Source organism: Lactuca saligna, chromosome 6 (genome assembly GCF_052625555.1).
Source record: "Lactuca saligna cultivar CGN05327 chromosome 6, ASM5262555v1, whole genome shotgun sequence".
Classification (NCBI taxonomy): Eukaryota; Viridiplantae; Streptophyta; class Magnoliopsida; order Asterales; family Asteraceae; genus Lactuca; species Lactuca saligna.
The window spans coordinates 158,809,487-158,881,575 of NC_136422.1; the positions used below are offsets into that span (position 1 = coordinate 158,809,487).

The 72,089-nt window shown below is 35.3% G+C and overlaps 1 protein-coding gene across 1 annotated transcript; it reads left to right on the plus strand.

Annotated features, from left to right (window-relative positions):
* Window positions 1–30,180: 30,180 nt before the first annotated feature.
* On the plus strand, window positions 30,181–33,169 carry LOC144999763 (trihelix transcription factor DF1-like). Its single transcript, XM_078958929.1, has 3 exons — window positions 30,181–30,628; window positions 30,993–31,927; window positions 32,011–33,169. The coding sequence occupies exons 1-3, from the start codon at window positions 30,330–30,332 to the stop codon at window positions 32,781–32,783; spliced, it is 2,007 nt and encodes a 668-aa protein (XP_078815055.1). The 5' UTR covers window positions 30,181–30,329; the 3' UTR covers window positions 32,784–33,169.
* The last annotated feature ends 38,920 nt before the right edge of the window (window positions 33,170–72,089 follow it).

Consider the following 72,089-nt stretch of genomic DNA (forward strand, 5'->3'; position numbering starts at 1 on the left):
TCTCAGCCAAGAGCCAAACATACAGTTTCCCTGAAATTCCATCGGCGTTTGTGTCCCCTTTTACCGCTACCAACATTTGTCACATGCTATGCTCCATCAGACGAACATCTATCTCAAGTGAACGTCCTTCTTAGTCCCCCCTTCCTTTTTCTTATCTCTCTCTGGTGCCACCTCTCCTATTAAACTAAAATCATTTTCGTTGCCAACAAAAGCCTTCAAATCGTCATTAACAACCTCTTCTGATCAAAACCTGCACGATGTGGCTGATCCCTTTCCCATTCTCCAGAAACCCGCCGCTAGATGGCATATAAGTCCTTTCAAACATTCCACGGATGTTATTTGACGATTGCATCCAGTGGAAAGGTGGCAATTGTATAAACGCTAGAATCCAAAACCCAAAATTGAGGAAAGCTGAATCATGCGTGATATAGTGTGTGATATATTTCATATTTTTACCTTCTTTTCCACGGTTAACGTCCAGACTCACATTCTCTAGGTTTTAGTTCATTAAGTTTTTTTTTATTTGTAGTGTTGATTCAGAAGATTCAAAAGCTTGTTAATAGAAGGTTTCATATGAACTTTTGGTTCAAGGATTCCTCATGTTCTTAGCCTCATATTTTTATTAAAGGATTTAAATTTAGATTTGATTTCATTACATGTTTAAAATATCAATTTTATTTTATGATTTTGATGGATTAGAGAATTTGTTTATGTGTAACGCCCCAAATTTCAAATATAAATATAATTTAACATAGTCCCAAAACTTCCAAAAATTAAGATTCAAATACTAATGTAATTTTTAATAATAATAGCGGTAGCAAATAGAATTTTAATTAAACACTTGGTGCGCTACGTCTTCCTCAAAACTTGTCGCCTTCTTCAAGTCTGAACTTTATCTTTTCCATTCTCGCTGCCACTTGCTACGTTATTTCCTGGGTTGCGTGTATTTAAAGATTCTAATGGGTAAGCCTAGGGCCTAGTGAGTTTGTGGTTTTCATGCATATTGACGTCAATAAAATAAAAATAATGCAACAATTTATCAATATAATTCTTTTCATTTCTTTCCATCCTTGATGACACATTAGGGAACTACTGTCATTTCCAGGGAACGAGTCCCTCCGCCGGGCACAACAAATATGCTTACGGCTAGATAAACAGAGCGTAAGCTCTCCGCCGCGTACTAACACCCTGTACGACGAGTAATAATAAGACCGTGTAAATACACCTGTTTCCTATATGTCACCCACCATTTTCACCATTTTATATGAAATAATTCACAAAATTTCACACAAATATTCATAGCAATAACAACGGTAACATATAATTGCAAATAATTTAGAATCAACTTTTCATGCAAGCAACCACAAAATTCACACGAAACTCACATCGTTGGCGTTAGGTCTTAACCAAAGTTTGTCACGCTACACGCTCCCTACATTTAACCAACATATTTCTAAGGCAACAATCCTAGAAAAACATCCTATGCGATCATTTTGGTTCCGATATCCACATATCTTGTTCGACTCACTAATAGTTATTTACTAACATATTTACGACATTTGTAAAATCTTACTTAAATATATGCCAACATTGCATAAATCGAATATCTAAACATATGATGTCATATTTTAATTTAATTTGCTAAACTAATTGAATTCCACTCTCAGAAGAACATATAAAATAAATAGATACATAAATAAGTGAATAAAAATAAATAAATAAACTTTCACAGCATTCAAAAATACAACCATGTGAAGTTGCCGTATTTAACTGTTGAATAAGACCCCAGTTCATAAAAAAATACTTCAGGGACTAAAATTAAAGTTTCCTGAACTTAACTTTTCTTTCAACAAATGTGTGCTTATTCAACACAAGGTTATATTCAGCAACCTTTCAAAAGGTAAGGATCATTTGTGTAAATATCCTTTCAAGCAGGTAAAGGAACACGATTCATTTTGCCCAAAAAAAAAACTTAAATAAAAGGAGACGCACCCAATGATTGATAATACGACCTTGAGTACAATCACATTCATTGACCAGTAAGCTCCTACTATATTTTGGTTTTAAAATTGTAAATAATTTATTTTAAAACACTGAAAAACAATTCCGCCCACCCAAAAGAAATATACCCGGATAGTCATCTTCTTTACCTGCAAACAAATTTACCTACTGCCATTTTTAGAATATAATGCATCTTCGAAAAAGTATGTAAAATATTTTTTTAAAATTACCACAAAACATCTCCACCTTCTGTTGGCATATTCCCGTAAAAATTTAGCAATAATTCTATAAACATACGAGTTGCAGGTTTTATTTTCAAAAACTCTATTTTTAGATTTTTGTCAAATTGCTATTAGTGTGGGTCGAATCAAGACAACATATGGAACCAAAATACACCTATCATGCATGTAAATCTATCCAAACAACAATATCAAACTTAAATCATGTAACATTACCTCAATTTCAAGAACCACTCCGAAAATCTTCAAGAAATTCAACACCCGATTTCTCCCTTGATTCTTCGTCTTTTTCACAATTCCAGTGGGGTTTCCACTTGATTTTTCATGCTATATATAATGCCTAAGTCTATAACCGGCGAAACCCTTTCATTTGCTCGCATTTAACTAGCCTAATCAAGGTGACGGTTTTGATCATTAAGCCTCATAATTTGTATATAATTAACCCATTAATTGCGAACTAATCATCTTTCTTTTAAATTGATATAATCAAATTATATATATTACATATATGTTTTTTTGATACAAGTTATTACAAACTTCCCCCCTTAGAAAAATTCCGTCCTCGGAATTTTGAACCAATCAAATAAATGAGGGTATTTAATCATCATATCTCGTTCGGTCTCCCATGTTGCATCTGAACCTTTATGATACTTCCACTGAACTTTCACTAGCGGTATCTCCACGTTCCTTAACTTTCTGACCTTTCGATCTACAATTGCAACAGGTTCTTCTGTATATCATAGCTTCTCATCAACCTTAATTTCTTGAAGTGGCACTTCCATGGCGGCATCCGCTAGACACTTCTTTAGATTAAAGACATGGAACGTACTATGAATGCCCTACATTTCCCTTGGTAGCTCCAATCGATAGGACACCTCTCCAACTCGTTCCTTAATTATAAAGGGTCCAACGTAGCGAGGACTTAACTTCCCCCGCTTACCAAAACGAACAACGCCCTTCCATGGGGAAACTTTTAACATAACTTTATCACCAACCTGAAACACTATTGGCTTTCTCCGCTTATCCACATAACTTTTCTGCCGATCCTGAGCAACCTTAATGTTATCCCTAATCACCTGGATTTTGTCAGTAGTTTGCTGAACAAGTTCAGGTCCAGCCAACTGTTTCTCCCCCACCTCATTCCAACATAATGGAGTTCTACATTTCCTGCCATATAGAGCCTCATATGGTGTGACTTTATACTTGCATGATAGCTATTGTTGTAGGAAAACTCAATTAACGGCAAATGAGTTTCCCACGACCCTCCAAAATCAATAACACAAGACCTTAACATGTCTTCCAAGGTCTGTATTGTCCGTTCACTTTGCCCATCTGTTTGCGGGTGGTATGTCGTGCTTAATTTTACTCGAGTACCCATTTCTCGTTGAAAACTACCCCAAAAATGTCGACGTAAAACGACTATCCCGATCCGAAATAATAGACAGTGGAACTCCATGCAGTTTCACTATCTCGTCAACGTACAATTTAGCTAACCTCTCCAACGGGTATGTCTCCTTAATTGGAAGGAAGTGCGCCGATTTAGTTAATCTATCCATAACTACCCAAATCGCGTCATGACCTTTTGGTGTCCTTGGTAACTTAGTCACAAAGTCCATTGTGATGTGTTCCCATTTCCACACTGGAATCTCCATTGACTGTAACTAACCGTATGGCCTTTGGTGTTCATCCTTCACCTTCAAGCACGTCAAACACCTTTCAACAAAATAGGCTATATCCTTTTTCATACCAGGCCACCAGTAAGATTTTCGTAAGTCTTGATACATCTTGTTTGTTCCTAGATGGATTGAGTACTTTGACATGTGCGCTTCCTTGAGAAGTAAGTTACGCACTTCACCCACTCGTGGTACCCAAACCCTTCCTTGGAAACACTTCAAGCCATGACTATCCTTTTCCAATGATTGTATTACTCCCGCCACCCTTTCACTTTTCCATTTCTCTTCCTTCGAGGCCTCCTCTTGATTCTTTCTCAAATCATCTAATAAGCTGGTGGTTATGCTAATCTTCATCATTCGAGTCTTCGGTGACTCTCTTCTTTCCTTACGACTTAGTGCATCAGCTACAACATTTGCCTTCCGTGGATGGTACAATATCTCACAGTCATAATCTTTTAATAGTTCCATCCAACGTTGCTGTCTCATGTTCAGATCTTTCTGATCGAACAAGTATTTCAAACTCTTGTGATTAGTGAAGATCTGACACCTTTTCCCATACAAATAGTGTCTCCAAATCTTTAAAGCGAACACTACTGCAGCCAACTCCATATCATGCGTTGGGTATTTACGCTCGTGAACCTTTAACTGTCGTGAGGCATAAGCAATCACCTTACCGTTTTGCATCAAAACACACCCCAAGCCTAACTTAGATGCATCATTATAAACAACAAAGTCATCATTTCCTTCTGGTAAAGATACTACTGGTGCACTGCTAAGCTTTTTCTTTAAAACGTTAAAGGCATTATCTTGCTCTGGCCTCCATTCGAACTTCACATTTTTCCTTGATAGGGTAGTTAGCGGTGCAACTATGCGCGAGAAGTCTTGTATAAACCTTCGATAATATCCTGCCAACCCAAGAAAACTTCGAACTTCTGATGGGGTTCTTGGTGGTTCCCATTTTTCAATCGCCTCAATCTTTGCTGGGTCCACCTTGATACCATGTTCGTTTACAACATGTCCCAAAAACTGGACTTCCCGAAGCCAAAACTCGCACTTTGAAAATTTGGCAAATAATTTTTCTTTCCTCAATAGACTAAGTGTTAGTCGCAGATGTTGCTCATAGTCTGCCTTACTTTTAGAGTATATCAATATGTCATCGATAAAGACAATTACAAACTTATCTAGGTATGGCTTGCACACCTGGTTCATCAGATCCATGAATGCAGCTGGTGCATTGGTCAAACCAAATGGCATTACTAAAAACTCGTAATGACCATACCTAGTTCGAAAGGCTGTCTTCGACACATCTTCTTCTCTGACTTTCAGCTGGTGATACCCTGACCGCAATCGATCTTTGAGAAGTAACTTGCCCCTGGAGTTGATCTAATAGGTCATCAATTCTCGGTAATGGATATCGGTTCTTTATAGTCACCTTGCTTAACTCCTTGTAGTCAATGCACATTCGCATTGTCCCATCCTTCGTCTTGACGAATAGTACTGGTGCACCCCACAGTGAGGTACTAGGCCGAATAAAACCCTTATCAAGAAGATCTTGTAACTGTTATTAAATTCTTTCATCCTTATCGGTGCTAGTATAGTATCTTACTGTCACATTTCCTTGTTCCAGTCTCAAGAATTCTTCCTCTAACTGCTATCGTCGTTCAAGGATAAAACATCTCTCTAACGATTCTTGCAAACTCATCCCATGACATCTTATTGGTGGTATCCGACACCCTAATTGCTTTTACCCTCCCCATCAGTGTAAAGCCTCATTTTTAAACATCGTCACGACATAAACCACATTATCCTTATTTCCACTCTTACCGGTATCTAATGTTTCCTCTATCTCCGTGATCCACATTGATGATACAATAGGATCAACATCCCCGCGATACGTTTGTGGTTTACAATTCATGAAAGTCTTGTAACAATTACCTCATCATTTGTCGTTTACATCTTTACGTGATCGTAGTGCAACACTAGTGTTAGAAATTGAAACTGACATACCATATCCATAGCCTTCCTCTTCATCAACCCTGTTACCACCGTTCACATTCTATAGCGCATCTCGGTCCTGAACATTTACATTTGACAGTGTAGCTTGCATATCCTAAGCAATCTCTTCAATTAATTATTCTCGAGTAACCATATTTGTTGCACGACCTTGTCTGCAATCGTGACCCCGACCACGACCTCCATTGGAGTTAGAGCTCAGTTTCACCAATTTTGCTCATACAGGTGCTATGATGACTCCTAGACCTCTTACCCTACACCTACCTCTACCTCGACCCTAGCCGTGCTAACAACTAGAAGTAGGGTTTATAAGAGTCTCTAGTACTTCTCCGAGTGCAGCAACTTAGGCTCCAAGTGGAATATCTTCCCGCTCTAGTGTTACCTTAGTAAGCCTCCATGATATCCTTGAGGACATGATGCCTACTAGTAAGATATGTTCTAAATTAGTCATTAGGTTACCTCACGATCCTTCCGTTTAAGCTTAAGTGTTTACGGAAACACCTAATCTGCTTAAACAACGCTCTGATACCAATCTGGCACGTATCACAATATTGTCCGCTTTGGGCCACTCGGCACGAGGACTTCCCAAAGCAGACAATATTGTGATACGTGCCAGAGGGGGGTGTTACATTATGTTTTTGGTGGTTTAATGTATATTGGATTTCTATGCCAAGATGAAGATTGAAAGGTTGCATGTGACATGAATGAGGTAGGGGTATGAGAATATCGATAGTCCTTCAAGAGAAGAGGGTGAGAGTGGAGGGAGGTTAGGGTAAGGGTGAAGGTGATGGACCCACATCTATTAAAGAAATTAATAATAATAATAATAATAAAAGAACAAAAACAACTAAAATAATAGACAATTGTATATTGGTTATTTCAAGCCGGTTAGGGACAAAACACGCAACAAAATGAAACCATAAGGACTATCCGAGTTAAAATAAATAAACTAGAGACCAAATGTGCAAATTATCTCATACCACAGGGACCATCCGTATAATTTACTTTATTTTTAAACTATTCTTACGTTTCTTTAATTTAAAAAAATATATTTATCACCTAATATTATATGAATTGCAATATATAAATTCAACTTTAGGTTATTACATATTATTAATTTTTGTAGGTTTAAAAGATTTAGTGTACACATAAAAACATTACTAATGATTATTTATCAATTATGTTCTTTGAATAAAAAGGGCAAACCTTAGTCCTAAGCATTCTCACTTTCAAGAGAGAAATTATAAAAATACAACTCACCTAAGATGTTAGTGCATATTTATAAACATATCATGTTTTGTACATTCATTGGTTCAAAAAATATTTATAACCTTTCTAAAATATTACTTTCATTCCAAATTATAATTATTTTGTTAAATCTATAGTTATTTAAAATTTTAACATATTTTCTAAAAAATTACTTTCATTCTTAATTATAATTATAATCATGTGAAATAACACGGTTCTATTATTTATAGAGATAAAAAGTGTCAACATTTATCTCTCTCTACCTTGTTAATGAGATTTCTGAAATCTACTGTTGTTGTTGATGTCTAAAAATGGTACATATTTGTTATGTTAAATGATATTGACATCATATAGAGGTAAGTGTATTATACACGGAATTATCGTCTTTTTCATATGTATGACGATATGCCATCGTATACAAACAAGAGATCGTTAGGCAGTATCATTCAAATAAATTTACTAATTTTGGTATACACCTCTTTATGTAATGTTAGGCGATCTGTTCACGTTGTTGAGTCTCATCTTTTATATTAAGAATATATAACATATTTAAAAAGTGTATTGGACCCTTGTTGGAAAATACACATGGAAAACACAAAATTAGCAAGAAGAAAACCGAAAAACATCAATCTGGTTAAAGACAAATGTAAAAAAGGTAATTTCCCGTCTAATTAAGTTATACACAACGAAAATTGTTTTAACAATATGAGAAAAATCTCACTTTATTAATACTTAATAGCCTATATTTTTAGCATTGGTTCCGACATTATTAACTTATAATAGCACCGGTTAATTATAGTTATGAGATAGAAAATTAGGAAATTGAATGATTTCTTGTCAATCATAAACAATCTAGTTGAGAAATTAAATATATTTATATTTTTTGTTCCTACAAATCCTCATACCCAATTAAATGGTGACATGTGTAACATTTAATGTTTATTTAATAAAATTTAACGATATTTTTATATACTAATATGACGCATGTTATCAGTTAAATGAGGATTTGTAGGGAAAAAAAGTAGAAGAATATTTAATTTCTCATGTTTTTAAAATAACAAATCAATCATAATTAAGATTGTCAAAATCGTTAGTCGATATTTAGTTGGTCAACTAACGATTAGGGATTAATTGGAGATTAATCACCGACTGGTCGGACAACTAAATTATAAATCAGATAAATTTTAGAAAATTAAATGTATATTATTATAGCAAATTAGGTAAATACCAATAGTATCATAACAAAATATGTTAATATGACTAATACAATATATTAATCGTTCATCAAATAGTTTCTATTAAGACATATAACGGCTTCAGTGTACTAAAAATTCATTGATTCTTAAAGTTTTAGCAATTGTATAGGTATGGATTAATCGTTTAGATGGTCATATAAAACCTAGAAACTACTTAAAAATTAATCGAAGACTAGTTGAAAATTTTACAATATTGGTTTTGCAATCTATAATAAAATGTTTGATAAAAATATTATATTATGTTATTATCTTGATTATGATAAAGTAAATATCACTCTCATATGCATTTAATGTTTGTATAATGAATTAAAAATGAATGTTAAGGTTGTGAAAATACAAGAAATGAAATGAAATAAAATAAAATAAAATAGAAAATAAATGATTGAATGATTAGGGAAGGTGGGTAGAAGAGGAGAAGAGAAGATAGGATGGACAGCAAAGGGTAAATAAATGTGAAGCATGTTATGGGTAAAAAGGTCAATTCACATGGAGCCGAAAAGGGTTTCTATTGTAAGGCAAACACAAACACCCACTGAAATCCAAAAAACAAAGCCCGAAAGCAAATGTAAGCTACGTAGGTCCTACTTTTTAACTAAATTTAGCAGGACAGAATTACCTTCGTATTTTATATTTTCTGTTTTTTCTTATTTTTATTCCACAGTACACACCTTGTATAATACTCAGCATCTTTATAAAATTAGTAAATTTAAATAATCATATATATATATATATATATATATATATATATATATATATATATATATATATATATATATATATATATATATATATATATTAAATCAATGAAAAATATATGATATAGACCGTGACTTTTTTCTATATAAAAAATAGTATGAGTTATATACGTAGTAATAAATATACATAGAATGTAATTCTTTACTTTTCTAAATTGTTCTAAAACCGTTCCGGGAATAATTTATAAATAAATAGGTTTAATTGAAAACAATATACACTTAAATAGAATTAATCAAGAAAATTATAATAATAAACTTATCTTTTTTTTTTTTTTTTTTTCACAAAAGACATGCTAAATAAAAGATTATTTTTTTGTCTAATATATATAATGAGGACACGCGACTAATTATATGTGTGAAATCTTAAGGATATTATTAAAGAATACTATAGGCAATACTTGTCATCGCATTAGTTACCTCTTGAAAATACATTTTTTATTTGATTTAGAGACTAGTATAATTGTTGTTTCGGTTACATATTTATTTCAAATACATTTGTTGATTAATGCGTCGACTAGAACAATAATGGATATTTTCTTTCAAAAACAAACCACCAAATAGTAAATAAAATCTTTCAATTTTTAACGGATAATATATTATAAGGTTTGAATTATTATATTTATACTGAAATATATTAATTAATAGTTTTTATGAATTTTTAAATTTAATTATTACTTAAAATTTAACATTATCTTTTTCAATCTCCAATGTAATAGTAATATTGTTAAATTTTAATATTATATTTTTCAATCTCCAATGCACTATTGTTTCGGTCAAAATTAATAAGTCAATTTCATAAACAAATTAGTAAGTATGATTTGATATTTAAAATAAAATATGTAAAATTAAAGTGTTTGAAATATTGAAATATGTCGAAGATTTTAATTGTGTCCAAGATCATGACAAGAAAACTTTAATATTCGGGAACTGTTTAATAGAATTGATATGTTCCAAAGAGCAAATAAGTGTATTTGAAATGTTTGGGACAAAATAGTGTTAAAGTCGAAACATGGATGAATTTAGACAATTATTCTTAAGATATTAAAAAATATATATCAAGATACAATAAAATATTTTGATAGTTTTGACAATGAAATCAGATAAACAATCAGGTAAATATGACAAAATATTGTAATCGGTTAAACAACAATAAATAATTAAAATCGCTTGACTTAGAACTTAATATTAATAAAAATGTGATTACAATTGCTAGCTGATCATGATGTAAATACAAAAATGATCAAGTGTCGAGAGAATAAAGGTAAGAGTAGAAGTGAGAATGTGTTCATGTATAATGATCAGTCGGGATTTTATATATAGTGATAATAAGAATAATTTGATATTCTATTGATCTTCCTTGATCTATGTTTGATCCGGTTTTCTTGATGGTCTTTAGCGTTCAGAAGGCTTTGAACACATGTTATTGACCTGGTTTTATTCCTTTCTAGTTGGTCCCAAGATACATGTATATGGTATTACAAAACAAGGAAATCCTAAGATATTTAACAAATACAAGATCTTGGATTCACCCGGGATGTTAGCATAAATGTATAGTGAGGAAAACTCACCTCACAAGCTGAACATAACTAATAAGGCCTGACTCCGAATCTCAACTCTTTACTCAACGGCTACATCCATCAAGTGACCAATTCCATCAAAATTTCAACAATACCCAAAATACCCTGAAAAATCAAACTAGCTCAAACATGGTCAAACATGGTCAAACTTAAAGTCAACTGGTTAAAGTCTATAAACCCATTGAGTCAACCCAACCGACTTAACTCAATATGGGCTGACCCATGCGAGTATGTGGGGCGTACTCTGAATGTACACTCAGCGTACACAAGGCGTCGTAGTGAACTACCATTGGGGTGGCTGACCAGGTACGCAAGGCGTACACCAGGCTACACGGGGCGTACCCTCACAGATCTAACTTCTTCATTAAGTGCTTAAAGGCTTTAGCACTTAAGCTCATACTTCAGATCTAACATCCATAGGCATAATAGGGTCATAAAGTTCCCAACTTTATGAGTTTTCATGTCCGAAAGGTCCTTAATGCAAGGTCTTAATTCATTAAGACCTTCCACAAGAAGCATGGAGCCAAACTAGCTAAAGGGACCTCATTTTTATGGCTTAGGACCCTTCCTAGGTTTTGAAAGAACAACCGAAATTTTCCAAAACCAAACATGCATAAGAATGGGACTTTTGAGACAAGAAGAACAGCATAAAGCTACCAAAATGAGATCCATGCAAAGAAAGCATCAAGGTGAATACTTTTTACCTTATGGAGCTTCCGAAGATGGTGATGATCTAAGATCCAAAAGTTTACTTCAACTTCTAACTCCTTGATGCAACTCCTTCTTCCTTAAGCACACCAAGAACACACTTTTTAGCTCAAAAACACTCTTAAAGGACTAGGGTTTTCCAAAAACGACTCAAGGGCTTTGGAGGCTGAAAAGGTGGGGATAAATGATCAATAAAGATGCTTAAATACTCCACAAACCCTAAAAATTCAGGTTTCCTTCAGACATAAGTACACCCGGCGTACATATATGTACATCCAGCGTACTAGGGTGCACCTTTGTATGCTTAGCATACCCACATGTACACTTAGCGTACACATCCTGCCCTAAAATTACAATCTTTCCACTAAGGCTTTCCATGGCTACTTCCTTCCAATCGAAGGACCAAAATGACATAATTTAAAACTAAGGGATGGTTTTAAAAATACCTAAAAACTGGGGTGTTACAACTCACCCCCACTTGAATTAGACTTTTTGCTCGAAGTCTGTTGCAGAGAACAAATCTAGGTAATGCTCCCGCATCTCAGCCTCCGACTCCTATGTCCACTCGAAGCCCCTCCGGTGCTGCCATCGTACCTCTACCAAAGGGACTTCCTTGCTACACAAAACCTTTACCCTCCTTTCCAAAATAGCTATTGGCCTCTCAACATAGTTCAGGCACTCATCCACCTGAATATCATCCAATGAAACCACTGAATCCTCAACCAATACACACTTTCGTAGCTGCGAAACATGGAAAGTGTTGTGAATCTGGCTGAGCTCCTCAGGAAGATCCAATCTATAAGTAACCTTGCCAACCTTGACAATAACCTGAAATGACCCAATATACCAGGGACCCAATTTCCCCATCTTCTTAAAGAGAATCATGCCCTTCCAAGGTGAGACTTTCGGTAACACCATTTTGCTGACCCGAAACTCCAACTTGGATCAGTGTCGATCGGCATAGCTCTTCTGCCGACTCTGAGCAGTCTGCAATCTTTGCCTGATCTGCTAGATCATCTCTATAGTCTAAAGGACCACCTCGGTTCGCCCCATAACCCTGTTACCAACCTCGCCCAATAAACCGGTGATGGATGCATCATAGAAATACCACAAAATCCTTAGTTCCCTCTAGGAGGGTCAAAACCAGGGCCTCACATAATCTCTGTCAAAGGGTCTATAATGTCGAATGCTGCTCAGGGCACCACCGTAAATCCACCCCCTTCTTCATCAAACGAGTTAGGGTACTAGAATCTTGGTGAAATCCTAAATGAATCTCTGATAGTACATTGCCAAACCCAAGAAACTCCTGATATCTAAGGGAGATTTTGGAACCTCCCACTACATCACAGCATCGATCTTGGCTAGATCGGCTAATATCCCATCCTGATTAATGAGGTGTGCAAGGAACTGAACCTCTTGTAACCAAACCTCACACTTCGAGAACTTAGCATAAAGTGGTTCTCACCTCAAAACCCCCAGAAGCTCACGAAGATGCTCCACATGCTGCTCTCTGGTCTTGGAATATACCAAGATATCATCAATAAATACAGGAACCCAATGACCGAGCATCAACCTGCATACTCAATTCATCAATTCCATAAATACTACAGGCGCATTGGTGAGCCTAAATGGCATCACCACGAACTCATAATGCCCATAACAAGTTCTGAACGTGGTCTCTCCATGTCGTCCTCTCTTAACCTCACCTGATGATTCCTAGATATCAGATCTATCTTGTAGAACCAAGATGCACCCTACAATGATCAAAGAGTTCATTAATAAGCAGAAGGGGATAACGGTTCTTCAACGTCAACTTGTTCATCTCCCGGTAATCAATGCACATCCGGTGTGAACCATCCTTCTACTTGACAAAAAAAATCGGCGCCCCCACAGAGAATTGTTTGGTCTGATGAACTGCTTGCCTAGCAGCTTCTGTATCTGAGATGACATCTCATGCAGTACCAAGTGGTATGGCGCCTTGACAATCAGGGCCACACCTAGCACTATGTGAATCATGAACTCGACCTGCCTCTCAGGATGCACACTGGGTAAATCCTTCGGAAAACACATCGGAAAACTCCCTAACAACCGGGACCTCTAAAATTGAAACCAGACCCCCAACACGCGTATCTACCACATAAGCCAGATAACCGGCACACCCGTGTTGAATATACTGTTAAGCTCTGGCTAAAGAACAAAACCCTGAATCCAACCTGGTGCCCTCTCCATAGTTTGAACTACCAAACAATGGCCCTCACAATCAATCATTGCACCAAATTGGCATTGTCAGTCCATACCCACAATCATGAAAACATCCCTCATGGGAATAGGGATCAAATCGATCGGATAAGGCACCCCAAAGATCTCTAGAACACAACCCTAATATACTAATGATGCAGAAACCTTGTGTTCGTTGGCGATAAAAACTCGCAACGGACACTCTAACTCTTCAATGGGCATATCAAACTCTTTACTAAATATCGAGGCACAAAAGACTGACTCGCTCCCGATTCAAACAACACTAGAGCATGCAAAGAGTTCACTAGGAACATACCTAATAGAGTCACATAGATAAGCTCATGACATAACATAATCCATAGAATAATAGATAGAAATATACCACTCACAACATTTAGAGCTGCCCTGGCCTCCTCGGCAGTGAGATGGAAAGTGAGACCTCGAGCCCTCGTGGGCTCCGCCATGCCCTGACTCCCATTAGTGATCCTCAAAGTAGCTGGTGCTGAAACCTGCACCGGCCTAGCAGCAAGTGATGGGCAATTGGCCTTCACATGGCCAACCTGGTCACAATGATAACAAATCAAGCAACTGAGTGTTGGGCATGCTGGCAGCAATCTGTCACCATATGGCCCTGTTGGACACAATTGTGGCACCCAGATAACGATCAAAAAACACCCTCATGCACCTTGCCTCACTTCCCACATGTGTGACCCTTCCGGTCCCCATATTTGACACCAGTTGTCTTAAACTGCTTTAGCGTAGGCTGCGACTGCATCGTGGCCGTCCTCTGATCTCTCGTCTGCAAATCAATCTGAATCTCACGCTGTCTGGCAACCTCCTGCATCTCCAACAGTGAACCATAGCTCTAAGTGGACACAAATTTTCGAATCTCCATCTTAAGCATGCTCAAGTAATGGGTCATCTGAGCCTACTTAAATTTTGCAAACTCAAGGCAAAACATATCCCTTACTGTAAACATCTTGGTGATCTTCGTCACCGACTTTGAGCCCTGCGTCAAATCCAGGTACTCCTGGTCCAACCTCTCATGGTCTACCAGCAGCACAAACCTTGAGTGGAACATCTTAGAGAACTGCTCCAAAGTCACAGAACTCTCTGCTCAGTAGAATATCAACTAGTAGCAAGCTTCCACCAATCATTCACTCCAGTCCTCAGAAGGTTCAGAGCGTACCTGACCTTCTGGTCAGTTGGGCAAGAACAAGTGAAGAAAAAACCTCCACATTAGATAGCCACCTCACGAAAATGATCAGGTCCCGCACCCCATCAAAAGTCAGGGGCTTCGTATTTTCGAAGTCCTGATACTGAAAAACCTGAACTGATCCAACCCTTGCAGTCGCAACGACTGAAATGGCTATAGCAACAGCACTCTCAGACAAAGCAGCATAGCGCTCATCAAAATACTCAACCATGTCGGTCTTAATATACCAAAACATCTCTGGAAACTGAGCTCGGAAACAAGCAAAAACCTCCTCCTCCAAGATCTCCATGATCCTGTCATCCAAGGCAGTTGACTCACCATAACGGCCAACTCCTGATCCCGAACCGGTCCCAGTCTTAAATTGACGCGTAGTCACCATACTGAAAATAAACCAGGATGATATTAGATAACACACATATCATAATAGGGGAACCAACTCACAACAAAGGCCTATGGGTTGTGACTTCCTTGTTACGCGTACGGGTCCTGTGATTTTAGTAGTACGGACCCATAATACCTTCCACACCTACCCGTATTTGTCTAAGAGGATCATCACAATACCCTAACAATGCTCACCAGCATAAACAAATACTCAATCCCTACTCCGAAGAGAAGAGGCTAAACATCTCGCAACTAGCGACTGACCCCACATAACTCACCCATGAAACTTCCACCAACCCTGCAGCACTCGTGTATGCTAACCATACATAACATTGGAACTTATAGACAGTCGAATATATGATCCTACCCTAAGCCCTTCATCAAACAAGAACATGAAATAAGGCCAGACCAAACATTCTCATGCTATAGAATCTTAGTTAAGCATGACCATGATGCATACACTAAGAAACTACAATTAATGATTTCAATTCCATTAGAGAAGAACCCTACGCTATTAGGTATCTTATAATTAGGCAAATCTATCATGCAATATCCTGAAGATCCCTAGCCTATCACTAGCATATTATTCTAACGTATCACAAAATCAAATAACAGTATAGTATTTTGGGGTCTACTTACTGGCTCCGGCTGATCGTGCACGTCGTGTCCTCCTTGATTATTTTAAAAACCATTGGAAAAAATCATTAAAAATTTCCCTTAGTTTGAGACTACATTCATGCGAGTGTTCCTCCAATTCACTCAAACCAAGGCTTTGATACCAACTTGAAACATCCATAAAATTCATGAAAATTTTAAACTTTTTAAACAACCCATAAATCATCATTGTTTACAAATAGTTTTCAAAACAGGTTTAATATCAGAGTTTTCCCAAAATCATAAAACAAAACTAGTGGAGGTGCATGATCATGCCTTCTCCTTCCCACTATCCTCTGAGGTACCTGAAACATAATCCAAAACTATAAGCCCAAAACTTAGTGAGTTCCGCTAAAATACCAATACACAACAAATAGAACATATATAATAACAACATGCAATGGGTCCACAACTAACAGACTGGATTACCCCTAAGCCCACATGAAAAGTCTGGATTGCTCCTTGGGCCCACCACTTATGTCTGGCTTGCTCCTCGGCCTGATCAGTCCTCGGACTGAATACCACTATTCCTCAATACGAGTCTGACGTGCCCTTCCCAATTCTCAGCTCGTATCTGGAATGCTCATGAGCCCCCAATATGAGTCTGGCATGCCCTCCCCAACCCTCAGCTCATATCTGGTTTGCTCCAGGGTTTGTTGGCTACAACACAGAGGAGTACAACCTCAACCCAACCCACACAATATGTCGACATATAACAGATAAATAGATTGTATCACTGGTAGTCCTATAGATCTACTAGATTAGCATATCAAAACTAGCATGCATATTTATTCCATACTCAACATATCAAGAATAATAGGTTATCAAACCAATGGTCTAGCCTTGGTGCCTTCAACCGGAAATTATAGTGAGAAAAACTCACATCACATGTTGAACATAACTCATAAGGCCCGACTCCGAATCTCAGCTCTTTACTCAATGCCTACATCCACCAAGTGACCAATTCCATCAAGATCCCAACAATACCCAAAACAGCCTCAAAATCCAAAATGGCTCAAACATGGTCAAATTTAAAGTCAACTGGTCAAAGTCCAAAAACCCACAGATTCAACCCAATCGAGTTAACTCAACATGGGCTGAACCATGCAAGTATGTAACGCCGTACAATTTCAAACCAAAATTTTCATTTTTAATTTCATAAAACACATGTTATTTTAAATACACACCATTTAATAGTCAATAAAGTTTTCAAAACATTATCAAAATCCAAGATCCTCATTTATAACTCTTTTCTCTTACGTGTACAATCGAGCCGCCGCCTTCCCACGATCCTGATGAGAACCTAAAAGACATAACACATAACATGGTAAGCACGAAGCTTAGTGAGTTCCACAAAATACCACATACACATATTAGCCACTCGAGGCTATAACCCTATAGGACCCTCCGATCTAATGTGTCTCAGCAGGACCCTCCAGTCCCATAGCTCGTTGGACCCTCTGGTCCAGTCTAGCTCATTGGACCGGTCTGGTTGAGGACCCTCCGACCTCATAAATCGTTGGACCCTCTGGTTCGGTCTGTAAAACTCCACATGGCATAAATTTCAAAGAAATAATGCACAACATAACATATAAGGTAGGATAACCTAATACTCAATGTAAGCACATAAGACCTTCCGGTCACACATAACTACCACTCAAGGTAAAGTATAGTGAGAAGACTCACATCGGATGATGTACAGTCCCTATAAACGTTGTTGCTACGCACCGGCCACTAACTCTGTACCAAACCCACAATTATCTCAATTAGAACTAAGTCCAAACTCTCACTCAGTGGGTCTAGAGGATGACCAAAACATAACTCCTTCACTGGTGTGTACAATGAAGTCGGTGTCTTCCCGCGATCTTAAGAAAAACCTGAAATACATAACACATAACATGATAAGCAAGAAGCTTAGTGAGCTCCCCAAAATACCACACACACAACTCATTAGCCACTTGAGGCTATAGCGATGCAAGACCCCCAGTCAATGTATCTCAGTGGGACCCTCCAGTCCCACGTTTCGTTGCACCCTCCGGTCCGGTGTGTAAAGCTACACATAGCATAAATCACAAAGACATAATGCACAACATACAACATAAGGCAGGATAATATAATACTCAATGTAAGCACATAAGACCCTACGGTCACACATAAGTACCACTCTAGGTAAAGTATAGTGAGAAGACCCATCATGCTAGCAGTAAGCACATTTTCCTTAAACTCGAATATCGAACTAGCCACTGCTTAACACATAGGGTAAACATCTCTAATTAATAATCGATTCTCGAGTCTAAGTAACTAAAAATTATTCTTCTCTCTCTAATTATTGAATTGGGTAAAATACCATTTTAACCTACCCCCCCCCCCCCCCTCATGCTCTCCATTACTCATGTTGACCAACCCTAAAGTCAACAGAAGTCAGAATTGAGTCAATTATACATGTTTGACCCAACTTGCCGAGTGCACTCTTGCGACTCGTCGAGTCCCCTTGTTTCCTCAGAAGTCTCAAGAAAGTCTGGCTCAACTCGTCGAGTTAACCCCCAACTCGCCGAGTTATCGCACAATCAAACCCATCGGGACCAACCCTCATCGAGTCAGGCCTTGGACTCGGCGAGTCCCTTCAGACTCATATCTCATTCAGGCGTTTTCAAGATAGATAAACCTCCCAAACTCTAGATATACACTCCTAAGGCTCGTCAATCACGTAAAGTCATAGGCTTTACGTTCATGCATGACATTTTGAGCTTAAAATGCCAAAAGACACCCCTAAGATGGGTTTTCACTCAAGATCACTAATATGGTTGGATAAAGAAAGTACTTTTGGACTCTAGGGACCTCACATGGTCCAAATCTGACGTTCAACCTCACAATGAGCATGAAACACACAAGGCCCTCATATTTGGGTGGAAAAACCCTAGATTCACAAAATCATGAGATCTATACAAAATAATGAGAAAGGTGCAAGCTTTATACCTTTCCTAGAAGCTTTGAAGGGAAACAATCTCAGATCTTGCAACACCCTCCTGTCCCTTGGCTTGGAAATCTTTTCTTTTCTTCACAGGACGCACCAAACACTCATAAATAGCAAAGCACTCTCTTTCTTTCTCTCTCTCTCTCTCTCTCTCTCTCTCTCTCTCTCTAAGCTCAAAGGTCATTTAGGGTTTGCTCTCAAGGGAAGGTAGCCGCACATAACGCTATAATATCCTTTGAATAGGCTCCAACCCTGGTAAATTAGGGTTTCTCTGCCTAGCACCTACTTGACGAGTCAGCTCTTTGACTCGTCGAGTCCACTCATTTATTCCACGTGGCCAACCCGACCAGACTCGGCGATTCGGACTCACAACTCGTCGAGTCACCCCATACATCTCAAGGTTAAAACACACATTAATGCATCTGAAGGTCCGGATGTTACAATTCACCCGACTTGAATTAGATTTCGCCCTTGAAATCGCTTCTCAATGTCACATAGATGAATCCCAAAAACCCGAAAAGTAACACCGAAGGATCTCATACCACACCTCTAACATCCTTCATAGACACCTAAAACCAAACAGGAACTCTCAAAACCAGAAGAGGATATACCCTCCTGCCGCTATGATACTCCTTCCGACTCACCAGAATCTAAAAAATCTAGTGGCCTTTCTCACGGCCAGGTCGCCCTCTCAGGCTATCACCATGTTATTCGCTCCTCAAATAATGGACCCAGAAAACTCATTTCCCCTATGATTCTCTCGTAGCGATTGATAGAGACAAGTCAAAGCCCAATAATTTGCCGCCGATCACTCACACCAAACATACTAAGCACTCCATATTATACTCCAAGGAGCGAAAGGATCACATTACACCAAGGACCCATCCTGGTTGCTAGGATGGTATATGCTAGAGACCTGGTTAAGGTCGGTTTCCCGATATGTAGAGTGATGCTATGCTAGTGATCGGTTAGGTCGGTAACCTGGTTAGGGTAATGATATGTTATGTGATCTACTTGATCGGTTTGTTGACTATGACTATTATATGATTGTATGTTATGTGCACATGGTTGTTTGGACTGGAGATAGGTTGAGGCGGGTACTGCTTTGTGCTGTAAGCCAAGATACCCAGGGCGGACCGGTTGTTCCGAAGGCCCAACGAGCAGTCCAGATAGGTTGTAGGCCCCACGAGGGCGGACCAGATGTACCGAGGCTCGGAAAGTGGACCAGACCGACTGAAGGCCCAATGCGGGCAGACCAGTCGTACTGTAGACTCAGAGAGTGGACCAGGTGGGTTGAAGGCTTGGTGCGGGCGGACCAACCACTCTGTAGACTCGAAGGACATGACTATACTCGAAGGGTGGACCCGGTGGACTGAAGGCCCGATACGGCAGACCAGTCACACAGTAGACCCGATATGCATGGCTGTTCTATGTTCTGTTATGTTATGTATGCTTTTTATGCAATGGGCCGGAAGGCAATATGTTATGGGCCGGAAGGAAATATGTTTTGGACCAGAAGGTCGTAGCCTGGAAGGGCGTATATGTGGTTTGCATTTTGGGGGTATCTTACTAAGCTTTCGGGCTTACAGTTGTGGTTCAATGTTTTTCAGGTTCTTCAGGAGACTGTGGCAAGGCAAGGGCGTGATCGTACCGTTCCTCGCATTTATGTTTTATGAAATGGACCTGGGAATACTTTGATAAATAATGTATTGAAAACATTTTTGTAATAATGTTATTAAAATGGATTGTTTTGAAAAGTTTAAATTATGTTGAAATTTTTGGTCGTTACAGTCCCAACATCAAGGACCAAGGTTTTTGAGTCAAAACCCTCATAATATGGGGACAAATAGATCTAAGAGAAAGAAGACCAAGTTGTAAGCTTGATTACCATAAAAGATGGCAAATGGGGTGAAGCTTCTGGATCTACTCCTTCTCCCTTGATAAAGGGATGATGTAATCATAGTCTCAATTTTTTAGACCTTTTCCATTTCTCACAAGTCCATGTTAGTGTCCCGGTTAACCACACGCGCTCCACTAACGACTTTGATAATGCAAATATCACAATTGCTATCTACTTCAAATCTTAGTGTAAGCTTTTCCTCTCCATCATTTTCATGAATCGGAGTGAAACCTTATGACACTTATATTTTATGGTGTGTGTGTTCTTATCCATGTGAATTTTTCAAAACCATAATCACAAGACAAGGTTAGTGACAAATCCAAAATCATATGGACTGAACTTGTGCAGTCTTAACTTCTTGCCACCTAGCAGCACAAGGGCTTGCCATTACTTCCAAGTAGTTATGCAAACAACTAAGAACTTGTAGAACTTAGATGCATAGTCAACTTTTAACCGAAATGGGCACATAAATAAGAATATGTACACACGATAGGTTGTAAACCTCAAGTTGTGTGCTAGTGATAAACTACAGGTTTTATTCTTGATTAGATCTCGAAACTCTTTCAGGATCTTTTAGACTCCTACTGTCCTCTTGACATATAAGACTCTCTTGCCAAGACCCATTCCTTGACAAACAAATATTCAAGAGATAGTACGGATTCTGATCAAGACAAACACTTCACACAATTAGCCTTAGTCTTTGTTTTATCCAAAACATCACAGCTTACCAATTTCAAATGTACAATAGTAGAACATATTTTACTCTTACATTTAACAAATGTTAATAATCATTCTTTAAGATGTGTCACTCAAATCACAATCTTGGAGTATGACTCTAAGAATTGTTTTGGAACGAAGTATGACTCATCTTTTAGATTTAACCATTTCAACAATTCATGACTCCTCTTCTTAGCCATAAGAATGCACTAAGATGTCCTTAGAGGATGAATTTTGATATGGTCTCACAATCATTAAGATGATAATAAAGTACTCTCCTACCTTCTCAGATTTGAGAAACTTTTATCTTTCTTCCAAATTTGATTCTTCTAATTCGTTTTGCCATACATCGAAACTTTTCCAATGCTTCAAAATTATACTTCAACTTGTAAGTATAACCATATTTACTAAACTTTAGTAAATCATGACGAATAGTCTTATCGATCTTTTGTGTTGGACTTGACCAGTGCACAAGAATGTGTACTCAATCCCTTAGTCCTTCACTTGACTCACATATACATGTGAACAAGGAATTAGTCTTAATTTTCCAAAGAGAAAATTCTCATTCATCATACTATACAACTTGCATGATTCCAAGTTTCGGTCAAATTAAAAACTTGGGTAATTAGAATCTTTCCTTATTTGGTAAATTTAGACATTACCACAAATGAAAGAATCAAATTCATATTTCCATTATTGCTAGAAACATACAAACATCAATTTCCATAAATGCCATTGCAAGGAGATATAAAATAAAGTAAAACAAAATTTTATTTATTTATAAAATGTGGAAAAAACTTTTTCCTTACAATGCAACTTTAAATGAAAACTATGCTATTACATATTTCTCAGCAATCTATCATAAGTCCTAAGTAGTAGCTCAAGAATCCGATCTTCGAACCATGCGATTGAAATCCATCTTCGCGATCAAATTCAACATACTCTTCCTTAAAGTTTCCTTCCCTTTGCTTGATACTGCCAAACATCAAAATTTAACCGAGTCATATTTTGTATTAAGAATCGTCAATTAGGAACTTAATAGAGTTAGATAGTGGAGTTATCTAAAGCAGAGTCAAACTTTTTGATTCTTCTTTCTCTCAGATCTTTCAGGTAGCCAAGGCAGCTTTGCATCCAATTCCCCTTACTATAGTAGTAGAAACATATGGACCCTTTGGGAATGGTACATGGGACAATCTCAGACTTAGCCTTTCTCTTTACTATTTGGTCAACTGAGTTGACTATGGCCGATCCATTTCCACTGGGAAGAGAAAGCTTTTCTAGATATCTAATGTTACCATTGTCAATGTCCATGGAAGTTTGGGAAGTCGATATTTTAATCAAATTTGCTTCACCAGTGCTCTAAATCATTGTTGATTCAGAAACCAACTTCCTCAAGACTTTGACACCCAACTCTCCCGGCTTGTCAATATATGTGACTTTATTTGCAAGATGTGAGCACACATATACATTGCTTGCCAATAGGGCATGAGTGACCTTGAACTTATCAAGTCTTCAAACTTGTGGGTCAGGGAGAATAAATGGAGGAGGTGGATGAAGAGAAGTATGATTTCCATGAACCAATCGCAGGAAATCATCTTCATTAGGAAAACTTGTTCCAAGAGATTTGCGAAGATCATAGTTGTCTGAACCAGATATCTACAATGGTAGAAATTCAAGTTAGTTGATTTCAGTCCCTAAAATAACACCCAATATGAAATATTAAGGCTAGGACCCAACACAATATTTTATAATTTGGAAGAGGGATGTCATAATCCAAGCAATAAAATATTTGAAGGTAGACGAATGACGATTCACCAATTCCATCAAGAAAACGAAATAGAAATTAGGCTTTAATTGGTTTGAAACTCCTAGATCTTTTGAGATTCATTGAACTTTTTAATGGCATGTTTAAATCTTGATTGTGCCCTCTCAAGTTTGTGACTGGGATGCCGAGGATCACAAAAAAGATGTGAATAACCATGCAAATATACTTGATACCCTTTAATGTTTATCACTTAATCGATGTGCCGGTTAACCACACACGCTCCACCGATCCTATGATAAACATTAAGTTACCCTTTTCCTACCTTGTTAAATCCAAGCTAATGTGCCGGTTAACCACACGTGCTCCACTACCGACTTAAGCAAAGTGCAAAGTGTAATTTCATGGGTTAGCACCAAATTCACATTTTCCTAAAGTAAATAAGATTGGGAATTTATAAAAGCTTTAGTTACTTTATATTTATCATTATACTTATAATGAAGGGAAAATTATATTCCTTGTCCTACCCATTCGGCTAACGACTCTCCACAAGTCAAGGAAGTGATGGGTGAGAGTGGACACCCATTAAACTGTCATTTTATATGCAGTAAACCTTATACCCCCTTATAGTCCGGATTCGTGAATGAGGCCTACTAATGGTAAGACTGACTTTGTTCTTATACATATATATATATATATATATATATATATATATATATATATATATATATATATATATATATTATTAACTTATAATACTATAAAGTATAAAGATTGAATTTTAACTTTTAAAATTTTAAGGGTTTAATTTGGAATTAAAGTATTCATGAGGGGAAACTTTACAAATTCCAACACTTAAGGGAAAGTTTTGAACAATTCAAAACCTTTTAGATTTTCATAACTTATGAGTTTAATTAAGGTTTTAAAAACTTTAATGAAGAGACTCTTGAACATTCATAACTTGAGGATAAGTTATGGAGTACATAAAACTATTTATGAGAAAAGACTCTCCAATTATGTAACCTATGGCTTTTTATTGGATCTTTAAAAGAAATGATTTTTGGTAATCCATAACTTCAGGACAAATTATGGACTCCATTAAAACACATTTAGATCAAGAATTAACTAACAACAATTTGCAAAGAATTCCTATGATCTACCAAAACTCATAAGTGTATGAACAATCATATCAACAATTTCAAGAATTACATAAACACACATAAATTTGAAATTTTGATAATAACCTTGAAATTGGTTTACCGTAATCATTACCACATCAAAACAGGTTTTATAAGACCAAAATAGTTTAAGGTAATGATTCTAGACCAATTCATGCCTTAAAACTCGAAGATATACTGTCAGGGGGTCCAACTCATCGAGTGCAAAAACCAACTCAATGAGTTGGATGAATTTACTCATGGAATCGTCAAGTCCCTTAATGTACTTGGTGATTCAACTATCCAGACAGCATGCAAACTTCGATTTTCAGCAATTTGCATCAAGTACAAATGAAAACAAGTTTAGGCTCTGATACCACTGATGGGTTTTGAGCATTCTAACACTCCTATGGTGTACATGCAACCCTATAAACCTTGGATCTATGTTTTCCCTATTATACATGCAAATATTTAATATTCCAATGTTGTAATCCTAACTAGCATAATATGAAGCAACTATACTGCAAAGCCTAGTTAGATGGCATACCTTTCCATTGAGCTTGAAGTCTTGAAATTTAAGAGCTTAGCCCCAATAGTGTGGAAGACTCAAGTGGAATCAGAAATCACCAAAACCACCTTGGAAAACTTGAGAGAATAGTAAGCACACTAGAAATTGGCCCACTCCTATTTACTTACACACTAGTGCCATTTCATGTGCCAAAGACCTCTTTATATAGTATGGAGGATTAGGGTTACATTCATGTAAACCCAAATACCCATGACCTTTCAATTCTGTAGGATCCATGGGTTAAAAACTTCATGGAATATCCATGCAAGCTTAGCCCAACCTAAATGAACCTGGCCCATCTTATATATCAGAGTCCATATTTAATTAGTTCCTTTTTTATCACTAAATTAATTCTTGATCAATACCAATTAAATAATATGATTCCATATTACTATATTAGAACTTATAATATATTAATATAAATCATAAACATACTATTCTCAAAAGAGTATCCATATAAATTGTTTCGGTGAAGTGCAACCCAAATGGACCATGCTACTCTCGGGTCGAATACATACCAATAATAGTTATGGGCTTAGACATCTAATCCGACAAATATAATACTCAATGTAAGCACATAAGACCCTCCGGTTACATATAAGTACTACTCTAGGTAAAGTATAGTGAGAAGACTCACCTTGCTAGCAGCAAGCACATTTTCCTCGAACTCGAATCTCGAACTAGCTACTTCCTAACACATAAGGTAAACATCTCTAACTAATACTCGATTCTCGACTCTAAGTCACCAAAAGTTATTCTTCTCTCTCTAATTCTCAAATTGGGTAAAAGACCATTTTACCCCCATGGTCTCCATTACTCATGTTGACCAACCCTAAAGTCAACAGAAGTCAAACTCTAGTCAACAGTCCATTTTTGACCCGACTCGTCGAGTGCAATCTTGCAATTCGCCGAGTCCCCTTGTTTCCTCAGAAGTATCAAGAAGTTCTAGCTCAACTCGTCGAGTTGACCACCAACTCGCCGAGTTATCGCACAATCAGACTCATCGGGACCAACCCTTACCGACTCGTCGAGTCAGGCCATGGGCTCGGCGAGTCCCTTCAGACTCATATCTCATTCAGTTGTTTTCAAGGCAGAGAACCTTCCTAAACTCTAGATCTACACTCCTAAGGCTCATCAATCATGTAAAGTCACAGGCTTTACGTTCATGCATGACATTTTGAGCTTAAAATGCCAAAACACACCCCCAAAGAGGGTTTTTCACTCAAGATCACTAATATGGTTGGATAAAGCAGGGACTTTTGGACTCTAGGGACCTCACATGGTCTAGATCTGAAGTTCAACCCTCACAATGAGATGAAACACTCAAGGCCCTCATATTTGGGTGGAAAAACCCTAGATTCACAAAATCATGAGATCTATGCAAAATAATGAGAAAGGTGCAAGCTTTATACCTTTTCTAGAAGCTTTGAAGCGAAACAACCTCAGATCTAGCAACACCCTCCTATCACTTGTCTTGGAAATCTTCTCTTCTCTTCGCAAGATGCACCAAACACTCATAAATAGCAAGACACGCACACACACACACACACACACACACACTCTCTCTCTCTCTCTCTCTCTCTAAGCTCAAAGGTCTTTTAGGTTTTGCTATTAAGGGAAGGTAGCCACAAATGAGGCTATAAGTGCCTTTAAATAGGCTCTAACCCTGGGAAAGTAGGGTTTCTCTGCCTAGCACCTACTCGGCAAGTCAGCTCTCTGACTCGTCGAGTTCACTCAGTTATTCCAGATGGCCAACCAACCCGACTCGACGAGTCGGACTCATAACTCATCGAGTCACTCCATACATCTCAAGGTTAAACACACATATTAATGGATCCAAAGATTCGGATGTTACATTTATGACCTAATTATTAGTTAGTGGTGTATTTGATTGGTTCATGTGGGGATTCTCCAGTTCGGTAGCCCGAGCATCTATTTGTTTAGCAGCTAATTGAGGTGGGTTGCTCACTATTCTATAGTACACTAGGGATTTTATGTGCTTGTAGTTTGTGTTACTCATGTTGTATGCATGCCTGCCTGTGTTGTTATATGTATGTGGGGTGAAATAGATCCATAAAGTTGAAAAATATTGATTAAGTTGAAATTGGCTCAGGGGTGAAATAGATCCGGTACAACCTTATGTTGACATATGAGTTGAAATAGACTCGGGGGTGAAATAGATCCATGGGTGAAATAGATCTAGGGGTGAAATAGACTCGATACAGCCTTGAGCTGACGTATATGTATGGTATGCAATATTTTGGGGAACTCACTAAGCTTTGTGATTACGATTCTCAATTTATGTTTCAGTTACTTTCGGTTCAAAGGGAAAGAACCCGGGATGATCGTAATGCACACACCATGATTTTCTACTCTACTTGACTCTGATGTATTTTTGCATGATTGTTGATATACTCTGATTTACTTTACGGTTTCTATAAATAATGTTTGGTTGATGGTTTTATTACAAAAACAAAACTTTTGGTTCTAATTTTTCGGATGCTACATTCTAGATGGGTCACGTTGCACCAGCTAATGAACAACATGTGTTACGTGCTAGTAGGGCCGACCAGGACATGGCACGGTATGCACATGGTCAGGGCATGACACACATATTGATTTTTGATCCTATAAATATGTTTGAACTACTTATTCACTTCCCTACACCTTCCTATATTTTTGTCTTGATTATCTCTGCATTTTTGCTAAAAATTTCTTTTAGTTTTTAAGATTTTAGCAAAGCTATAATGTCCCGGAGTGCCTGACATTAGTAGTTATCCGGTCGGAGTTCTACCAGTGTAATTTTTGGACTTTTCTCAGGAATATTTCTGTAAGTTAAGCTACACTTATATTGCTTTTAGGGTAACTTATATTTATATTCACAATCGTTATGAATTTATAAATAAGATTTATCAGTGATTCCAAGTCATTATACTAATTGATCTACTTATAGGGGTGATGTCTAGGCTAGATTTAGTGAGGTATTTAAAGTGAGATTTCCAAACAGTATACTATTATACCAAACGTACCCTACCTCCGATATGATCTTACCTGGTTTATCCTTGCTTGATAGATCTTGATGTAGACAGTGGAACTGTTGCGAAATCTAAACTATCATTAGTCATAAGAAATACTAAACTCTAGACTACCATTAGTCATAAGAAAGACTAAACTAAGACTTAGTGATTATTGAACCTAGGTTACATCAAAGGAAATGCTAAGTGCTGAAATGAAGCGCTGCCCAACTTTTCAGTCATCGATGCATAGTTACTTTCAAGTTACAGACACACACACACACACACACACACATATATATATATATATATATATATATATATATATATATATATATAAAGTATCTAGATGATTAAATCCTATGCATGTCTATTATATGTATTACTTGGTATCTGTGTTAGGTGAATCGTATGAGTTTTTCTTGATTTAGTCATATATGTATTTTCTTATATAAAATATATTAGGTAGTGATGGGTGATGAAAATGATGAGATGATGATAAGAGGACTTAATTATTGATAAGTTAGTCGTCTCGCAGAGTATAGATGACGATCATGGACTATTTAAGACAATCGAGTGGAAACACTGGCAACCTCGTAACCTGTAGGTGTTAATGAACTATTTGTTCATTTGATGTATTCTATCGTCTCATGGTTACCTTATTGACATATATTATTAAAGGAATCCCCAACCTGTATTGTCTACCTGTTTTTTATGATAATCCTTAGGATATGTCCCTTAAGATCAATATTTTAGGATCAGTATGTAAGAATAAAATAATGGATAATTGGGTGAACTGTTTAATGTGAATTATATAATTAAAGAACTTAATTATTGTGGGTTGAAACTTTATGTGTTCGCCAGACCCCAAGCCCAACCCATTTAATTTCTTTATATCCTAATAGAAGTGCGAAAAGCACATGGTTGATGAGTGATTTGAGAAGTTCTTAGGCCATAGTATAATATATTATTGTGAGGTCTGTGAAAACAAGTTTATGCTTATGTATATGTATTTACGATGACATCAAAATGTTTTTATATATCAATGAAATATATTTCTTCTAAAATACTTCAACAAATATATTTTGGAAACAAATTCCGCAATTAATGAATACTTTGATTTTAAATAGGTATAAATAAAAAGTTTTAAATTTTCCGTGAAAATGGAGTTGTCACAGTTCTTTATGAAATCGATGCTCCTAAGAAGATCGATAGCCAGCCGACGAGAGCGATTAGCAGCCGGGATATGGTATCTAAGAGATTGTACCAATACACATGTTAATACTTTTTCAAATGAGAGAGAGAGAGAGAGAGAGAGAGAGAGAGAGAGAGAGAGAGAGAGAGAGAGAGAGAGAGAGAGAGAGAGAGAGAGAGAGAGAGAGAGAGAATCCTCTTTTATTCTTTTAATTACTAAAATGTTAAAATAAATATTAAAAACTATAAAAATAAAAATAAAAGAGTATAATACTCATTTTAATTTAAAAACATGATCAAAATGACAAAGCAATAAAAAAAAAAGTTATAGTTTAACCAAATTAAAAAAGTACATACGACATGAATTCTTTTTATAGTTTTATCCCAAAAAAAACTTAATAACTAAAAAAAAATTGGATTACCCTTTTAAATTATTACCGTCTACCTCTATTCTTATATTATTATATTATTTATATACCTCTATTTATTTATATAAATACATGATACAAGATTTAGTTACCTAAATATATAATCATAATTAGGTTATATTTAATAAATTACCTACTTATTAAGTTGTGTTTTATTTGATTAAAACTAAATAAAAATAATGTTATAATAATAAGGGAGTTATCTATCTGTGCCATTTGCTGACAGATAAACCAAAGTGACCCTTGTGGTGGTCTCTGAAACTTTTCTTAAACAAGCAGATAAAGGGGAAGAAAATAATAATAATACCAAAAGATTCCCCCAGCTATATAAAGTTTTTTATTTATTATTTTTATTATTTTTATTTTTAGTTTAATAATTTCCATCTTTACTGCCACTACTTCTACCACCCCCTTCTTTCTCTCTCTCGTTGGCTTTTAAAAAGAAATTATTATTATCATTTTTTTTTTAATCTTTTTTCATTTTTTCTTTTTTTGGGTGTGAGATTGACAGGCAGATCAGATCCCCACCGAAATAAATTAATAAATTCACCATACATCCAATCTTACATAAAACCCTCAAGAATTCACCATCTTTTTTGTTTTTTTAATTCATCTCTAGTAATTTGCTTCTCTTTCAACAGTGTCTTCTTCATCATATGATGCTGCAGGGAGTTTCTCCAGGAATTGGAAACTCCGGCGACGCTGCGGCGACTGCTGTTTCAGTTCAACCCAATGAAACGGCGGCGGCGGCCGCGGCTGAACTTGCTAGTGGTGGTGGTGGTGGCGGAGGATTTAGCGAAGATGAAAGAGGAAGAATTGAAGAAGGTGGTCGGAATTCCGGTGGAAATAGGTGGCCAAGACAGGAAACGTTAGCTCTGCTTAAAATCCGGTCGGATATGGATGTTGCTTTTCGTGATTCAAGTCTGAAAGGTCCATTATGGGATGAGGTTTCAAGGTAATTTTACTCCTTTTAGCTTATCAATTCAATCGTCTTCTTTTCTGGGTTTGATTCAATCATTGAAAACGAGATCTATGTAACGAATTACAAAGCTCGTGTCTTTTTTCCGGTTTATCGGAATCCAATTACCATTCTTTTCTCTACCAATTCCGGCGAGCTAATTGAATTTGAATTCCAATTCCAATTTCAATTCGAATTCCATTTCAGTTTTGTCTTCATCTCCTTAGATTTATCTTGTTCAATCCATGGCCGGATTCTAGCAAGTGCTCCGCCGGGATTTAAATAATTAAATATTTTATGTGGAAACAAAATTTGATGTTCTTGATTTTTTTTTTTTTTTTTTTTTTTTTTTGTATTTCAGGAAATTAGCTGAGCTTGGCTATCATCGAAGTGCCAAAAAATGCAAAGAGAAATTCGAGAACGTTTATAAATACCACAAGAGAACCAAAGAAGGTCGAACATCAAAAGCCGATGGAAAAACTTACAGATTTTTTGATCAATTACAAGCTTTAGAAGCCAACCCCACCGCCGGCAGCCACCACCAACAGCCGCTGTCTCTTCCACCTCCTCAACCGGTTCTCTCCAAACCACCACCACAAGTTTCTACAATGCCGAATACTTCCACAATTACACAAATTCTTCCATCTGTTGTAACTCCGGTAAATATCTCAGTCTCCCATCAAAACAACGTCGATCCAATCTCCGTTGCGGCGCCGGCGGTGGCAATGGCGTCGATGAATATTAATCACGTTGGTGGGTTTCCTTTTTCGCAATTGAATATGTCGGCGTCGACGAATTCCAGTTCTTCATCGACTTCTTCAGACGATGAGCCACCTGAGAGGAGGAGGAATAGGAAGCGGAAATGGAAGGAGTTTTTCGGGAGGTTGATGAAGGAGGTGATTGATAAACAAGAGGAATTACAATCCAAGTTTCTTGATACGTTGGAAAGACGTGAACGTGATCGGATGGCGAGAGAGGAAGCATGGCGGATTCAAGAAATGGCGAAAATGAAACGAGAACACGATCTGTTGGTGCAGGAAAGATCCATGGTGGCGGCGAAAGATGCGGCGGTTATCACTTTTTTGCAGAAGATCACGGAACAAAACCCGAGTACTGTCATCCCACAAATGCCAGCTATGCAATTACTCCAACAACAACAACAACAAAACCAACCGCCTCCGCCGCTTCCACCACCGTCGTCAGTACAACCGGCACCACCAATGCAACAGCAATCCCAGCCACCACCACCACCACCACCGCAAGTTCTACAACAACAACCAATTCCTCCGATACCAGGTGCAGTCTCCGCGTTTTTTCTTTATAAATCTATAACTTATCGTCTCCTCTCCATAAAATTTTACGACTTTGCCACTATGCAGTAGCTGTACCATTACCGGCGCCGGTATCTTTATCAACACCCGCTCCGCCACCGCCTGTGGTGAGGAATCTCGATAACGGCGGCGGAGGAGAGACCATGCTACAACCAAGTCCGTCGAGATGGCCGAAAGCTGAAATTAATGCACTGATTAAACTCCGAACGACGCTTGACACGAAATATCAAGAAAGTGGGCCCAAAGGGCCATTATGGGAGGAGATATCGTCGGCGATGAAGAAGCTTGGATACAACCGGAATGCTAAACGATGCAAAGAGAAATGGGAGAACATTAATAAATACTACAAGAAGGTTAAAGAAAGCAGCAAGAAACGACCGGAGGATTCGAAAACTTGCCCGTATTTCCACCAGCTCGACGCCATTTACAGAGAGAAAGCAACCAGCAGTAATAATAATATCAATAGTAATAATCCAGCGTTCGCCGTTAAACCGGAAAACCAGATGGCTCCGATCATGGCTAGACCGGAACAGCAATGGCCACTTCCGGCGGTGGTTCAAGAACAACAACAACACCACCTCCAACCACAACATCACCACCACCAACAGCAGCAGCAGCAACAACAACAACAGCAACGACATAATCAGCAGATGAAGACGAATGAATCTTCAGGGATTGAAGATCACCAGCATGCGGACGACGACGACGATTACGACGAAGAAGATGAAGACGACGAAGAGGAAGAAGGTGAAGGTGAAGGCGAAGGTGGTGAGTACGAGATTGTTCCAAACAAGACATCATCAATGGCTGCAGTTGAATGATGGAAATTTATAGACAGTGGAAATCGAACAAGCATTTGGGGTGCACTGCAAATGTGGGTCATGAGTTGCAGAAGATGTCAGATGGGTTCGCGGGTCGGGTTGCGGGTTGATTATTGAAGCTTGAAACACAAAACACATGGGGGTGGGGGAAGTGGGAGTCCGGGGGTGTAAGTGTAACATTGTAAGTTTTTATTTACAGTGGTATATTGTGGGTTTATTTTATGATTTATTTATTATTTGCAAGAAAAATAAAATAATGAGGGGAGAGATAGAATGGAATAAACCAATAAGAAAAGTATTTTGTAATTTTATATTTTTGTCAATGGGGGGTGTAAATGTTAATGAAATGAGTTCATTGAAAGGTTCCTTTTTTCGTTTTTCTTTTATATCATCTACCAGAATTTTATTTTATGCATAAGATTTTTATGTATATCGTGGCTGTGATTTAATTATCTTCTAAAAACATATTTATTAATCAAATTAAATCAACTTATATATGATTGTATGGTTATGCAGAAAAACGGGAACCGACAATAACTGTAAGGAAAAAGAGATATTGTTTCGAAATTCTTGGGTTCACTTTAGATTTTATTATTACAAAAACTGAAAATAGATATAATGAACAGAAACAAAATAATGTTATTTTACATATATTTGATTTTTTTAGAAATCAAATGATCAAATCCCCATCTTGCTTGATGCCATATCCAACCCTACTTCGTTTAAATAAATAAAAAAACTAAGTGAAAAAATAATAATGCTAATAATAAATGATCTTCAACTGTATTAATATATGTGTTTTTACATATCTTTATCTCAAAAAGAATATATTAATTATACATTTATTTTTCTTAATTTAAGATATATATATATATATATATATATATATATATATATATATATATATATATATATATATATATATATATATATAAAATAAATTATGATATTGTTAAAAATAAACTTATTAAATAAAAAAATCTTGTTGAATTAAACGGATAATGTTACTTACGAGTTTGTTATATGTTATAAATTCTTTAAAAAATAAAAATATATTTGTAACGATAGTCATTTTAAAAACATAAATAAATAAATTAAAATATAAAAGCTTAAAATTGAAACAACTTAAAAAAAACAATAGATATACATACATTCAAACTTAAAATGACAAATATGAGAAACAAAACTTCAACTTTATATTTAGTGATACGTAATATTTCAAATTTGGAACAATATTATTTACAACACCACAATTTATATATTAAAAAAAATACGTGGATTTTCTTATATTATAAACCATTTTTATCAGCTACGAATAAAGTGTTACTGAAAAACAAAATCACCAATAACCGAATCTTTTTCATTCTAGAGGACTTTTTTTTTTCTTTCAAATTTCGTATTGTACTCGTGTAGTTAATCCGATTACTTTTGGCACGTACTTTGATCACTTTATATCTTTTATATTTGTTATTTGTACACCATTCATATCAAATTCACATGTAACCATTTTGCTAGGACATGTCCAACATGAGCAACCGTATATCGCTATTCATTACTATGGTTCATAGGCCCATTGGTGTCCCAAGAAGTTATTGTAGATTTCATGCATTCACATGGGTTTAAAAGATAAAATTGCTAGTCTATTCACCTAGTTGCTTTAGTTTTGGGCATCTTCTAAGGGTTTTTTATTGTATATTTAATATTTAATATTTACCTTTTGGTAATGTACTTCATCATTTTTATTTTAGGATAGGTTTTTTACGACCTACATTATCATTCATATTAAAACCAGTTTTAGATAAATAAAATAAATTATGTTATTCCATATTCATTTATGACATTAACACCGTAGAGGTTACTCATTGATGGTCTCTCAATGTCATCCATTGGTGTTGTTTTATAACTCACTTAGAAAGGATATACAATTTAAATTACAAAGTAAGATTATAGATGTGATGCAATTGATTGTCATACATAAAGGGCACTATTTAGTCCCTACACTTGGCCTTCTCACTAATGGCATATAATCAAAGAAATCCTAATATGTTGAATTAAGTTGGCAATTGTTATCACAATAAATGTCATCTTTAGAAAGGTTGTTCCTACCTTGCCTAATTTTCTCTACTAAAAGTACTTGTTATCTAATTGTTGTAGTCATTTATAAGTTCTTTCTGATTAATAATGAATTCACATATCTTCTAACATATAACATATATTGGAAGTAGTAATAGGTATGTGATTTACTTGATCACATGTTCAAGTCTTTAGCTATATCTATACTATATATTATAATAATGATCATTGTTCTTAACATCGTATTCATTTAACAATTAAACTATAACTCAAAAGTACTTCTAACTAAAAATAATTACTCAATACAACTTGAAGAGTTTTTTTTTTAACATATAGATATTAAATTTTACTTATAATATCATATAAAAATAGTCTACAAAACATAATTAAGGATGTTAGGATTTAGAAATGAGATAGAAAAAAATTAAATTCAATAACAGAGAAAATAACGAAATAAGAACACATAAAGCTTTATTTTAGGGTGCCGACATTCATATTAAACGTGAAAGAGAAAAAGTTTTACTTTGAAAGATACAAAACTATATAAGCAAATTTATTTAATATTGTGTAATATATATATATATATATATATATATATATATATATATATATATATATATATATATATATATATATATATATATATATATATATATATATATATATATATATATATATATATATATATATATATATATATATATATATATATATATATATAGAAGAGTTATATGGAAAAATTAATGATTAGAGCAACACATATTTGATCCAATGAAAAAATGACAACACATCACTTCCACAATACATTACTTGTGAAGAAAGAAATGGACACGTGTCATTTGATTATTGGTTCCGGTAGATGTTGCCCTAGTTATTTGTTTTCCATAGAACTCACTCCTCTATATATATATATATATATATATATATATATATATATATATATATATATATATATATATATATATATATATATATATATATATATATATATAATTCAAAAATACTTCTAACTAAAAACTAATTCCTCCAAATTAAATCCACTGTTAACTTTTACTAATAAACTTTTTATGTAAAAAAATACTTAATTGTACCTTTCTAAAACCGATAAGAAAATTCAATCACTTATATTGTAGAGTTTATTTTATAGGTGAACATAATAATCTTTGATAATACTTTATGTTTTATAAGAAAATCGAATTAAGCATGTTATGAAAAATGTTTTATGATTATGAAGTAAATTTGATGAAAAAAAATATTATATAATGTACTATATATATGTTTTATAAGAAAATCGAATTAAGCATGTTATGTAAAATGTTTTATGATTATGAAGTAAATTTGATGAAAAAAAATATTATATAATGTACTATATAAAAAGCATATTGTTTAGAAAAAATGTTTTTGATGGCATAGTTCATGTCATATATATATATATATATATATATATATATATATATATATATATATATATATATATATATATATATATATATATATATATATATATATATATATTCAAATGAGAAACACAAAAGATTAAAAACCCTAAAAACTCACATTTAATAAGTAATATGTATTATGAATATTACTAAATATGTTAAAATCTTAATTTTTGTCTGTTTGTTAATAAAAGGGCAAAGTCGTATTTTTTTTGTCTAATATTTTCATTAATACAATCATTTAATATTTTTAACCCAAAATTGATGTAAAATGCAAATTTATACAGTCTATTTACAGTTTAATAGACAAAATTCACAAATTAATACAATCTATTTTACACTAATTCACAAATTTAAAGAAGTCAAACACAAACTCTACCACCACATTCACAAGCATGCTGCCACTAACCACCTATGACAACATTACAACCATCTTTTCTTGAAAATCAGATATGCATATAAAATCATGCAATGAGAGGGTAAATACTACATTCATAATTTAATAAACTTATTAATTCACTCATATTGAATTTAATACAAAACAATTAAAAAAACTAATGCATTCAATCATATTGAATTTAATATATGTGTCATGTGTGTAATGATTATTTCTTCTCATATTTCAGAAGCAAACATAAAATTCATAACAAACTCGCAACATACTACAATCAATTCATAAATCAATATAGTCAATTCACAGTTTAATACGTAAAATTATTTATTTACATCAATATTATCAACTTATAAATTCCATTTATACATTCATATATGCAAACATTTCTATGTATTAAATTGTGAATTTATTATATTAAGCTGTGAATAAAGTTTAATACACAAAATTTACAGTTTAATAAAATACATTTATAGCCCATTTACAAGTATAATCTAATATGTTACTGTATTAAACAAATCATTCACAGTTTAATACATACATAAATTATCTCATATTTCAAAACCAAACATCAAAAGAAAAACATATATAATTTAGTGAACAAAAAAATGGTCTAGATATATAAAAAATCAGAATTTATAATTTAATTCAATATTTTAGACATTAATTCACAACTTAATTCAACATTCCCGACACTAACTTACAGTTTAGTGAATAAAAAAAAATATATAATCACACTTTAATAACTTATATATTCACAAATTAATATATAGAAAACACGTATTCACAGTTTAATAACTTACCAAATTTTGTTGAAACATTTCATCAAATATGTTGTGTTCACCATATACATCATATCCATAATTACCATAAAACAGAAGATCTGAACAAATTTACAAAGAGACGTTATATTAACAATTTATTCATTGTTTAACTATAAAAAACTTCACCAGTAACATTCACAACTAAATTTACAACTTAATAATTTATTTAATTTCATTGAAGCATTTTATCAAGCACATTGTGTGCATTTTTTTTTTTGCAGAATTTTTTTTATGTAAACATCATCACCAGATACAGATACACCACACATATAAACACCAAATCTAACCTGAAATAACACATTTACATCATTCACAACTTAAAACATACCTTTTTCATGAGCATATCATCAAACATCTTCGAAACTCTTGTTTCCAGATCTGAGAATGCTTCCTAGCTTCAGATCCAAAAACACCTACGATAGAGTGACATCGACGGCGATCAACATGAAATTGTAGATCTAGAGGAGATTGTGTTAGGGTCGAAGTTGTGTTGTAAGATGTTGAAATGTAATGTTATTTTACAAAGACATTTTATGTCGAAACTGAATGTCTAGTCCTTTGTATTTTTTGTATGCTTTAATATTTTCCTATAAATAGGAAAGTTACTTAGAGTTAGATAAGAACTTGGGAGTTAGTCTTGTCTATTTTTCTCTCTGTAACCTTGAAGCATAATATAAGCTGAAACAAGATCTTATTTACTCTCAGTGTTCATAATTCTCTTTACTCTGATTTAGTTTTCATTTCTCGATTCAATACTACATCAGTTGGTATTAGAGTGGGAATCATATCTCTGTGATCTGATTTTCATTCTGAATCAAAAAGGTTTTTGAATCAATTTTGGATTCAAAAGATTCGGCACCGTTTGTGTTGAAAATTGTTCTTGATCTACAATTGTGATTCGATTCTGCATTTGATTTGTTGAATCGAGTGTTCTACTTGAAATTTCTGATCGTTTCAGCTATTTGTTTTCAAAATCTCTTAAGTTTTTCTAAAAAATCCATCCGTACGTTCATGGCTAATTTCAACTTGAATTCAATGACATCTTATTCTCATCTGTTAGGATCTTTAGCGAAGATTCCTATGCTCATCCCTGAATACTATGATCAGTGGGCTGATCGCATGCAAAACTACTTAAACAGGATAGATGAGGAGCTCTGGTCATGTATAACTAGAAATGGTATTCGTCCACCAAATTTTCAACCAATTGGATCTTCATTGGGTACTCCAAGTGTTGAAACTCAATCTGATAGGCTGAAAAAGAATGAGAAAAGATGTATGAGAGAATTAGTTGGTGCATTGCCTCCTGTTGTTTACAACTATGTTAGAAGTTGTACAACTGCAAAAGATACCTGGAACACTCTCAAAGAAAAGTTTCAAGGAAGTGAGAAGACTAAGATTAATTATGTCCAACAATGTTTGATAGAATTAAAAGAATTCAAACAAAAGGATGGTGAATCGATTGAAGGTTACTATGATCGGTTGAATGAATTAATCTACAAATGCAATCATCGTGGAATTACATGAGCAACCATGGAATTCAATCTGACATTCATCATGGGTTTGCGTAAAGAATAGAGGAATGTTACACTAATGGTAAAAACCCTGCAAAGTTTCGACACATCGAGATTAAATGATCTATACAATCTACTGAAAAACTCACGAAGGAGAGGTTAATGAGATGCTAGAAGAGTCGAAACTAAGCTTGGGAGGGCCGTTGGCACTAGTTTCGAAAGTAGCTGAGAAGGAGCTAATAGAAAAAGAAAGTTCTGATGAGGAAGGATTTATTGTGAATTCAGACGATGAGACTGTTGCTTTTTACTCTAATAATAAAGTTAAGAAGTTTTTCAAAAAAAACCATTCAGTTCAAAGTTAAAAACTGGTGAGGGAAAAGGAAAATATGTGACGAAAGTTGGAGGAGAAGAGAAAAAGAAGAGTGAAAAGAATGATGTAGAAAAAACAAGAGTTGAAAGCTGAGAAGAAGCTTAAAGGAGACTCTGGCATTGATTGTCACTACTGCCATAGAGCAAATCATATGGCTAGTGACTGTCAACTTTGTAAGAAGGAAGAAAATAAGAATAAGATAAAAGACGAAGCATACTATGTTGAGCGTTTGGAGGAAGTTAGAGCAAAGCCGAAAGGAATTTCTCTTGTGGTTAATGGTTAGGATGATGATGAAGTAACTTACCAAATTTGGTCGTCAGGTTCGGATGAGGAAATGCGTAATCCTACGCATGGTGCTATGTATGCGAAGTATGAGGAGGAAACTGACGCAGTGGTGACTGGTCACTATTTATGACCAAAGGAGGAGACAAATCACCAATTACCACAAAGGTACTTTCTATTCTTCAATCCTTCAATATTCCTTTGAATGCTTACGATTCTAAATTAATTGCTTTTGATGATATTATTGCTTATTTCGATACATTGATTATCTCTGCTAGTAACGAAGCTAAGAAATCGACTTCACAGTTACTAGAAGTGTAGAAGTAGTTATATTCCAAGAAGTAAAAAAGTTGAATATCTAGAATTACAAATTACAAATTTGATGTGTGATAGGGATTCTTTGAGTAGTGAAGTAAAAATGTTATTAGCACAACGCCACATCTATTGTAATTCTGCTAAAAGACTTTATGCTAAACTGACTACCTTGCATCATTGATTTGACATAAGCAAGGAACAACATAGGAAGTTATTACCTTTTCTAGTTTACGAAAGAGAGAAGGTTGATAGCATTTCTTATGATTGTTAGAAAACCATTGCGGAATTTGATAGAATCCCTGATGATAGATATGCTTATGGAATTGTGAAAATTAATGAATATCTTGATGCAAATGAATTAGTTGATATTGTAAATGATACCTTGACCAAAACTGAACAAATTAAATTTTTGAAAAGGACTGAGAATTCGACTTCTGATTATGAATCTAATTTTTCTGATATCGAAGATAATTTAGATGATATTAGCGAAATTAGTGATATTGAGGATGTCGATTGTTCTCAATTATCTGTCATTAATGTCACATCTAAGTCTAAAGGTAAAGAAAATTGTAATTATTCGTTGGTTAAGATTGATACCGACAAACCCTCAACTTCAAGAGTTTGTGATTTCCACTATGTGAATTGTTAGAACTAAGTTCTTTTAGGATCGTATGATTCTAAGCAAGATACAAAATAAGAACGTAATAAGAACACAAGTATTGCGCTGAATATGTCGAATGATTAATGCAATAACACCTCAGAAGAGCTCGATAAAGAACTTCAATCTGTAGAGGCGTTTTGGGTTACAAGAATCAACGTAATGAAAAACTTATTAATATACGCATACATGCATGCATATATATACTATAACCCGAATCAACGTAATGAAAAACTTATTAATATACGCATACATGCATGCATATATATACTATAACCCTAACAATTAATCTAGATAACTACGTAACTAATCTAGATAGACACGGATGGACAGGCCCAATCCGGATACAAAATACTTAGCCCAAGACGCAACACAAATATACTCAACAATCTTCCCCTTTGCATCCTTAGAGCAGAAACTCCATTCCTTATTAACAACAGAAGGCTTCTTCACTGTTTTAAACACATTCGGTATAATGGCCAGAATATGATGTCGAAACGTAATATACCACCGAAGCATGTCTGTGAAATTCTTCTTGTCAGCCACCGAGTTCTGCTTGCATCGATGTATGATATTTATGATATGCTCCAAGCAATCTGTTGAAAACAGATGCTTATCGACCAAAGCGAATAGAAACTTGTGTCTATCACCTTTAGTGAACATAACTGTCAGATTTGTTGAATCAATTTGCCCCAATTTCATTTTGTTCATGTCACTAAGCTTAGATGTCGGCTTCACAGTCGGCTTTCTGTTCATAATCTTAGCTATCTCCTAATCCATGGTTGCTAGCTCATGGATATAGGAGGCCAACATTCTTTTAATATGTTCAAGAATCGGCTCATACTCCCTGGGATTAGAGAGCAGAATGTTGTATAGCAGAATCCAGTCGTGTGGATTAAGGTTGGGAAGATCTGCCAGAGAGATAAAAGACTCCGTGTTTGCTGAACCACGATTGATCTTGAAATTGATATTGACAAATATCTCCCTTTAGATAAAGGTTTCAGTACCTTGAGTTTAGTAATTTTCTGTGCACTCCAAGTCAAGTACTGCGGTTGACCATTCTTCAAATAAAAATCTATCAGCTCCCTGTCAACCTTAGGATGTGGATATGGAAACTCAGCAGTTGCCTAAAAGCAGTGGAACGCGAATGCTTTTCTGGTTATGGGCATGTCAAACTGCGAGTCTCTAGAGTTTTCACAGTCAAACGAAGCAACTGGTTCCAACCAATAGAAAGATGGAAACTCAATCGCTTGATTGATAAGTGTATCTCTGTTCCACTCTGGAAAAAGAGCCTTCTTGCGCTGCAAGGCCTCTTCAACTTTCTTATTCTTCTTCTCCCTTTCTTCAACCTCTCTGGCCACTTTCATAGTTTCATCCAACTCTGTGTCTCTCTTTTTCCTCTTGAGAGCATCATCAATCGTCTCTTCTTCTGTATCACTATCAGCTTCAATAAGAATCTCTTTCTGTTTTTGCTTCATCTCAGAAACCGAAGCTAAATTAACATTTGGTTCTGTTTTTACCTGTTGTGCACTACCCTCTCCCCCTTGTTTTGGAGGGATGAACCCCTCCGAAACACCCTTCATCTCACTAAGTATTGCAATGGCAGGGAGGAGTTTGGATTGAAGATGTTTGCGAATTGTTAAGGTCAGGATTGGATCATGAGCTTCCAACAAATTAGTCAGCATGTCCTTAACATCTCCTGCACAACTTTTGTATACCGCCCTTTGAGTTTTTAACAGAGAGATTTCCTTCTCTGCCTGGGCTAGCTGCACCTTCTGTATATCGATAGTAGCCTGCTGTTTGACTAGATCCTCCTTCAAAGCACTCTCAGTTTCCAGATTTGCAGTTAGAGCATCAAACCGAGAATCCACAGATTTTAAAAAGGAGGTGGTTTCTGTTTTAAGCTCAGTACAAATAGCTTCAAATTTGTCAGATTCTTCGTGAAGAGACTTTGAGAAGGAATCCACTGATGTTTGGTATTTTGCTGCATTGGTGTCAACATGAGATTTCAAAGAGTCAAGGAAAATTTGAGTTGTATGAACAACCTCAGAAACTTCCTTGGTGGCCTTCTTACACGTAGAAGCAGACTCATTCACAGCTTCTGTAGATTTATCAATGGCATCAGTGTACTGTTGAAGAGCCGTCTCTAAAAATGCTTTAATAACCACACCACCATAGGCTTTACTATCCGCAAGCAGTTTATCCAACTTTTCATGAATATCTTGAATCTGCTGACTTGTGACAGAAGCAGCAGCTGTATCTTCTGATGGAATTCGATAAGGGCTATAGTAGATAGAATCAAAATCCTCATCATCTCCCCTAAGAGTGGCAGCAGAATCGGAGGATTGGGTTGGTGAAGGTCGTAAGTTGATAACTGGAGGTTCAGTCATAGTAGTAGCCCCTGTATCAGATACATTGACTTCTATTGTGGGTGTGGGAATGGTAGTTGTGGTAGATTCGGTTACAAGTGGAGTTGATAATGGTATAGTGGAGATAGGAACATAAGCAATCAGTGATGAAGGTGGCATAGTGGTTGTTTGAGTGATAACTGGTGGAGTAACAGCAGGAGCAGAAAGTTCAACTGTCTGTTTTGGTGATGGTGGTGGAGTTGGAATTGTGGTTTGTTTTGGAGATTCTGGTGGAGTATGGGAGCGTGGAGGAGTGGGCTCTCGGGGAGAGACATGGTGATCTTCCTCTTCCTCAGTTTGTTCATCAACAGGCTCTATTCTTGGAGAAGAGTGTTCTCTTGGCCTACGAGCCATCTTCTTTATCTTTATCTTTTTCGGTTTAGAACAGTCCCCTTCATCAGATTTTCGTTTAGAGGACTTGGCCTTTGGTTCCTCAGGTTCCTATTTCTTTGTAGGTTTCTTTCCTTGGTGGACCGGCTTCTCCAATGCGTCTAATGCAGCTTGCTGCTCAGGAGTTAGAACCTTCGGTCCAATAGGAGGTAGTTTCCTATAATCTGCCAGGACGTTGCTCTGTTCTGAAACACATCTGTACATTGTTTCAGGAATCATTCCATAGTGAAGAAACTTACGTGGATCTGAAAGAATAATTTTCTTCGTATGGAAGGTAGCGATAGTAGCAAGAAGAGCATCCTTCATGATTGGAATCTCCAACGAATCGATAGCCTTCTTGGTAATCAAAGTCCAAAAGCGGCCACAAAAGATTTCTGAATGGCGTGTCGTAGTGTTTAGAATCTGCACCACTTGAGACCATATGATGGAGCCGTAATTGAGATTGATCCCATTGTAGAGGCCATAGAGAAGAGTAAGAAAACCCTTGCTGGTAGTATCAGAACCACCACTACGTTCGGCCAAACCCTTAATCAATAGGGTTAATAAACCATTCTATTGGGATGGTAAGCATGATTTCTTCACCTTTGTAATCATTGTAAGCACATCCGTGTACCCCATTTCGTACATCATGGAGAACAGTTGTGATGTCGTGATGAAATCTGGTGAGATAATGGAGGAATCGACTGCAAGGCCCAAAATTGAACAAAACTTCACTTTGGAAATTGAAGATTTCTTGTTGTGGATGGTGAAGTAGATGCGATCCTTGTTCTTGTCATATGTCGTCGAAGAATAAACTTGTGATAATAGCGACATTGGAACAACTTCAAAATGGGTTAGGGCTAAAACTAGGGGGAATATTTCAAGCATTCCACAACCTGTAACATATATGGATCATATAAGAACGGACTAAGTTTAATGATCATGTTTTGGTTGGGTTTTATGGTGAGCAAAGAAGATGATGCGGTCTGATCATGTGTTGATGAAGAAGTCGCCGTTGATGAATGAAGAAGAAGATGAACAGTGTTCACTTGTTGTTTATGTTGAGAGAATTGAGACTGGTAAATGAAAAATAAAACGTTCAACCCTTTATATACCGTTGCCTGCAGAGAGAAAATCGTGATGATGAGGTTGCTAAAACGTCGCCTGAAAAAGTGCGATGTGTGACAGTATGGTTACTCCCAGGACTACGTCAGCACGCATGGGTTTAGAAACGGATCAAATTCACGCGCCTAAATCTTATCTTTAATTGGCGTTTGAAATTCCATATAGCTCCTTGTTTGATTACGATGGATAACCAAAACTCATAACAAACAGTACCTAGAATGTTGGAAAATAAAATTTTCGTGCATAAGTGTGACAAAGAGAAAGAAATAAATCAAATGTGTATAGGATGTGAGTGATGTCAGTGAGACATAAAGCAGAGGATTCCGGGCAAGAATCACTTCCTTCAAAGTCAAGTTAGACTTGAAGTGCTTGTGTGGTTTCCCGAAAAATACGATCAACTGTTTGTTAATAAACATTGAAAGGATTCTTTTAATCATAGGTTTAGGGTAGCTTGTGTTCAACTGAACTTCGAGTTTTAACATAAAACCGATCGTTGGAAGAAGTACGTGTGAGACCGATGTGGTCTATTGAACAGGTAGGTAGGATATCTTATTTTAGTGACTATTTTGCAATTAGAAATCTGAAAAAAAAAAATAAACTGGATCTTTTTGGGAAGAAATGCCTTGGCTGTAGACAATTTCATAAAGATCTCATAAAAATAAAAAGAGATTTCCTTAGGTAACCAGTAAAATCTTGAATGTATAATTCATCGTCAATTCATTTTTGGTGTTGGATTTTGGGTTTCATTCAGCACATGGTATATGTATCTAAGATCATAAACACAGATGTTGTGTAACCATAAACCTTAGTGGTAAAGACCGAGAGTCTCCAGGGTTATGTTGGTGAACAGAAAGTAGATGGAGAATGTAAAGAGGTGGCTTAAGGACTGAATTAACCTTCTGCTAGATAATCCTGACAGAGCAGAGAAACTCTTAACTCATATGAGAAGAGTAAGGTAGCTCTAGACTGAGTAGCATAAATTAGCCTGATTTGGAAGAAACGATAGGTATAGATCGAATCATTAAGGGTTACTCAAGATCGTAGAGGCTTAAGACGACATGCATCAGCATGCATCTAGGGACCCTTAACTAGTTCATGTTGAAATTAAATCATACCTGCCTTAGATCCACGGTCGGTTATTCTTGTTATTCATATTGCCTAAGAAAAATAAAGAAAAACACCAAACAAACAATCGAGATAGATAAAATAATACTAAAAACAAAAATATAAAATATTTTTGGATTTTCGAAATTTTCTGAAAAAGAATAAAAACAGAAAGATAAAATATTTTTGGATTTTTGAAATTTTCTGAAAAAGAATAAAAACAGAAAGATAAAATATTTTTGGATTTTTGAAATTTTCTGAAAAAGAATAAAAACAGAAAGATAAAATATTTAAAGATCAAAGCAAACAAAAGATATGTACAAAATATACAACCGAAACCTTATCTTTTAATGAGAGAAGCGAAATAGATCGAACATTCGGTTCATTTTTGTTCAAGAAAATTACGAAGCAGAGATAGATAAAATAGTCTTTCCATTTCTGTTCCCTAAAATTCGAGAGCCGAAATAGACCGAGTGGTTTGTCCATTTCGGTTGTCTATTTTTCATGAGAGATTTAAAGATTCGGTACCGACTCTCCTTCCATCATGCCCAAGCCTTGTAAGATTTTGTTAAAGGTTGCTTCAGGTAAGGCTTTAGTAAAGATGTCAGCCAGTTGATCAGCAGATCGAACAAAGTGAACTTCCACGTTTCCGTCTTCTACATGATCCTTGATGAAATGATACCTAAGTGCAATGTGCTTAGTTTTTGAGTGTTGCACTGGATTATGACAAATCCTTATTGCACTTTCAGAGTCGCAGTAGAAAGAAATCTTTTTCATACTTAACCCATAGTCTCTTAATTGACTTTGAATCCAAACCACTTGAGAGGTACAAGATGCAGCATCGATGTATTCAGCTTCGGCTGTGGATAATGAAACATAGGTTTGTTTCTTGGATTGCCAACTCACAAGTTTTTCGTCAAGAAATTGGCATCCACCTATAGTACTTTTTCTGTCCAGTCCACATCCTCCTAGATCAGCATCAGAAAAGGCTTGAATGAAGCATCCTGATTTTGCAGGATACCAGAGACCGAGAGATTAAGTTTTCTTCAGATATCGAAAAATATTCTTCACAGCAAGCATGTGAGGTTCTCTTGGATTGGCTTGAAACCTCTATTGGCTCGATATCCTTAGCAGGCTCAACCTCTTCTACCTGCTCATCATCCTCCTCAGGCACCTCTTCCCTGGAGGGTTCCTCTTCCAACTCTTTTCTCTCAACGGGCATGAGAGCTCCCCCATGTGACGACACATGATGTTACATTGTCAAGTACGCAGGGTAGTAGGGGTCACTGGGTAGAAATGGAAGATAGACTATCTTACCCTCGAGGTTTATCCAATCAACCATCTATAAAAATATTTCAATATTTTATTAGTATCATGTTTTATCATATGTTTAAATCATACACATATGTATTGTACAAATCTAGGCATTCATGTATTTTAAACTATGTTTTAGTTATGATTTGTCCTTAAAACCCCTAAGGGTTTTAGTCAATCAACTTCCACATTTAAGTTAAATAATGCATGTAGTCGGTCCATAATGAAACATTGGTCTGCAAACTAGGTTTAGTTATGGTATAACCTATTTATTACAAAACTTAGTTGGTAATTGATCTAAAATTAGAGTTTTATGTTTGTTCTTATATTAGGGTAAATATTATTAATCATAGAGTTTAGTTTATTCTCAAAACTCTATATCTTAGTTTTATCACATATTAGTATTTAATAATACTTAATTAGTTGTAGGTTGAATAAACCTAAACAAAGTTCTTACCCTAAGCTATAGTCATAAATCCTAAAGTAAATACTACTATGTTATAACTAAGGCTCTGATACCAATCTCTCACACCCCCGGCCGATGGCGGAAACATTGGGGTAGCGACGTAATGAATGGATTAGAGAAAAAGCATACATTAAACAATATACAAAAAATAATATATGTGGTTGAAACTTGCATATGTGGTTGACACTCGAGATGAGGGGAGAGTTTCACTTTTAGATGGTCTAGTATTTAGAGAGATTCTGGATGTTTTCCTAGAGGATTTACCCGGTGTGCCTCCTGTCAGGAAATTGGAGTTTCAAGTAGATCTGATCCCCAGTATGAATCTAATCTCTAGGGATTCATATCGCCTCGTACCACCAGAGATGTAGGAGTTGTCGTCCCAAATTTAGGAGCGGTTGGGCAAGCAGTTCATCTGACTGAATAGTTCACCCTGGGGAACATCTATTCTGTTTGTAAAGAAGAAGGATGGATCTCATCATATGTTCATAGATTATAAGGAGTTGAAGAAGCTAACAGTGAAGACTTGTTACCCACTTCTTATGATAGATGATATCTTCGATCAGCCATAGGGTGCATCTTGGTTCTCCATGATTGATTTGAGGTCGCGATACCAGCAGATGAGGGTTAGGGTGGAGGATGTGGAGAAGACCGTGTTCCAAACTCGTTATGGTCACTATGAGTTTGTGGTGATGTCGGGTATGCAGGCTGATGCTCGACTAGTCGATTATTGTTTTCATTGATGATACTATGGTCTACTTGACGACCAGGGAGCAACATGAGGAACATCTTTGAGAGTTACTTGAGGTACTGAGACAGGAAAGGATTTATGCCAAGTTCTTCAAGTATGAGTTCTAGTAAACATCGACAATTAAAACGGGCTTCTGGTCGATCTGGCCAAGATTGAGGCAGTTATGCGATGGGAGGTCCCAAAGTCCCCATCTGAGACCAGGAGTTTTCTGGAGTTAGCAAATTATTACTGGAGGTTCATTTAGTATTTTTCCAAGATTTCCGTTCCTTTGACTTGCTTGACGAAGAAGAGTGTGGATTTTCGATGGGGGCCTGAGCAAGAGGTTGCATTTGAGACATCGAGACAGAAGTTATGTGAGGCCTCAATATTGACCATTCCCAAGGGTAATGAGGATTTTATGGTAGATTGTGATGCGTTGATCATGGTTTTGGGGGTGTTACTCATATAGCAGGGCATGGTTGTTGCGTATGCATTGAGGCAGCTGAAAGCTCATAAGATTAGGTATCCCACATGACGTGGATTTGGGGGATACTGTTTTTTGCCCACAAGGTTTTGTGACACTATCTCTATGGGGTCCGTTGTACCATCTACATAGATCCAAAGAGTTTAAGATATCTTATGGATCAGCAAAATCCGAATAAGAGGCAGGGCTGGTGGGTTGACGTAGTCAAGGGTTATGATTGCGAGATTCTTTATCATCCAGGGAAGGCCAATGTGGTTTCTTACACCTTGAGCCGCAAGGCGGTTATTACTCCCATTCGATGAATATGTTTGAGGATGATAATCGACTCACCACTTCTGGATTTGAGCAGGAAGGCTCAGGTCGAGGGAATCAATAGGGAGAATTAGAAGAAGGACAAGATTTGGGAATAAACTAGTACATTTTCCACGATAGCCACAAGCTTAGGACCCGGTGTAGTCGGGTTTGGCTCTTAGTTTCTGGTGGGGTCCGACAGACATTGATGGAGGAGGCATATAAGTACAGGTTCTCGATTCACCTTGGATCCATGAAAATGCATCGAGACTTGATACTTAGCTATTGGTGGCTATGCATGAAGTGAGAGGTAGCATGGTATGTGGAGAAATGCTTGACCTATCGGATGGTCATGGCAGGGTATCAGAGGCCGCACGAAAAGCTACATCCTTTGGAGGTACCTATGTGGAAATAGAAGCAGATTACCATGGATTTCATCACCAAGTTACCACAGAAGACCAAGGGATTTGATGCTATTTGGGTAATTTTTGATCGCCTGACCAAGAGTGCTCATTTTCTTGCCATGTGAGAGAGTTCATCAGCCAAAAAATTGTCGTGAGATTGTTGCTCGCCACAGTGTACCAGTTTCTATCGTATTTGATCATGATGTTTAATTTTCTTCCCGGTTTTGGCAGTGATTTCATGAGGAGTTGGGTACCAGAATGCATTTCAGGACTGCTTGCTTATCACCCTTAGACTGATAGTCAAATTCACCGGACCATTCAGACGCTCGAGGATATGATGAGGGCTTCTATATTTGATTTCGGTAGGAGTTGGGACTCTTACCTTACCTAACTGAGTTTTCTTACAACAACAACTATCATTCTACTGTTAGTGCACCTTCGTATGAACTTATTCATGGGAGGAAGTGTCATACTCCAGTTTGATGGGGTGAGGTTGGCCATCGAGTCATGGGGAGGACTAAGGTGGTTCCCCAAATGACAGAGCTTATCCAACAGATCAGGCAGATGTTATAGATAACTCAGATCTGAAAAAAGCGTTATGTTGATAGGCGGTGGTCCGAACTGGTGTTCCAGTGTAGGGACATGGTTTTGCTGAAGGTATCATAATGGAAGGGTGTTATATGCTTCTTGAAGAGGAGCAAGTTGGGCCCCTGATTTATTAGACCAATTAGAGTAGTGGCCAGGGTAGGCAAGGTGGCCTACTGACTAGATCTGCCTGAGGAACTTAGTTAGATTCACAACACCTTCCATGTTTCTCGGCTTCAGAAATTTGTGGTTTAATGATTTAATGGTGGTTCTGTTGGATGACATCCATGTCGATGAGTACCTGATTATATGGAGAGGCCAGTAACTATTCTTGAAAGGAAGAGAATGACCTTGCACAATAAGGTAGTGTCGTTAGTTAAGGTTCAGTGACAGTATGGAAGGGTTGTGAGTAGACCTGGGAGCCTGAGACGAATATACATGATCATTATCCAGATCTGTTTGCAATCGGGGATTTCAAGGACGAAATGTCATTCAAGTTTGACTTTAGGGAGCATGAGGTGGACCTACGTAGAACTGCATGCTAAGCTGGGCGTAGGTCGACTGAAGTTTTCCGTTGAAGTTGTGACCGTTAAATGTTGACTTTGACGAAGTTTGACTTTAGGTCAAATTGAGTACTTCGAGCTGTAGATTGAGATTTTGTCACTGTTTGGTGCATAGGTAACCTGTAGAGATGATTATCGGATCAGTGATCATTTTTGTTATCTTCTATACTGCGATATGAGTTTTCTTATTGTACTCATGGGTCGAAGGCATCAATGTTGGCCCATTTTTCTGTGTTAGATATCCTTGTGTATAGCATGTTTCTATGTTATAATGATCTATTAGATCGGTAGATCTGTATGATTACCCGTATTTATTGCTTATTGTGTATCTACTGCATATGTCGACATAGTGCGGTTGTGGTTGTACAGAATTTGTGGTGTCAGATAACAAAACCAGGGGCAATCCAGTCCGAAGATTGTGGGACCAGGGGCAATCCAGTCGGGGGACTTTGGGCCTAAGGTTAATCGAATTTATATTGTGGGCCCGTTGTTCATGCATTGATTATATATCGATGTGTGGAGTATTTTGGGGGAACTCACTAAGATTTGACTTACAATCATTGATTTCATGTTTCCAGGTAAATCGGATGGCAGGGGAAGGCGAAGGCGTGATCGTACATATCCTCCTGCAGATTTATTTTTTGAAAGATTTTTGATACTCTGATTCTATGGATTTGATTTGAAAACAATGGTTTATATCTTATGGTTTTGTGCAAATGTTTTATAAAATTGAAAAAAATTATCATGGGTTTTGGGGTGTTACAACATTACTTTTCATGATCTATTGGACTCTTAAACTCTATTGAGGATCACCCACCCAAATGTATGGTATAAACACGTTTTGATTTTTAATGCATGTTTTCACATGTTTTGTTACTTTGCATAAGGAAAACTTTAAAGTAATCCACTCCAGTGAAAAGTTCCATTCGTCGATCCTACGAGAGAGGAAACCCATGCTAGATCTATAAACGAATATTTCCCTCAACCTTCCAAAACTACAAACGCCAGTTAGTCTGAGTATCGACCTTCATTTCAATAGGGGATCAATAAGTTCATAGGTGACTATTTTTTTAGGAAACCCCAACGTGCCTAAATAAGGAAAAAAGAACATTACTAACGATATCATGTTGGTACTTAAATTTCAGGAGCTCATAGGAATGTACTGCATATTCTCATAAAGTATGTAGGTATGCCTTGTGACAAAAACCACAAATAATAAAATCATGAGGCAATGCATAATGAAAGTATGATAATCCATGTGCAATATATGTTGGCAAATACCATCTATATAAATAGAAAGAAGAAAAGAGTGTAGGTGCTAATAAACATTCAAAAGATGCTTTCTATATAATAGTCATGTTGATGTTTACTTTAATGTATTGGATAACTTTACTATAAGGGAGCTCACCACTGCATGTTGGGATTTAGGTGAGGTGTTCTTATTAGTGAAAACACTAAACTCGAAGCTTGGAATCATATTACAAACACAACCTAAAAACAAATAAAAATAAATATTCATACCACATATGTCATTATCCCATAAGATGTGGTTTTTTAACACCCACAATTATGCCATTGAGGCTACAAAATCATATGAGGAAGCCTATAGTATAAATACATTCCAAGACCACTAAACATAATGGGTAAACAAACAAGTCGCCATTGGATTTCACTAAAATTTATATTCCTTCGTTTCTGACGACCTTACATTCCTTCGTTTCTGCTTCCATCGATATTGTTGTTTGTTGATGTAACCTCTAAAATTTATACGAATGCCGATATGGTTGAAGTTTAACCTAACTTTTCAAAACTTAGATAAAATATTCAAGTCCCAATATTATTAATTTATAAAGATTTCACTGTATTTGATATGGTTTCATTAGCTAAAAAAAACAAAGGTTTTACTAGTTAGATATATTGGGCTAACTATATTAGTAAAGAACACACTTTTGATTGGGCTACTTGGTCTTACTAGAAACAAATATCTTTCATATGGTTTTGTTCGATGAGCATTGTTCCTGATTGATAACCTTACCTTTTTTTTTTTTTTTTTTTTTTTTTCCTAACATTGGTTTAAACATTATAAATAGAAGTAAAAGAATACGAGGTCGAGTGGGTTGGATAATTTGAGTCATTTTAATATGTCGATATATATTTATTATTATTATTTTCTATAGATTATTTATGTATAAATATGGCTAAAAGCTATGTAGTTAAATTGTTAATTTGGGCGCCTAAGACCCAGATTTATCATTTGTAAATTTTTTAAAATATAATAAATATTTTATCATTTGTAATTTAGATTAAGTTATATTAAATTATTAGGTGTAAATCCCGTGTATTACACGGGTTGATTTAAAAAAAGATTAAACATTAAATTAAAGTGTAAACATAAAATATTTTTTAATGTACAACTTCAAAATAAGAAAAAAAAATGCATTTATTGCAATTTAATATAATATATATGATATTTAATACTTTACATATATAAGTATATACCTTTAATTTAAAAAAATGAAACAAACCAAAAATTAACAAGTGGATAATATTTATTTCAAAAATACCACAAAATGATAAGTATCAACAGTAATGAAAGATTGATATATGGTAAAAAAAACTTCATTTATTAAGAAGAATTATATTCTTACGTTTGCTCACTCATCAGGTAATTTAGGGTAAGTTACTATGTTTTGCTCATTCATCAGGTAATAATATAGGAAGTATATGGAACATATAAATATAATAAATATCACCAAGTAACAACTTGCTTCCAAATTATCTTAATCTAATTTGGGCGTCAATGAACTCATGTAGAGTTGAAAATCATATTATGTACCAATTTATTTTTTACAAACCGTCAAACCAATTATAGTTGGTATAATTTTTTTACGGTTAATATCCACAGTAAGTATAATTAGTAGTAATTTGTTTGGCTATAAACAAAATTGGTTGACAGATATTGATAATGAACTTATTTCTAATTTTAAGTTTTAATAGTTAAAGACCAACAAATGTATATGTCAATTTTGTTGTGTATTAAGAAATTAGTAAAATAATTATTTTAGTTTACTAAAGAGTTCTATTTAAGTAACTTAATTTTTTTTTTTATCTTATTTAATATCGTAATAACTATTGACTACGACTAAATGATTAATACCGTGTTCTTAAATTGTAATCAGTAAAGATATATGACAATTGTGTGTTCAAGTGTGTTGTGTGTGTTGTATATATATATATATATATATATATATATATATATATATATATATATATATATATATATATATATATATATATATATATATATTCTTATTATAATAAAAGAATAATTTTATTCTTCTTTTGATATGTATCATCCAGTTTAGACATCTTAATTAATGTATATATATATATTTTTTGTTATGTGTCACTTTATTATGCATCCTAATTAATACTAGTAATTTGTCAATGTATTGATTATTCATTTTACATTTTATATATTTTTTCTACTCTCTCCACATTATATTAATAACATTAAAATAAAATTAATACAAATTATAAAATGATATAATTTCACATATTTATTTAAATCAATGACTATAATTTTATATAACTAAAAAAATCTCTTAATTAATAATTTATTTAAAAGAATTAATTAATGACTTTGAATTTTTAATATAAAATTAATTAATTTTGTAACTGTGGTTCCTACAGGTTATAAACTAGTATATATATATATATATATATATATATATATATATATAGAAAGAGAGAGAGAGAGAGAGAAAATTTCAATAGGGAACCATTATTAATAAAGAAATTAAACAATCAATCCAAAACATCAAAATTTATATATATATATATATATATATATATATATATATATATATATATATATATATATATATATATATATATATATATATATATATATATAGAGAGAGAGAGAGAGAGAGAGAGAGAGAGAGAGAGAGAGAATTTCAGTAGGGAACCATTATTAATAAAGAAATTAAACAATCAATCCAAAACGTCAAAATTTAAAGTCGAACAAAATCAAAGAAAGGTTGTAGACTTTTACAATGAGCTCAAATGCACCGGATTATAAAAAAATACATTTCCTTTTTGTTAGTTTAATTATTTTTTAACCCATGTTTTTTATTAAAAAAAACAGAATATATCATTGTTTGTTATTTTTCGTAATCTTTCCATTGAGATCTATATTGATATATAAAAAATGGTTTTTTTTTTCTTCAAAAAACTCACTTCATTTTATTTGTTTGTTGAAAAGCATGCCTATTTTTTTATAGAAAAAAAATGAATAAATATATCAAAATTCTTACTTTTTGGTACTCTTTAAATATAGATTCATATTAATGTTAAAAAAAATCAATATTTCAGCTCAGATTCACGTTGTGAACCTGTTCAGGTTCATATTGTGAACATTCTCAGATTCACAGTGTGAATAATAGTAAATCAGATTCATAATGTGAATCTAAGTTGATCAATATTTTTCACATTGTGAATGCTAAAAACTGAAATATTTACATTTTAGATTCACAGTGTGAATCTACACTAATCAAGGTTTATTTATTTATTATTTTTATTATTTTAAGTCGGTATTGATGTTTATTAATAGAATACAAAAAATTAATATTTTTGGTATAATTAGTTTTTTTTTTTATAAAAGTAAATACAAATATTGAAAAAACTTACAAAATAAAGTGGTTTTTTTTTTTCGAAAAAAAATCGTTTTTTTTATATATCAGAATGGATCTCTATGGAAAACTGACGAAAAATCGAGAAAGATAGTATACTCAGTTTTTTTTTTCGATAAAAAATGTGGCATAAATGTTTTTTAAACGAAAAAAAGAGGTGAATTGTTTGGTAAGGATGTGAATTTTTTGGTATAATCTGGTGTGTGTGCGTCAATTGTACAAATGTAGATCTATATCTTTGGCCGTTTATTATTATGATTTCCGATGCTCACGATTGGTTTATTGATTCATTGTTAATTATGGTTATCTATTGAACCTCACACTATATATATATATATATATATATATATATATATATATATATATATATATATATATATATATATATATATATATATATATATATATAAACAAATGAATTGGTTAGTACAGTAATATTGCTGTATGTATTACACGATTGATAGAGTAATACCATCCAAACAAGTTCGCTACCTAACATATTGGTCGCAAACTTTCTTGGTTTGGTTGGTAGCATGTTGGTTTATTTTTTGTGGTACATATTTTGACAACTCAATAATCATGAGACCCTATTTGGAATACATCTGATTATAGCATCATTTTTACAATCAACACGTTTTGGATCCATCGTCTCTTCTCAAGGAAGTTCTAAGCTCATCATCCCCTCATCATGAACTCTCTTGCATCAGGAATTTTTTGCATCTTTGGTGTCATTCTTTATGATAATCAACAAATGGGTGACAAATAAAAGGGTGACAACAATCCACGGATGTTCGAGGCTACACTAATAATCAACTTCCAAGGATTGAAACCCACATTACCTTTGATACATATGTTTCCAAACATAGAAACGACACCATGTAAGAATTGTTCTCTAAATTGCATAACCTATTAATATCATTTATATATAAGTTTTATTAATCCATAATTATAACCTAATTATGAGTAATATATCAATGAAATTCTACTATTTGATATAGTTCCTACATATATCTTGATGGGCGATATTGGTGCATGTAGTTAAGTTATATAAATGTGTGGTTTTCACTCATTTTATTCGATTACTGTTATAAATAAAATATAGTTTTTGTTTTTCTCTCTAGTTTCGGTACCTACATTACACGAAACATACGTAAACAAAAAACTATTACTCGCCATCATAATCATCATAAGCAGAAGGCAACGAAATGATTAATTCAAGATAATAATTATGGCTTTCTCATATTAACAACCCACGAGTTTTTATTCAAGCATCTTCTTTATCTATGGCTAGATAGAGATAACTGATCCTTTTATGTAATTAATGTTGAAATCTTAACAAACCAACCACTTAACCCATAACCATTAATAACCAAACCACACCCATGATCACCCAAACCACACCTCTGACCAACCAACCAAAAAATTAGTTCAATGTTGTTTATGCCTGGTAATAACATAATACAAACATCATTTCTCTAAAAGAGATAAAAAAAATAACCACAAAACGCCAAATCAAAATATTCAAGACCTGTCACCCTTTATAGCCGAGTTGCTAAGCAGACACCACTTCCAGGTACCTATTTTCCACATTTAAAAAAGTATGATGGCACAAAACACCCAATGACTAAGTAGACACATATCAAGAAAATAGGCAATCCTTAAATTTAAATCATAGATTTTGGTGCATACACTTTCGAACAACACTAAAAAGCTTGACATGATGTTGGTTTAAAATCTTGGTAACCAATAATATTTATAATTGGGAACAACTAAAAGATGAATTCACCTTTCACTTAATAATAACGTAATTTTAACTTGGATAATTACACCATATTGGATTGTAGTTAAAAGGATGGTAAAATCATTCTAAAATTCCAAACCAGGTTCAAGGCAACATCCCTCTATTAGTCGGGTGGAGACAACAATATGGTGGTCATAGTAGCTTTTACGTGTGGCTTATACCCAAGTACATTATGAAAAAAATCCACTACTAGGCAATACCTCTTCGAAAGAGTACACATATACATCAAACAAGAACAACAATCAACAAAAAGTACAAGCTTACCAGACAAGGAAGTTACACGGGGAATAGAAGAAAAAGAAACTATGGAAGCCATGGTTACCATATAATACAATGATGGACATCCTCTAGCCACTTCAGAATTCCTAATAATGAATACGACGACATTCATAGCCATTTCATAGTCGGTTGTAATGTGTTGAAAAGGGAGTTGGTCCAATACGTACATAATGATCAACTCGGTGAACTAGCTTAGTTTTGAATGTAGTCATTCATACGCCAGAAAATAACTTAAATCCATTTATCTATTGAGTAGTAAGTAAGGGTTAAATCCAGGGGAGCTTATGTTCAACAAAATAATTCATGATAAGTTATGAAAAAAATGTAACTACTTCTGGTTTAAGCTTGCATTCTAAAGAATAATGTAAAACTATTTACTAATGTTTTGTTTGCTCAGGTTACATAAACATACTTGTATTATCAATTAAAATTTAAATTTGAAAAGAAATTAGGTGTATCCCCATCCTACATTCTATTTTGGAGTGCTTTGGAACGATGGAAAAGATCATGTTACAATCGTATTACATTTACGATAATAAAATATTATAAAAACAATGTCAACAATCAATAGTCATATGATTAATGTTCCAAAGATTCAAAACATTGTTTATAAATCTAAACAAATTAATATCTATGAAAAAATGAAAATAAAACCTATTCCCATAAATGTTTAACCAAACATGTTGATGATGAACATGAGAACACAACGAACAAAATCTTGAATTTTTGTTAAATTCTTGAAAATATATAGGAAAAGTGTTTGGAGATGATGGGCTAAATTTAGGGTGAAAAGGGTTGTCGCCCCTCTCCCTTGGTATTTGTGAGTTTTTATAATGGGGTTGATGTTTTATTTCTAGGAGAGTAGATAGAATCTTTTTACAATTAGAAAAAATGAAACATTCCTAACTCGAAACCTTCCCATTTATAAAATATCTCTAGTTGCAATGATTGTGCGTCCATTTTAACTCAAATTTTATACAATATATTCACTCCTACTTCCATGTTGATTTTTGACCTAGATAATGAACTAATTTTTGAAAAATCAAAAGATGTGCATTGTAGACATATTTATTTATCTGATTTCCAAAGTATTTAGAATAACCTAAATGTAAGTTATGACTATTTAGATATGCTCAAAATATTCAAACGTGGTCAAGTTATCTAACATCATTCTTTTGCCTTTTTTGTGTTTTATTTATTTATCATGCTAGTATTTCACATTTTGTGTTGTTGCTCCCTTTATATCTGTCATTTGTCTTTATTTATAGATTTCATAAACACACATGTATTTTTCATTTGACTTCGTACTCTTACTTTTTGTTCATGTAATCCCACAAAATTCTTTATGCATACTATACATTGATTTTATCACTTTAAGAACCTACATATTTATTTCAAAATAATATAAAAGTAGTTAAATTATTAAGTAAAAATATAAGGTTTGCAAAAAACAAAGGCTAATAAGTATGATGAAATATCTATAGATCAAATGTAACTCCGTACTTCTATACAATGAAATACTAAGGTTTTTAAAACATTTTCTAGAATTAGGCAGCATTTGCCAAAATATTGTCCAAAAAAATAATCTGAACAAAACAGTTTACAATTATTTATAAAAGACACTAATGAGGGCGTTACAAACGATATAAATAAAAGAATAGTAAAAGAGGGTCAATGATTACATGATAGAAACTACCTCCAACTTCTATTCGTCAAAATTCCATTGATAATTTCACAGTCTTCTAATCCCTTGTACCCGATCCTTTTAATATTTGTCTTGTGGGTTATATGGGTTTAGAACCATATTATTTGAAAACACAGGGTAAAAATTCCTTATTTTCATAAGGCTTAAAACATTTTCTAAACAATGTACTGCTTTTCCTCACAAAGTTAAGACTTATAAGCCATCTTGCATCATATTATCATTTTCATTAAGCATACAATTAAATACCACATCATGAGTCCAAGTAGGACTAGATCACCTCATGAAACTTTTAAACATACCATATTAGGATAAAAAGCTATCATATAATGGAAGCAAGTTTTAAAGACGTTTATTTCGCAAGGGGGGGGGGGGGGGGGGGTACCATCATAGTAGAGTCTTACTTATCCCTTGTAGGATATCACATGTTAGCAGATTTGTTCTTTTAATTCCATTCAACTCCCTTTAATGATGCATGGTCGCTACTTTTCTTTCAGTGACTCAATCACATACATAGTCATGCTCTGATTACAAAAAATACTAATTTGTATTGTATTATACAAAATATTTAACATTAAATAATATCATAATATATATATATATATATATATATATATATATATATATATATATATATATATATATATATATATATATATATATATATATATATATATATATTCAAAATCATATAAGCGTAACCAATACTTACTCTTATAAATGTTTATTCTCTCAAATCATTAACATTAATTCATGTATCCCTAAAATAAAAGCACCCTCTAACTCACATTTTTAGTTAGTGGAGACTAACTACCATTTTCTTGTTCTTCATGTGGTGCTTCTTGACCAAAAGTTGCATTGATTCCTATTACAATAAGATAATATGCCCTTAATAATACTTTTTCTTCGAATAAGAACTTAATTACATTCCAAGTCTCATTACCACTTTCTCTTTGATCACATATATTCATTACTTCAAAATTTAATGGATAAAACTAATTAAGCTATACCAATAACTTATCTAGAGGTCTTAAATCATTAAAATATTAACTAAATTTCATATATATATATATATATATATATATATATATATATATATATATATATATATATATATATATATATATATATATATATATATATATATATATATATATATATATATAACAATAATACAATTAGTTTTCATCAACTTGTAATTAAACTGATTGTTTCTAAAACATCATCAAAACTAATTATACTCCATGAATAATTTCTCTACGTATTGTAATTTATTTAGACACGAGCTCCATTTTAGTTATCTAACAACTCACCAAACTTGGATTTATGGTCCTTATATTCAAATTAAACAAACCATGCATAATTTTGATATACAAATCTTGAAATCGTGTTTACAATTATTATTACACCATTATACCAGGATTTTATGATGTAAAGATTAAGGTTCTAGCATATCTTCCAAATTCGATCATGGAAGTTCTTATAAGCTTAATATGAGATAGAATATGATACCTTGATTCAAGTTGTAGTTCTTGATACTTACTTCCCTTGTATTTGGATCAACTTCTAGGTTAAAAGAGCTCCAAAATACCCCTGAAGATCCCAAATAAAGAATGGATGAAATAGAAAGGGACTAGTCGAGTTAGAGCTATTTATCCTTACTTTTCTAAGGTTTGAACCTAGGACATGGATAGTCCCCTATGACATGGTGTGTTTCTCACTAACATGTGCATTTTTTCATAATTCTACTTAATTTAAGAGCATTTGGATCGTTCGAAAACCAAGACACGACCCATATGAGATACAACTGTGACTCCCTGGTTCTGTCTAGTTCAAGCAGTGTACTTTGCACTTAATCATAAAATGGCCATAACTTAATCATGAGAATTCAGATTTTTATATCCATGGTTTCGTATTTGAGTCAAATATAACTTTATTTTAGATTAAGCTTACTAAAAAGTTATACATTTTTACTTATATAGCCATAAACGTAAGGGTATACATACATTATATCATAATAGTTGAAGTTTTCATCTTTTACATTTTATAATTTATATAACTTAACCAAAAGCATAATATAACTTATCATTTTAAGGATGTTATATTGAACCTTCCCGAATTATTACAAACTTGTCTGTATCACCCTGTTCAGGATCATTCTATAATCCAGGGCCTTGGGCTGGAAGTTGATTGTGTAAAGGCTTTGGGCATTAAGGAGGCAATTTTTAGATCTTTTAGAGGGAGGTAATGATGGTTATAAGACCTAAACCTTTGAATTGTGTGTTGGAGTTAAAAGGTTAAATGGGAAAAGTCATATGCCAGGTTATTGCATGAAATATGGATTTTCGTTCGAGAAGTTTTGAGTCCAATATATTTATATAATATTGTAGAGCTCCTTAATTCCTTTCCATGGATATAAAGAATGTCAAAATAGGAGTTATAACAAAGAAGTTATGCCTGTTTAAAGTTTGGTCAATTTTGGGTTATGATGAGTATGCTAGGCATATAGAGGGGTGTACGCTGGGCATACTGAGGCACTCTAAGTATTCTCAACGTAATAGAAGTACATTGGGCGTAGTGCCCAAAGATGATTTTCGTGGTTTGAGCCCCATTTAATCTCCTTAACTCCCCCAAACCCACTCCATTATTATCCTCCACCCCTCAAACATCCCCTCCATGAAACCCTAACCCTATTTAAGCTTGTGTGCTAAAATAAGGTATTTTTGAGTGCTTTGGAGTATGCATGGTGAACCTTGGAGAAGAAGGAACTTCTTGGAGAAGTGTTGGTTGCTTTGGATCTTGAATATCTAGAATTTGTTCACTTTGATATATCTTCTAGAGGTATAAAGTTTGAATCTTGATGACGTATTTGTTATATATAGCTAGTTTTGGATGTTATGATATTTTGGTCATTTTAGTGCATAAAGTTTAGATCTTGAAAGTTTGTGACCTTGTTATGGATAAAGTTGGAAACCTTATGCATCTAAACATCATTTTGATTCAGATCTAAAAGTTGGAGACATGTAGCTAATGGATTAAGTTGAAAATGATGAACTTTTGGGTATCTTTTAGATTTAAAGACTAGATCTTGTTTGTTGGGACCATTCTAATGGATAAAGTTTGAAACTTTATGCATTATAAAGCTATTATGAACTATAAAATGTGATGTTGGCCCTTCTATCCCTTCCATGCAAGAGTTGTGATGTCTTATTGGGTTAAGAACTTAGGGTTTTCTTGGAAGTAGGTCCATGGTGGTTTTGGGGCCCAATCGGGTTATTGGGACATAATGGGCTTTTGTTGCTTTTGATTAGGGTTTTGGATTGCCATTTTGGGTTTTAGGCATTTTATGCATTTTGGGTTGGACCATGTTATCGAACAAGTGAGAAAGGGTAAAATGGTCTTTTGCCCTTTAGGAGGTTGGTTTATGGAGTAGGCCTCAGATTTTTGGTTTATCGGGTTAATTATTGATAATGATTGTATTTGTTTTGTTAGTTGGTGTGAGGTTATCAGGTTCAACGGTCCGAGCAGTTATTTGGTTGTCAGCAAATTGAGGTGTGTTTCCTCACTGTATATAGCGGGTTGAAGGCACCAGTGTTCGTCCATGGTTTGTTATGTTTAGTATGCTTGTTGTCGGCATGACTATTGCATGTGTTATGTGTTTTATGTTTACCGAGCGGGGCTCGATGTCGAGTAGGGACCGATGCCAGGCAGGGCCTAATGAGTATATTGTATGCTAGTTACCTGTATGTGTTTTTATAATTATTAGGTATAACCCGATGCCGGGTGAGGATCGAAGGATAATCTGTATGCTATTTATCTATGTGATTATGGTATGTGTTTTGTGTTTATATGTTTGTATGTTTATGTTTTTATATGTTTATACAAGGCGGGGCCCAATGTCAGGTGGAATCTGATGACTGATATATCTGTATACAGAGCAAAGCTTGATGCCAGGTAGGGCCCGTTTCCGGAAAAGGCCCGATGCCAAGCGGGGCCCAATGACATGTGGGGCCTAGTATATGTTGATATGTATGTTATGTGGTATTTTGGGGAACTCAATAAGCTTTGTGCTTATCGTTTTTAGTTAATGTTTCAGGTACTTCTGTTTTCAAAATCAAGGGCCCGACTTGCTCACAGCGCATCCAACCATGTTTCCACATTATGATGATTTTGGGATTGTACTCTGATAACTGTATTCCTACAAAGTACTTTTCAAAATTTTAGTGAAGGAATGTTGAATGTTTACTTAAAGATAATTAATGTTTTGGTTGAATTAAAATCAAAATTTTTACCTCATTATTTAGGGATGTTTCAAGTTGGTATCAGAGCCTTGGTTTGAGGAATTCAAGCACACTCTCGCGTGTGACTGAACTAAAACTAAGGAATTGGTAATTTTTCTTAATAAGAAAACGAGTTTTAAAATGATTTTTTTCTTGAAAAAGGAAAGAAACTTCTAAAAGGATTGGGTAAAGACCAAGGGGGTGTGGTCCGTGCAATCGGCCGAACTCAAGTAAGTTTTCCCAAAAATACCCATACATGTTATCTGATATGGTTTTATTTGTGAATCTTTGAATTTCATGCTAGCTAGGGCTAAGGATCTGATTAGTTTTTTCATGATAGAATGCTAGGAGAGATGCGTTGGTATGCCTATTATGTGAGCTTGTTAACTTGCATGCTAGTACTCATTAGTCAGTGGTAGGATGACCTGATTAGGTTATGCTTGGTTCTGATTACTTGATGCTCGAATCATGCTTGCTTTGTGCTTTTAGAATTTCTCACTAGTTTCATCTAACTAGTAAGCAAATATGTTAATTTAAATATTACTAACATTATGAAATTTTAAAAGGTTAGGTTTTAACTGTATTGTGAAACTTTCATTTGAGTCTAATCGTTGTAATGTGAGATCTCTCATTCGAAGAATTATCTGGTTTAGGTGATATGTAATTATATTTGTGAGCTAGTAAGAGGTAGATATGTAACATCCGGTTTTCCAGGTATATTGTTATAATTATTTAATTTAAGGATTTTGGAGGGACTCGATGAGTTAGTTCCTCAACTCATCGAGTAGGGTCGCGACTTGGTGACGTGGATAATGAAGGGACTCAACGAGTCAGAGAGATGACTTGCCGAGTTAGCGCTGTAAGTCCCTAATTTTCCCGTGTATCAGTCAGATCCGTTTGATGGTGCGGAATCCCAATCAAACGGATGATGTCAGATCAAATAGAAGAGAAGAAGAAGAATAATAATATGAATCTTGAATGTACTATTAATATGAATTAAGTTCCTTACACAAGATTCACCCACACAAACGTTCCTTTCTCTCTGTCTGGCCGTCAACTCTCTAGGGTTTTTTTCAATCCCTATTCCTCACCCTAACACCTCTATTTATACTTGAATATGGGCTGGACAAAACAAATGGGCCGTAAACTCATTTACGGCCGTAAACTAGGCCATAAATTCATAAAATATTACAGAAAAATACAATTCCCAGAATAGTAAAGTATAAACCATATTTTGACCCAACAATCTCCTCCTTGGTTTATAGCTTTCTTTTCTTAAAGACCCAACAAGCTCCCCCTAAAAAGTAGCTGGCTCTTCTTGTCAATCTTCAATGAGAGCTTAGCTTCAGCTTTAACCTTCGATTTCTTCACAGCATCCGAATGAACATATGAATCTTCAATGAATGAATTCATCTTGAGCACTTGAGGTTTTCTTTAAAATTTGGCATTGAACGCACATTGGGTGAGAAGGTATGACGTACTGATTCTTGAAAGATGACGCATTCAGCTTGAGAATCTTCAGAGAGAACATCAGAGAGAACAAATCTTCTGGATCACTTCAGCAGGTTCATAGATAGCAGCAAACTGATTGAGGAGGCTTCAATGCAATCCGTCACATAATCTTCAATTTTTGCTTCACGTTGCTTCTGGGGTTGAAGGATTGAATGTCGAAAGAATAATATTCATTTCTTGCTCCTTCGAATGTGAATTCTTCGATGCTCACGGACGAGGATTTGGCTCAGAAATCTTCAACACAAACTCCATGAGTCTTATCTATACCTGAAATCACTTTTTAAGACAAAACAAAACTAAAAGAAAACTTAGCACACAAATTAAAATAGCAGAAATAACACTATTTTTGGATTTTTAATTTTTCTGAATTTTCTATTTTTTTTATTATTATTTTTAATTTTTTTAATTCTCCCCTAATATTTAAATTAGAAGAAACTATGACAAATTTAACAAAAATAAAATGATATCTAACTTTAAGAGAGATTTGGGATCAAAGTTTTTAGACAGTCTTTATCCACTTGTCGGTACCTTTCATATTCATATCTGTGTCTGGTCGATCGTTGGTATTGTGGTCCACTTAAACACAAAAAATTGTGACAAATTTAGGACATACTATTTGTTACAAGACAAGGTGAACCTAAAATCCTAAAATTTATATATGATTCTAATTCCTTAGATACTATATCTTAAGGAACATTCATCTGATGACGACCAAGGATATTGTTGTCCACCTAAATTGAGCAGCAAGATCTACATACAATCTGTATGTGTTCAATTTTAAGTGTACTGGAACGTGTTTCCTGCTTCCTGATATGCCCCAGCCATCAAGAACTTCCAGAGTACTCCTTACACCGGGTGAGCAGACAACCATTCAGAGAGAGGATAGATTCAGAACTTAATAACTTATCACTTTAGAGGGGTTGAGAAGTAGAAAGTTGCATATGCTGTGTACCAGGTCGAATTTGAGGTCACGCAAAGGAGACAACATATGGCTAACAGATAGGAGGAATTTCATAAATGTAACATGCATAGAAATAGAGTTGCATATGTTTCAATCCAGGCCAGATCTCTTCCAATCACGCAAAGGGTGCAACATATGACTAACAGACGGAAAGAAAGAAAACAATTTTCTACAGACCTAATTTATCGGAATTTACCAGTCGCCCCATCCAACCGGAATTAAGGACAGAATCTGCACATTGAGGAAAAGTTAAACCACGGTTCCATGTACGGGTTCAATTAATGTGACGAGTAGATTCTCATGTATATCTCCCTACTCAACCTATCCGAGTGTCGTATTGTCAGGCTGAACGGATCTAACTAGGTCATAATTTGTCAAGTCTATAAATTTTCTAAGTTCAACTCTACTTAGTCAAGTCCATTTAGAATTTTTCGTGCCTACCGACGCATTAAGTCAGAGCATAGACCTTCAACTTTGGGTACATTACGCAGACTCAGGTTGCATGTTATCACTAGATAATATCACTTCCCAGAACATCTCCCTCAAGAACATTTCATAACCAACGTATTTTTGATTTTATGATTTTCTAATGTTTTTGGATTTTTTTTTAACTTTGACTTTTTCGTTTAATTTTTTAAATTTTCTAATTTCTATTTTGTTTTTATTTCTCCTCCTAAATTTGTGCATAGGAGAGAAACGAAAGTAAATGCGTAAATTTAAACTATCCTAAAACAAAAATTAGTCTTTAAAGCGAATCAGGTTAAGAAAAACTCAGGATTATAGAGAAGAAAACACAAACCATAATTCACCGATTGAATCTGCATTCAGAAGGTCTGAGAACAACAAGCATAATCTCAGAACAGATCCGAAAATTCTTCATATCATTAAGCACTAACCCCATTTGTGATCTCTTACTTTCTTCCTTTCCCGCAAAGGACACAAACTCTCAAAAAACTGTCTGAATGTTGTACAGTTGAGATATGTCCCCAATCATATGCCAGGAGCAGCCACTACCAACAAACCGAAGTCTGATGATATACCTCCAAAGCTGCTCCGACACAGAGCGGGATTAATTGGTCTTTGGAACCCAGTCCATTTTGAAACTGGGTCGACCTTTGTCATCAATGTAGGGTACTCTCTCCCATGACATATCCTGCTTATCACAAACAGAAGACGATGAAATATTAGAGTCATTAGAAGGTTTGGGAGTTTTCACCTTTGGTACCCATGTATATTCAGGTTTAACCCATTTCTTGTTCGATCCGATGGGTGCCTCGGCACTTGCTTTGGAACTTGAAGCCGATCTTTGAGATGACTTTGACTTAGCCGGTCTTTGTTTCACTGGAGCATCTCTTGGATTGGGCTTCTTGGCCGACACTCCCTTCTTGCCCTTGACATTCGAATTCTTGGCCTTGTGGGTTTGATTCTTTGCCTTCTGCGCGTTCCAGTCAACATTGTTTGAACGTGAACTAGAAGGATTTCTTTTGAAGTATCTCCCACTTGGCGTGTTCTGCCGGCCTTGAGCATAGTAAGGAACATATGCGCGATTAGGTCAAATTCTGGCAATGTGTCCAGGTGTTCCACAGTGAAAACAAGTCTTTTTCTTCACTGTGAAGTTATCTCTTCCTGCCCCTGGTGGCGTATCTTTTCCTTGTTTCTTATTGTTCCCACATGCACACTTGCAACATGCACTTTGTTGCGTTGGAATTGGAGGCCTGTATTTCTCAACGGCAGGTTTATCAGAAGCAGCTGAATTCGAAACAACAGACTCAGAGCTCAAAGAGACATTTGTTTGTTCAGTAGTGCTCTCCTTGTTCTCATCTTTTGCTACTTTACCTGCACATGAAGTAGCAACATTAGTATCTTCAATATTAATAACTCCTCCTGACACAAATCCAGCTCGTTTGCCATATCGAAGATGTGGCTCCCTGTCAGTTTCATCCTGTGTCATAGGGATGGATGTGTAGTTATGATTATAAGGAGGAGGTACACTATCATACCCTAGACCCTTGTTTTGATTATCTTTGAATTTTAATTGGGTTTCAAATAATGACTCGACTGTCTGGCTTGACACAATATAAGTTTTGAAACTGACATCTGTTTTTCCACACTTAATTTTCAATGTGTCAAGTTCTTCAGTTAAAGTAGCAAGTTGTCTCTTAATATAGTCATATTTTTCACACTTGTTGCTATACTCTTCCTGAAGTTTCCTAAAGTCGTTGGTTTTTGCTTCTAACTCAGCCTTCAGGGGTTTCTATCGTTTCCTGAGTTGATATCCTTCATATCTCAGGTTCTCAACTTCTCTTTTTAATAAATCAATTTGTTCTTGAAGAAATTTAATCGTATCTTCACTAGATAGTGTACATGAAACTTCACATGATTGAGAACATGAAACTTCATTGACCGAGAGGTTTACAGAACTCATTGTATTTCCACACTTCAGAGTATCAAGTTCTTCAATTACATCACCAAGACTAAGATGATTGAGATCTTTTGTCTTCTTGATGATAGCCACGTTCATATCCCATGATTTCGAAAGTGAATTTAGCAGCTTTTTGTTTATCTCGGACTTAGTCAAGAAGATCCCAGCTATATTCATCTTAGTAGTAAGTGTAGTAAATCGCTGCAACTGAGTTTCGAGGGTTTCTCCAGGGATATAATCGAACATGTTGAAGTTTTGTCTTAACATATCTTGACGACTCTCTTTCATGTTTTCAACTCCCTCGTAGACCTTAAAATCAATAAAAAAGCACAACTAAAAACCAAAATCAAACTTAAAAGTCAAACCCTTTGATTATAAACCTCAAAAGTCAACCTTAAAAGTTAAATTTAAAAAGTTAAACTCAAAAGTCAAACTTGAAAAGTCAAACTGAAAAGTCAAATTTAAAAAGTTAAACTCAAAAGTCAAACTTAAAAGTCAAATTTAAAAAGTTAAACTCAAAAGTCAAACTTAAAAGTTAAACATAAAAATCAAACCGAAAAGCTAAATTTGAAAATTTAAAAGTTAAACGAAAAAGTAAAAGTTTAAAGTCAAAGATCAAACTTGGAAGTCAAAGTCAAAAGTTAAAAAAAAAATTAAAATATAATTTTATTTATTAATTTTAATTTAATTAATATTTATTTATTTATTTATTATTATTTTTATTATTTTGGATAAAAAATATTTAGAATTAAAAAGAATTGAATTTTGGGCTGAAAGTGTAAAAAATGTGAAACTTGAAGCGAAACAGACGGTTTATAGTTTAAATTTCGAAGGGAAAACACAAGGAATCTATTAGTCGAGTTGGATAAGGCGTAACGTATAACCTGGAGGTCTCGGGTTCAAAACCGTGCACCCTCAAAATCGCGTTCTATTTTTTAAATGCGAAGCGAGGTTGCTGCTTGCGAACCGAGGTCTGAATCGAGGACCGAGGTGCGAGGCCGTAAACCACCGAGGCTGAGGCCGCAAACCTCGGGCTACAAGCTCTGGACCGTATACTCCGATTCCGGCCGTAAGCTCCTCGGAAACCCTAGCTGCCGCCGCCACCCCCTCGTTGGTTACGACTAAAAACACCGTTTTTTGCCCTTTTTTGCTCCAAAACTCGATCAAAAATCATTTTTTTATGAAAAACACGAAGAACAAACCCCCCTTATTTTTCAGATATCTATCAAAAAACGCAAGAATATTTTAAAAATAAGGTCAAATAATGCCCCAAATGTGATAAAATTGACTAATACAACTTGGCTCTGATACCAATTGTAAGTCCCTAATTTGCCCGTGTATCAGTCAGATCCGTTTGATGGTGCGGAATCCCAATCAAACGGATGATGTCAGATCAAATAGAAGAGAAGAAGAAGAAGAATAATATGAATCTTGAATGTATTGATAATATGAATTAAGTTCCTTACACAAGATTCACCCACACAAACGTTCCTTTCTCTCTGTCTGGCCGTCAACTCTCTAGGGTTATTTTTCAATCCCTACTCCTCACCCTAACACCTTTATTTATACTTGAATATGGTCCAGTCAAAACAAATGGGCCGTAAATGAGTTTACGGCCGTAAGGTGTTTACGGCCGTAAACTCAGCCGTAAACTAGGCCATAAATTCATAAAATATTACAGAAAAATAAAATTCCCAGAAAAGTAAAGTGTAAACCATATTTTGACCCAACAAGCGCTATTGGCAGAAACCCTTATTCTCTCAGGCCTGGGCCTATTTAAAGGCACTTATAGCCTCCTTGACACCCACATCAGTGTCATTCGTCACTTGAGAGAAACCTGAGAGTCATTGGTGAGAAAGAGAGGGAAAGAGGCTCATTTGAGGTCATTCCTTGTGAAGAAGATCAAGGATGTTGCAAGGATCAAGAAGAGAGCTTGTGGATCTACTTCATCTCCATCTTCAGCTACAGATCTAGGTATGAAGTCCCTACCTTTCTTGATTTGTTGAATAGATCCCTTGAGTATGAGAAGTTAGGGCTCATAACACTTTTGGTGGGGTTTTGGGTGCATCACCCCCCCCCCCCCTTCTGAGTTATGCCATAGATCTGGACCTTGTAAGGTCCAAAGAGTCTAATAGTAGGAAGCCATGGTTGAGCAACATTAGAGCTTTGAAGCTATGAAGATTTAATGGATTCATAATGGTATATAGAGAAAAATACACTATGCATAGGTATAAAAATCGGACCTTTGCGTGGATTTTGAGTATCAGGAGCTTAGATCTACGAGTTAGAGTTACAGATCTGACCGATGGAGCCAACTCGCCGAATCCATGGGACGACTCGACAAGTCGTAGCGGGTGTGTCTGAGTAGCCTTGTCCCAGTGTTGACTCACCGAGTTGGGAATCAACTCGGTGAGCTGAGTGAGTTATAGGAATAATTCAGAAGATGCGAGGGGACTCGACGAGTCGCAAGGGTGCACTCGACGAGTTGGGTCAAATATGGACTGTTGACTCGATTTTGACTTCTGTTGACTTTGGGGTTTTGGTCAACATAAGTAATAGAGACCTTGGAGGGGTAAAATGGTCTTTTACCCACTTCAAAGAGTTAGAAATAGAAAGAATCGCCTTCCGTTATCTGAGTCGTGAAAAGAGTATTAATTAGAGATATTCATCCTTTGCGGTAGGAGGAGGCTAGTTGGAGATCCGAGCAAGAGTTTATTTGCTCACTTGCTAGCCGATGTGAGTCCTGTCACTATACTTTACATAGAGTGGTAATTATGTGTGACCAGAGGGTCTTATGTGCTTGCTTGAGTTATGCATTTTGTCTGTGTGATCTTATGTGTATCACCGTAAATTTTCAAACAAAATTTTCGATCTTATGTGGTGAAAGAAATTCTGTAAGGATGCATTGCGTATCAGAGTATGATATCGTAAATAGGAGATCAATGGCTGAGGCAAGCCATCATGAGGTTCGGTGATGGTGTACCGAGGTATCCGATTTGAATGCCTTGAATTTCAGATTATTTGGGCGTTGAGTTTGAGACAACAAGTGGTGTATTAAGTATCTATGGTTCCAGTGGGAGCCGTTCGTATAATAGGAGCAAGTGAGGTTATTTAAGAAAATGGATTGCAGTGAGAAAAGGGATTTGGTCGTGACAGTTTCCGTTAGGAATTGTGATGCATAAATTGGATAAGTGTGAGCACCTATCTATGTTGGTCCGTGGAGCATGAGTTAGTAGACACAGTAGGGTGTTGTGATGCTACAGGGAGCCATATTACTCACTAGTCAGTGAGAGGTTGTTGTGGTGCTACGGGAAGTCGTAGTACTCACTAGTCAATGAGAGGTTGTTGTGGTGCTACGGGGAGCCATAGTACTCACTAGTTAGTGAGAGGTTGTTGTGATGCTGCAGGGAGTCGTAGTACTCACTAGTCAATGAGAGGTTGTTGTTATGCTGCGGGGAGCCATAGTACTCACTAGTTAGTGAGAGGTTGTTCTGATGTTGCGAGGAGCCGTAATACTTACTAGTCAGTGAGAGAGTGTTGTGATGGAGTACTCTTTGTTCAGAGCATGACACAGAAGAGTTTTTTTGGCTTGGGTAGCCCTAATATTTGAGTGTTTGGGAGCGTGGTGGTCGAACCAGGGGTGAGACTGGGGTCTCCATATTTGTCGGGAATCGTCATATTCTGAATTGAGTTGTGGTTTTTGCAACCAAAGGGAAGTGGATAAGTGGTATACGCGCGGGTTGCGGGTCATGAGTCATAAGTTGAGTGCTTCATTGGGACGAGTGGTTCCAACTCTCGGCCAAACCAAAATCTCGAGTTTGAGTTTGGCTCTGGGTGCGTTGGGTAGGCGAGATGAGCATTTGGATTCTGAGGTGGGTTCCATGTTGAGGGGTATTGGTTTTCATCTGATGTCTTAGACCTATGTAGGTCAGTACTCGGGTACGGGAAGTAT

Excerpts from the sequence above, each read along its gene's own strand:
- LOC144999763 (XM_078958929.1), top strand. The coding sequence starts at position 30,330 with ATGATGCTGCAGGGAGTTTCTCCAGGAATTGGAAACTCCGGCGACGCT. Across the intron at positions 30,629-30,992 it reads TTATGGGATGAGGTTTCAAG|GAAATTAGCTGAGCTTGGCT; the intron begins GTAATTTTACTC and ends TTTGTATTTCAG. Across the intron at positions 31,928-32,010 it reads ACCAATTCCTCCGATACCAG|TAGCTGTACCATTACCGGCG; the intron begins GTGCAGTCTCCG and ends GCCACTATGCAG.